The sequence below is a fragment of the Pan troglodytes genome, chromosome 8, assembly GCF_028858775.2.
Source record: "Pan troglodytes isolate AG18354 chromosome 8, NHGRI_mPanTro3-v2.0_pri, whole genome shotgun sequence".
Lineage (NCBI taxonomy): Eukaryota > Metazoa > Chordata > Mammalia > Primates > Hominidae > Pan > Pan troglodytes.
Genome location: NC_072406.2, coordinates 16721379 through 16793467, shown reverse-complemented (window position 1 = coordinate 16793467; position 72089 = coordinate 16721379). Strand labels below are relative to the sequence as shown.

The 72089-nt window shown below is 43.5% G+C and overlaps 1 long non-coding RNA gene across 1 annotated transcript; it reads right to left on the bottom strand.

Annotated features, from left to right (window-relative positions):
• Positions 1-16103: 16103 nt before the first annotated feature.
• Positions 16104-46918, bottom strand: LOC107976895 (uncharacterized). The gene is made up of 2 exons (XR_001721188.3): positions 45282-46918; positions 16104-16398 (listed from the first exon to the last, which is right to left on the bottom strand). It is a non-coding gene; the product is annotated as an uncharacterized LOC107976895 (long non-coding RNA).
• Between the last annotated feature and the right edge of the window lie 25171 nt (positions 46919-72089).

Genomic DNA, 72089 nt, shown 5'->3' with positions numbered 1-72089 from the left:
TTTGAATAAATCCACCTCTTTAAAATAATATTTAAAGTTCAAACACTCCTACCCTATTCTATCCAAATCAGGTGCAGAGAGTGAGCTGAGGAAATGTTTAAATTAAAGACTAATTTACAGCCAGGCGTGGTGGCTCACACCTGTAATCCCAGCACTTTGGGAGGCCGAGGTGGGCAGATCACCTAAGGTCAGGAGTTCGAGACCAGCCTGGTCAACATGGCAAAACCCTGTCTCTACTAAAAATACAAAAATCAGCTGGGTGTGGTGAAGCATGCCTGTAATCCCAGTTCCCCGGAAGTTCGAGGTAGGAGAATTGCTTGAACTCGGGAGGTGGAGGTCGCAGTGAACTGAGATGGGGCCACTGCACTCCAACTTGGGCAAAAAGAGCGAAACTCCATCTCATAATAATAATAATAGTAATAATAATAATAAATAAAAGACGGATTTACAAAGCCACTGGTCCTACCAGTGCTCGAGTGACAGGCCCAGCTTAGAGGGCAACGAAACATCATTCATTTGGACTCCACGCACTGTAAGTTGTTGGTGCAGGTTGAGGTTACACTGTGCCATTTTACTATTCAAGGAAAGACTGAAAACCCTCTTGAGATGTTGATGGGAATTTCTATAAAAGTCCTGAATGGCTATTGGTAAAATTAAAACACAGCAGAGGGAGGTAAGTAGCTTCCTGATGTCCCACGGGATACTGCCATCATCATTCAGAGACATTTTTTAAGTAGCTGATGAGTAAATTGCCATGACTAGCACATTACTTCAGCAGAGAAGCACAGTATAAGAACAAAATAATTTTAGGTCGGGCACAGTGGTTCACACCTGTAATCCCAGTGCTTTGGGAGGCCAAGGCAGGAGGATCGCTTGAGGCCAGGAGTTCAAGACCAGCCTGGGCTCGTGAGACTCCGTCTCTACAACAAAATAAATAAATAAACATTAGCCCGGTGTGATGGCACTGGCCTGTAGTCCCAGCTACTCGGGAGACTGAGGCAGGAGGATCGCTTGAGCCCAGGAGTTCGACTGTGAGCATGACTGCATTCCAGACTGGAAGACAGACTGAGATCCTGTCTCAAAAAATACATGAATAAATACATAAATAGTAATCATTTCAGAATGGGCTGGATTACACAGTCCTCTTCCCCAGTGAAGGTGAGGTGGAAACCTTAGGCCCTGCCCTAAGGCAGACTCCACCACAAAGAATGCAGCTGCCAGGGCAGGACTCCGAGCCCAGGCCACACAGCATGAAGTCACCAGCAGAGTTCCCCGTTTGTCCCCCCCCACTACTCCCAGCCTTTCCCTGAAAAATCACTCAAAAGATGGTGGAGCACAAAGACTTCAGGAGTTCCCTCCCTAATACCGGGTCCCTTTCTTTACCCACATGGCGTTGGGCCTGGTGCAGACAGCACAGCTCCTATTTGCCTAAACACACACTCCACAGCAGGCTTACAACGTCAGCGTTTCACTAAATGAAGCAGAGCTGAACAAAGCCCCCAGGTAGGAGGATAGTTTAACCAGGAGGTAGGAGACCAGGGCCCGGGGCCATCTGCTAACTGGCCACCTGCGGACAAGCACATCTTGATCTCTGACTTCCGAACATCAAAGTCGGGGAACAAACAAGAGAATGTCCAACACTTCCTGCACTTCTAAATTTTATGAAATGTAACAAGACAAGGTTTTCACAAAAATAAAATGGAGCTGATAAATACGCACTCACGTGTTTCATTACTTTTGTGGAAGGAAAAGTTTATGGTTCTCTCTGCCTGCTTGGAGCGTGAAACTAAAAGGGAAGAGGCTGTCTCCTGGGAGGACTGAATGTTGTTTTTCTACAGAGGACCTCTGTCCAGCTCCTGAAAGACAAAGCCTGGAACGCTGGAGATTGTGCCGAGGCCTGGAGAGCACCGGAGAGCTGGAGAGCGCAATCAACTGTCTCCTGCTGGGTTCTTGCCACAGCCCGGATCAGGATCACCCCGGCTGACCCATCGTTCACCTTGCTCTTAATTTCTCTAAAGGAACCCAGTAGTGTACTCGCATTTCCTAAAAAGTGACTTGCGGCCTTCTTTGTGTCCCTGAATATATAATGAAGAGATCGCTTACTTCAGCTCCAAAGGCAGCAAAGCCTGTTGCACTGCAGGGTTAGTTTGGAAAAAAGAAAAAAGAAAAAACAATAAATATGGATGAGTGGATGTTCACTTGCCATTTCAATTATTTACATGGGTCACGGAGGCCCAAAACATTATCCAGCTCTGGGATAGAATGCCAGAGTGAGTGAGAAGTACATTTTTATCAAGTTTTTATAATATATAACTGCATTGTTTTGGCTAGACACTGTCTTAGAAAACTAGACATTTTCTGATTATGAAATAATTTATACATACCAATTTAGAAGTTATACTCGGTTCTTCAGAGCAGATAAAGCTGTAGAATGTATTTCAAAAAAAAAAAAAAAAAAAAAACAGAAATCATTAGACCTTACCTATAGACCTACTAATACTTTTGAAGGTAAGATGAAGCTATCTTCTTTTGGATAACAAAAATCAAGAAAATAGTTTTAACTGTCTGGATTAGCTCCAGCTTGGAGAAAAATCTGGTACTGAATCACTGAGAAAATTAATTTCACATATTATAGGATTATAATACAGTCTATCCCGAGTCAGGCAGCAATAGCTATTGCTTTCTAAAAGCACCGAGTGAATTAGGTGGCTGTGCCGGGCAATTAGGAGAGGGGCTTCCTGAAGAGCCAAGGGCACTCACCCCGCACGGCACTGCTGCCAAGGCTCTAGGTGTCCCTGAGCTGTTGACTGAAGCCTTCTTTGCCTCTGTTTCTGCATTTATAAAGTCAGGAATGAAACAGGCTTTTGAAATTACTTAAGGACCTCTGATAGAAAGGAGAAGAATTGCACTGGCATCTTTATGGAGCTGTACATCAAAGAAATAAAGACCCTGCAGAAAAAGGGCATTGCTTGAGAATGAATGGTTTCAAATGCAATAGCAAATTAAATGTAAATTAAAGCTAACGGCAATCTCCTTATGTCAGATTCTCTTTTTTTTTTTATTTTACTTTAAGTTCTGGGATACATGTGCAGAATGTGCAGGTTTGTTACACAGGTAAACATGTGTTACGGTGGTTTGCTGCACCTATCAACACATCATCTAGGTTTTAAGCCCTATATGCATTCGGTATTTGTCCTAATGCTCTCCCTCCCCCTGCCCCTACCCACCAACAGGCCCCAGTGTGTGATGTTCCCCTGTCTGTGTCCATGTGTTCTCGTTGTTCAACTCCCACTTATGAGTGAGAACATGCAGTGTTTGGTTTTCTGTTCCTGTGTTAGTTTGCTGAGGATGATGCCTTCCAGCTTCATCCATGTCCTTGCAAAAGACATGATCTTTTTTATGGCTGCATAGTATTCCATGATGTATATGTATCACATTTTCTTTATCCAGTCTATCATTGATGGGCATTTGGGTTGGTTTCATATCTTTGTTATTGTAAATAGTGCTGCAATAAACATACGTGTGCGTGTGTCTTTATAGTAGAAAGATTTATATTCTTTTGGGTATATACCCAGTAATGGGATTGCTGGGTGAAATGGTATTTCTGGTTCTAGATGCTTGAGGAATCACCACACTGTCTTCCACAATGGTTGAACTAATTTACATTCCCACCAACAATGTAAAAGTGTTCTTATTTATCTGCAGCCTCAACAGCGTCTATTGTTTCTCGATTTTTTAATGATCACCATTCTGACTGGTGTGAGATGGTATCTCATTGTGGTTTTGATTTGCATTTCTCTAATGATTGAGATTTTTTTCATATGTTTGTTGGCCACATACATGTCTTCTTTTGAGAAGTATCTGTTTATATGCTTTGCTCACTTCTTTATGGATTTTTTTGTTTTTTACTTGTAAATTTGTGTACGTTCCTTGTAGATTCTGGATATTAGACCTGTGTCAGATGGGTAGATTGCAAAAATTTTCTCCCATTCTGTAGGTTGCCTCTTCACTCTGATGATAGTTTCCTTTGCTGTGCAGAAGCTCTTTTGTTTAATTAGATCCCATTTGTCAATTTTAGTTTTTACTGCAATTCCATTTAGCATTTTTGTCATGAAATCTTTGCCCATGCCTATGTCCTGAATGGCATTGCCTAGGTTTTCTTCTAGGGTTTTTATGGTTTTGGGTTTTACATTTAATTTTTTAATTCATCTTGAGTTAATTTTTGTATGAGGTGTAAGGAAGGGGGTCCAGTTTTAGCTTTCTGCATATGGCTGGCCAGTTTTCCTAGCGCCATTTATTAAATAGGGAATCCTTTTCCCACTGCTTGATTTTGTCAGGTTTGTCAAAGATCTGATGGTTGTAGATGTGTGGTGTGATTTCTGAGGGTCAGGCCCTCTTAAAGGCCATGGCTTTGGGTGTCTGAGCCTGCACGACACTTTTATTTTGAGTCTATAATAAAAAGCTAAAGTTATTTCTACATTATTGGTTATGTACCTTAAAATACTGTACCTGAAACTCAGTGGGTTAAGTTACAGGATGTGAAACTATTGGAAGAATATGGGTAAATCATGTTCAAGTCAACTGGGGTCATATAGGAGCTACTCTACTTTTATTTTTAAGTTTAGAAAACAAATGTAAGGAGTTGGCTCCTAACTTGGGTGAAATATTTTACATGTTTATATATCTATATATATATGTCTATAGTGGAGATCACTGTTACAAAATATGGAGATTCACATATGAGTCGGTTGATTTAATTTTCAAGTTTTTAATGTTTTAACAATACTTCAGTGTTCAGTAATTTTCCTATTTTTGGCCCTATTATGCTCTCAAATTTAATAAACATGACTTCTAACATTTTTTAAAGGTGGCCTTGGATTTAAAACATAGCCCCCAAACTTCTTAGCATTTCTCCTATCAAGAGTTGGGGTCTATGCTCCCTCCCCTTGACTCCATCTCAAAAGTACATATTTAACACCTGTCTATAATATGGCAACTATTCTTTATAACCTACAGCAGGATAGGATTATACAACAATAGTATCATTGTTTCAGCCAATTAGAATTGACTGGCATTAAGCCTGGAATTATCAATGTGGATTCCAAGGTCAATATTTTGATCCAATTTTTGTATATTCTTTGTGTGTTTGAGTCTGCCTTCTGAGAAATTTGGCTTTGTCAGTGCTAGAAGTTGACTTTCCTTGGTAAATGTGTTTTGAATCTTAAAAAAGAATGGTTTTGGAACTCTTCTGACCAAGACTTTGATTTTTGCCAATCATTATAGCTTGGCTCTTACCAGGCAGTGAGCAGGAAGCCAGGCCTGGCAGCCTTGCCAACGGTGCCAAATGATAATACAAGTTTGTCTAGCCATGGTCGCGTCAGAGCCTCGTGTGTGTCCAACTCGACTTGAGCATTATTTTTACACCAGAGAACAATGAGAGGGAAATTCATTAGTGTTGACGAGGATAGCAAGAACAAACATCACCGTGGTAGAGTTACAGAGTTAAAGTTTATAGGCTGGGAGCAGTGGCTTATGCCTGTAATCCCAGTACTTCGGGAGGCCGAGGCAGGCAGATTACTTGAGGTCAGGAGTTCAAGACCAGCCTGCCAACGTGGTGAAACCCCGTTTCTACTAAAAATACAAAAATTAACTGGGTGTGTTGGTGCACCTCTGTAGTCCCAGCTACTTGGGAGACTGAGGCAGGATAATCACCCGAACCCAGGAGGTGGAGGCTGCAGTGAGCTGAGATCACGCCACCACACTCCAGCCTGGGTGACTGAGTGAGACTCCATCTCAAACAAAAAAAAAAAACAAAAAAAAAATTAAAGTTTATAAAGTTCTTGTTATGGCCAGGCACTAATTTAATCACTTTTTATGTATTAAGCAATTTTATTCTCAGAACAACCTATGAGTTAAGTATTATTTTTAATTTTTCATTTTGCAGAAAAGTAAACTGAGGCACAGTGTTCAAGTAACTTGGCTAAGTTTATAAAAACTAGTAGGTGGTTGACCCAGGATTTTAAACCACATACTTTAAAAGTTAAGAATATTCCATTTAAGAACACAAGATACTGGAGGAGACATTGAATGTGTTCACCGGGTACTATTAGTTGAAGTTAATAATACAATTAGTCCTAGTGCTTGGAACTCCTCTCACATAAAAAAACAATAGATGTTTAAGTCCTGCTTGGTGGCTGTATTGTTTCATGAATGTATTAGCATCTATCACAATTCATTATAAATCTCTGCTTACTTATGTTTCTACTTTACTGAAATGTGAGCTGCGTCAGGAATGAGACTTATTCAAAGTTAGTATATTGAGTGTGTAGCATTGTACCTGAACTACGTATAATACTTAATACATTTAAAATTTTTTTAAAAATGAGATAGGATAATAATTCATAGCGTGACTAGGGCATCAGAGGTGGCCATCTCCAAACTAATCCTTTGAACTCTGTGATGGAGGAGGGTTTTCGTGGCACCTTCACTGCTGCACCCCCTCGCCTCCCATTTGGGGGCCAGGCAAACACCACTTCCTTTCTTGAGGCTTGGCACGCACCTACCCCAGAGACATTTTTTTAAAGGGTTGATGTTGGGGTTGCATTTGCAATAAAAGTCAAGGCTGGTGAAGAGAAAGAAATCCTTTCAGCAAAAGCAAACTTCCCTGGGATATGGTAAGAGCACCCACCTCACCCGAAGGACATCGGCTGCCCTCCTCCTACCCCAGCCACCCCAGCAGGCCTCTCCAAGGTGCAGCCAGCAAACTGGAACACAGTTGGCAGCAAGGGCCTGGTGAGCTGCTGCAGGGATGGTGTGGAGGGCCCAGGACCCCCCTCCAACCCCCCAGCATGTACATGCTGCTTGGATGGGACGACACAACACAGGCTGAAGTGAAGGGCATGCGACACGTGCTGTAGATGTCCTCACATGGTCTGCTGGGTGTTTTCTTTTTTCTTTCTTTCCAACTTTTATTTTAGGTTCAAGGGGTACCTGTGCAAGTTTGTTATATGGGCTCATTGTGTATCGAGGGGGTTTAGTGTACACATAACTGTGTTGCCCACACAATTAGCATAGTACCCGAGAGGTAGGTTTTCAATCTTCACCCTCCTCATGCCTCCACCCTCCAATAGGCCCCAGTGGGCATCATCCCCTTCTTTGTGTTCACATGTCCTCAATGGGAATTTTCCAATAAACAGCCTCACTCCCCTCCTGTACAGGGCCTATCACCCTGGGGTTTCAGAGAGAGTCAGATATTGGGGTGCTCCCCATCTAGATTGAATAGCTCACCTGCAATACCTGGGATTTCATTCCTTTCATTGATAAAAGTTTATACTCTCTATTGTGTTCTTATATTCTCAAAATATAAGCACAGAAAGCTACTTTCAAAGTCAATGAAAGGAAAAGTGTCCACCTTTTGCCTCTCCCTGGCTGCCTCTCTGATCTTTTCTTGCTACCTGAATTTCTTGATCTTGTTTCAGACCCAATCAGCAGCCCCGCTGGGATTTGTGAAAGCTTCAGGGGACCCTTCCCCTAAGAGCTAAAAAGCAAAGGCGGAAAAGGACCCTGCAGGACCAGACTGAAAGGTAAATGTAGAAGACAGCACGGTCTCCTGATCGGATCCCACCAACACCACCACCAGGCTTCAGCACCACCCACGCTGAGCCCCGGGTCACTGAAGATCTGGTTTCAGGAGGGCTGCAGAGTGAACGCCAAATGCTTCACGCTGCGAACACTGGAGGGATAAAAGCATCTTTTTCTCCCTGGCCTGGATTTCAGATTTCTCTGTAAAAGGCAGAACTGTGCACTAGCAGGCAGCTAACCCTTTTTCCTTTTTTAAGAAATAAAAAGGATACAGCAAAAGGGGAAAATCCAAAAATAAAATTCAGTCATCTAATCAGAAAGAATCCCACCAGCCTGGCAGAGTTCATCCGTGTGCAGTGCTTATAACGTTTAAAAAAAAAAAATCTTTTATTTTGCGTTTGGTTCATGCTTTCTGAAGACCTCCTCCTAAAGCATTACAAAACGTAGCATTTTGTGTGTCTCAGGTCTTTTAAAAATCACCCCATATTATCTGAGAGTAAAAAAAAAAAAAAAAAAACCAGCTGGAGGCTTTTTCTGCAAAAAGGTGTTTAATTCTATACTCCAGGCAGCAGTGACAGAAGCTACAAAAGTCACCCCCACTAGATGAAGACAAAATTATAAGCCAAGTTGTTTTACAGTGATTCAAATACAGGTTAAATTTATTGGACTGATCCTTACTTACTTACAAAAGTACTTTTCAGTATTTAAGGTAATTTTTAATGTATTTTTCTTAAAGTGATAGTTTCATGCAATCTTTATGGCAAGTTTTGCTGCATGTTTATTTTCTGAATTGTATTCATGTTTGATAATCGTTTGGAACTGTATTCTAGTGTGCGCGCTTAGTCAACACAGGATGTGGAAGACGGTACCAGTCAATCTCCATGGTAACCACACTCGCCACCCTCCAAGCATTTTACACAGATTGCCTCATGTGTCCTTTGCCACAAACCAACCAGAGGAGGTAGCACTGTTAGCATCCCCATTTCACAGATGAGGAAGCCGAGGCCCAGAGCGTTTCAGTTGCTCCCTCCAGCTCACAGGGCTGACCCAGGGCAGGGTGAGGACACACTCTGGCTTCAGGCTGCAGGGAGCCCTGAGCACCACACATACATTACGGAGACCCTACTTCCTCCTCCAGGTTAAGGAAGATCTTCCCTCCCGCTACGGCCAAAGCTTTTGCCTTTCTGTAACCTCTATTCCATAATAAAGCCAAAAGAACTTTCAGAAAGAAAACCTGAACAGCAGGGTGGTGGAGCCACCCACTTTCCACGCGCGTATCCGGCTTTTCTCGTGCAGCGTGCTGTGTTTGAAGTCAGTCATGTGGATGCAGCCATCAGTAGTTTGTGTCTTCAGGCAACGCTGGAAAAGGACTAGAGGCCCTGGGGTGTTGGGAAGACACCACTCTGGTTTGGGTGGTGAGTGATAAAGGTTGCATACGTAAAATTTCACCGATTTGTGCACTTCACTGCAAATTATACCTCTGTAAATAAAACACAGTGGGGCAAACTGTTTTAAAAAAGTCTATGTTATTAGAGCATTTACCTTCTTAAAAATCTCTGATAATCGCCCATCGCTGTTAGCCCCAATTTAGTGCCACCTCCTCCAGCCTCCCTTCCACCCACTCCACATCCCACCGGACCGGCCCCCTGGTCATCCTCCAACGTGCCAAGCCCTATCCTCTCCTACCGCTGGGCTCTGGGCATGCCCTTGCTTGTGTCCAGAACATTGAGCCATTTGCCTGGCCAATACTAACTCTTCATTTAGATCTGAGCTTCCACAGAAAAAATTAGGTCAGGTCACCAAAATACACCCCTTTCTGGCTCCTCTCTATGTTTCTTTCATGATTATAATTTTACATTTTTTTTTTTTTTGCTGTTGCTATTTTTTGTTTGTTTTCATTTTAATAGATTTTATTCTTTTTATTTATTTTATTTTATTTTATTTTATTAAGACAGTGTCTGGCTCTGTCCCCAGGCTGGAGTACAGTGGTCTGATCATAGCTCATTGCAACTTCCACCTCCACCTCTCAAGCGATCATCCTGCCTCACACTCCCAAGTAACTGGGGCTACAGGCACATGCCACCACACCTGGCTAATTTTTGTATTTTTTGTAGAGACAGGATTTCACCATGTTGCTTAGGCTGGTCTTGAACTCCTGGGCTCAAGTGATCTGCCCGCCTTGGCCTCCCAAAGTGCTGGTATTATAGGCATTAGCCACCATGCCTGGCTGATTTTATGCTTTAGAGAAGTTTTAGGTTTACGCAACCATGAGCGGAAAAGTCAGAGAGTTTTCCCCCGACATTCCCTGCCCCATTTATGTGCAGCCTCCCCCATCAGTACCAGCACATTTGTCTTTCCAGTTCTTCACTTCGTGTGCTTTTCCTTCTTGACTGTAAACTCCATAAGGACAAGAACTGTCTGCTTTTGTTTTAACGTATCTCTATCCTTTTCTCTGATACACCACTGCTTCTTTTCTCTGAATTTCAAATTCAGTTCTTATTCTAGTTTGCTTTGCAGGTCAGTGAATTTGATTCAAACACTTCTTATTAGACTTGTGAAAATAAATTTTTATTTTATTTTTGGGAGAGGGGATATAGCTGTAAAATGACTTTTAAAACCAAGGCTTAGTGGTCTGCAAAGGTAGTAGAGTCTAACACGGAGAAACCAGAAACTCTGAGGTTTATAATTGAATTCTTTGTAACTAAATGAAAGAAAGTTTACTGGAAGCTGTATCCCTACTTCCTAAAGATTACAGAGCTTTTTTAGAATTGGGTGTTAAAAATCACAGCACAAAAGGAAAAAGAAGATTAAAAAGATTTTTTTTCTGTGACTCATTAAAAGAGAAAGAGAGAGGCGGAGGAAGAGAGAGAGAGAAAGAAAGAAAAAGAAAGAGAAAAGAGGGAGGGAGCTAGGGAAGGAAGAAAGGAAGGAAGGAGAGAGGGAGGGAGGGAAAGAAAGAAGAAAAGAAAGAAAGAAAAGAAATAAGGAAGGAAGGAAGGAAAGAAAGAAAGAAAAGAAAAGAGAAAAGGGAAGGAAGGAAAGAAAAAAAGAAGCAAGGAGGGAGCGAAAGGGAGAGAGGAGGGATGGATAAAAAGAACAGAAAAAAGAATGAAAGCTTAAAAATGAAAGAAATGAAGGAAGAAAAGATAAAAGAAGAAAGGAAGAGAGGGGGGAAAATCTCCCAGTTTCTATATAAAACAGGAATAAGAAATTTGTATAGACAGCGACTGCTCCCTTTAAACCCCACCCTGGTCCTCACCTGGCTAGAATTTTGATTTCCCACCTAATTTCATCAAACTCCTCTTACTCATGTTGCAAGACACAGTCTCCGATATTTTCTATTTTATCCCTACTATTCAATTATAATATATTCCACAATGTCTTAATCTATTAAATTCTACTGTATTCTGTTTTACAACTCTACTTTGCAACGAAATTATTTTACCACTATGACATGCCTTTGAAAAAGGAACCTGCCAGATGCAAAGGTTGGTGTTCATGAGGTAGAGCCTACTGAGAAAGGGCCAAACAGAAATCTGCTCAAACTGGTTTGCAGCCACTGTGGAAGCTGAGAAGCCTGATTGTCACTGGCCATGTCTCCCTTTACAGTGGCTTGTTCTGTTAGCATTCCTTTACCTCTCTGGAGATATGAACTACGATGGTTGTAGAGGCTTCACATAATTCTCATCCATAAATACAGAAGGAACCTTTCCCGGAGTTTCTCTGAAGTTTGGTGTGAATCGGAGAAGCACAGGGTCATATACATCTGCTCAGTGAAGGGAGGCCCTTTTTCAGTCCAGAGCTGCTCAGAAACTTTAACCTAAATTATGCACCCGTTGAAAAGCCCTGTAGTGAGTGAACCACCACAAAAATAAATTGTCAGATGAAAACCACATATCCATCCGTTCCGTCCTGTGACTCAGAGTCAGGTATTCACACAAATTGCCAGTCAAGGCTGTGACAGTAGCACACAAGGGCTTCTGAGAAACTCAATCAGTTAGCAAAAGTGACCGTCCATACAGCAGCATCTAGATGCGTTTATTACGGTGTGCCTTTGATATCTAGAGAAATGGGTGGAATGTTTAACTTTAAAATCAGTTGTGATGGCAACTGTTGTTAACAATAGCTTTGACTACTGGCTGGGGGAAAAGGCTGATAGCGTCTGTTTAACCGGCAATGTCTGTTAACCAGAGGTGAAGGCTCTCTCATTAATGGATTTTTAAGGCTTAGCAGAATATTTAGAACTCAATAAATGTCTGCTGAGTGAATGAATGCACAATTAAAATGTCTTCAGTGGGCCGGGCGCGGTGGCTCATGCCTGTAATCCCAGCACTTTGGGAGACCGAGGCGGGCGGATCGCCTGAGGTCGGGAGTTCGAGACCAGCCTGATCAACATGGAGAAACCCTGTCTGTACTAAAAATACAAAATTAGCTGGGTGTGGTGGTGCATGCCTGTAATCCCAGCTACTCAGGGGGCTGAGGCAGGAGAATCGCTTGAACCGGGGAGGTGGAGGTTGTGGTGAGCCGAGATTGTGCCATTGCACTCCAGCCTGGGCAACAAGAGCAAGACTCCATCTCAAAAAAAAAAAAGTCTTCAACATTTTTAGCTGGATGACGACAGAGGGGAATCCAAAATTCCTTCCATTCTAAACACCAGAGGCCGCTTTGAGAAAATGTTCCTCCCACACTCACTTCTTTCCAGGCTCTCCATGAGTCCAGCCAGGGCCCATGGGCCTCTTTACCTCTAATAACTTCCCTTCTGTGACTCCAAACGCTGCTACCAGAATGTCAGCTTTGCAGGCCCCAGGCCCGTCCACCACAATCTCTTCTTCCTGGAATCTTGTACTTCGGCTGGAGCAAATCTTTGAACTCACCGATGCCTCAATCCATCAGCCTCACTCTTTCTCCTCACCCACTGTTATCTTCCCAAAGAAGATGAGTGGTTTCCCCTCCCTGCCCTTCCTACTGATGTTCCATAGAAATAGAGCCCCCAGGTTTATCTTGACAAATGACTGGGCAGAATAGATTCTCTATATTGAAGCTAACCATGAAGGAAAGTGTCATTTGATGGTTTCCAGGAATATCCCTTAAAACGTGTCTTTTCCACTTCGTTTTTGTGTCCCTTCTTATCCTGCTGCTTGGAACGTGGATGTGATGACTGGTGCTCTGGGTGCCTCTTTGGGCCATGAGGGTAAAAGTTAGGGATGGCAGAGTCTGGATGTCTCAGGAACACATGTACCTGGGCTGCCCTACTATGTGTTGGTCACCCACCTCCTGATTTTAATGTGAAAGAAACAACAACAGGCTGGGTGCTGTGGCTCACACCTGTAATCCCAACACTTTTGGAGGCTGGGGAGGTTGGATCACCTGAGGTCAGGAGTTTGAGATCAGCCTTGCCAACATGGCAAAACCCTGTCTCTACTAAAAATACAAAAAAAAAAAAAAAAAAAAAAAAAGCTGGGTGTGATGGTGCACACCTATAATCCCAGCTACTCAGGAGGCTGAGGCAGGAGAACTGCTTGAACCCAGGGGGCAGAGGTTGCAGTGAGCCAAGATCGCACCATTGCAGTCCAGCCTGGGTGACAGAGTGAGACTCTGTCTCAAAAAACAAAAAAGAATAATAATAACAAAAACCCTTCAATTGTATTCAAGACCCTTTAGTTTTGGTCTTTGTTACTCGGAGAAGAACCTGATCCGAGCTGAACCTCATCTCACCTTGCCCAACCCTCTCTGGCTGAACTCCCCTGGCAAATCCCAGCCCTGGTCAAAATGTCATCCACACCCACCGAGGGTTAGCGTTAGGGTTAGGGTTAGAGGTTAGGGTTAGGGGTTAGGGTTAGGGGTTAGGATTAAGGCTTAGGGGTTGCAGTTGGGGTTAGGGTTAAGCATTAGGGTTAGGGTTAAGGTCATAGTAAGGCTTCGGGGTTATGGTCAGGGTCGGGGTTTAGGGTTAGGGTTAGGGTTAGGTTAGTCTTATGGTTACTGTCATGGTTGTTAGAGTTAGGGTAGGGGCTTGGATTAGTGTTAATGGTCAGCGTTAGGGTTAGGGTTAGGGTTAGGTTTAGGGTTATGGTTAAGGGGTAGCGTTAAGGTTAGGGTTAGGATTAGGCTCCCAACCATGCCTGCAACTCAGCAGTGGAATCAGGAAGGGAAGGTAGCCTGCCCCTTCCTGCCACTGTGATGACAGCTTCACTTTGTTCAGTCCCTGATCTTAGGTGCACCCACACTCCCACCTGCAGCTCCCTGCACCTTCACTGTCTCTTCCTCACTCCACAGGCCTCCCCAACAGAGGTACACACTCTCTGCTAACAATCCTTCCTCACACTCCATTAAGAAAATGAAAAGATTTGTTTGGGAACATACTGGTTTTTCCAACACTGTCACTACCTGCACACTGCATTGCTACCCTCACTCGTGCCTTCCTCGTATCACCGTAAGTTGTCCTGCCCTCGGCAAAGGTCCAATCCTCCCCTTGTGTTTTCAGCCCAGCCAAGCCCTCCTTGTCTTCTCAAGAACGTGACTGACAATTTTCCTTCCCCTTCTGCAGGATGAGTGTCCCTCTTCTCTAGCATCACCATCTGCAAACCCACATGGTTTAGTAACCTCTGTCATTTAAATAAAACAGAGGAAGACCCAGTCTCACTGCACACACACCTCTCTCCACAGTCACACGATTCAGCTAATCTTCACGTGCTCACCCCTTAGGGGATCACCTTTCCTTGTCCTCTCCGACTCCCCACCCACTCCAAAAGTCTGCTCTGGCCATGTCCCAGGGAAACTGCTCTCGCCAGCCAAGCCCCAGGGACACCACGATTCCAGAGCCAGCAGCGGCATCTCAGTTCTGAATCTGCTTGACCTAGCAGCGTTAAGCCCCTTGGTTGCTCAGTACCTTTCTCCTGAAACACTTTCGTCTCCTTCAGATTTTTCTCGCATGTGGCTGGCTACTCTGCAGTTTCCTGGTTCTCTTCCTGGATTTGTCTTCTACAGAGGCAGGGACCTAGATCACCATTCCCTTCTCTGTGCTGGGTCGCAGGGCCTTCAATACAGCTCTCTCTAGAGGCTGTCTAGAGTCCTGTTCCCCCAAATTCTGCGTGCTCGGATCTTACCACGTACTTGTCATCTCCCTGGCTTGGTGTCTCCCTGAATGTCTTCTTCTCTGAGTTTTCTCAGTAAACCATCTGATAATTTAATTTATCCTGGTCCCTCCCTCTTTCTTTTAGTCTGAATACTTAATCTTTGAGCAATCCTATCAACTTTGAGATCACACTGAGTCAGAGCCCTTCACTGTAATGCTGATATCATGCCTTACTCGGAGTCACCGACATCTCTCTCGCCCGGGCTACAGAGCACTTTTCACAACCTTGTTCTCTGCTTGGCTTTTCCTCTGTTTTCCTGTCTGCCCATCCCTGTCCCCCTTTCCTATATTATAAGCACTATGGGCACCTTCTTGCCCTTCCCCTCACCCCCCTCCATGGCTCTGGCATCTTGAGCAGCTCTGGGGAACCTAGTAGGCCTCAGTTTTTGTTCATGGAGTGAACAACAAATTAGTACATTGTGAAGTGCATCAACTGTGTCTTGGTCTCGAAGCCGGCCCAGCTAAAATGCAGCATTTCCTGTGTTTTGGGGGCTATACAAGGAAGCTTGCAGTGGTTCAAAGAGTGATGCCATGAAATAGCATCGTCTGTGGGATTCTCTGGCCTCAGGCAAAGTGTGGAGAGGCAGCAGCAGGCTGGCAGCAGCTCTAGAAACAAAGGCAGAGGAGGCCTGTCACGTATCTTCCCTCCTTCCTTCCTTCCTTCCTTCCTTGTTTCTTCCCTTTCCTTTCCTTCCTTGTTTCTCTTTCTTCCTCCCTCCCTTCCTTCCTGCCTGCCTCTCTCTCTTTTTCTTTCTTTCTTCCTTTCTTTCCTTCCTTCTTTCTTTCTTTCTTTCTTTCTTTTTTTTCCACAGAGTCTCACTCTGTCACCCAGGCTGGAGTGCATTGGCAAGATCTGAGCTCACTGCAACCCACACCTTTCAGGTTGAAGCAATTCTCATGCCTCAACCTCCTGAATAGCTGGGGTTACAGGTGCACGCCACCATACCAGCCTCATTTTTGTATTTTTAGTAGACATGGGGTTTCACCATGTTGACCAGGCTGGTTCGAACTCCTGAGCTCAAGTGATCTGCCCACCTCAGGCTCTCACAGTGCTGGGATTACAGGTGTGAGCCACTGCACGGGGCTGTGTCACGCGTGTTCAACACGGGCCAACTGCATGTGTGTTCAATGAGTTACGTTTTACACGATGCCGGCATTTGGGCCTTGAATTGATCATTTTCTCCTTTGTGTGCTTTTCTGCTCATTTGGGTTTGAAATTTATGGGCAGTCCTTCATCCAATTTTACAAACATGTTGATTACGGCAGCCCCTTGCAAATGCGTTGTGAATTCTCCCTCCAGCAGCTAAAGCTTTCAAGTCAGGGTGCGGCCTTTTTATTGCTCGGAATTCCTTTTCAAAGTCAATTTGTCAAAAGAAATCAGCCTCAATTAATCGAATTGTCCTTTTTATTCAATATTTGATGTGTGGAATCTTTCCAGAAGCATGGTAACATTTTGTTTTATTAAAGAGTAGCTTTCACTACTGGTTTAAGAGAACTTTCCGGCTCCTTCCTCAGGAACTTGCTTTTAGATCAGCCGTGGAGACTTCAAACTCCAGGACTCTTAGCAAAGGGCATGTGAAGCAGCATCTGTTTTGCTGCCGCTGTGGACTCTCAGCTCCCTTTGATGTCTCCTTGTTCTTGGAAGTGTATATCAGCTCCCCTGACGTCTTAGTGGCCTAGGACTGAGGGAGAAGAATCGCTCTATGAGAAACAGGGAACTTACCCCGGTTGAACAAATGAACGACAAAAATCTCCTTAGCCGAGGGACAGCAGCATGTTTTAGCTGTGCTTTCTCGGAGCCGTGCTGTCGTGGGACATCACAGCACTCTTCCTCTTCCCCTGGGATTCCAAGAAGTTTTTTTTTATTATTATTTCATTTTTTAATGTATTTCAGCTTAACTGAGGATTAATTGACAAATAAAAATAGTATATATTCAAGGTGTAGAAGGTGATGTTTTGATATACATATACATTGTAAAATGATTACCCCAATCAAGCTAATTAACACATCCACCACCTTCCCTTTGTGTATGTGTGTGTCGTGACAACACTTAAAATCTACTTTCTCAGCAAATCCCAAGTGTACAGTACATTGTTGTAAACTATAGTCACCACGCTGAATCTTGGTTCTCTAGAATCCATTCCTCTTATAATAGAAAGTTTATGCCCTTTGATCAACAGCTCCCCATCCGCCCATCCCCTGGACCCTGGCAACCTCTGTTCTATTCTCTGCTTTTGTAAATCAACACGTCTAGACTCCACATGTAAATGAGATCATGCGGTGTTTGTGTCTCTGCACCTGCTTATTTCACCTAACATGCTGTCCTCCAGGTTCATCCACGCTGTCACAAATGGGCAAGATCCTCTTCCTTTTTAAAGCTGAGTAATATTTCATGGTACACATATTTGTGCATACACATATCACAACAAGAAAAAAAATTTTTTTTGAGATGCAGTCTCCCTCTGTCACTCAGGCTGGAGTGCAATGGCACGACCTCAGCTCACTGTAGCCTCCGCCTCCCGGGTTCAAGTGATTCTCCTGCCTCAGCCTCCTGAGTAGCTGGAACTGCAGGCATGGCCACCACATCTGGTTAATTTTTGTATTTTTAGTAGAAACGGGGTTTCACCATGTTGGTCAGGCTGGTCTTGAACTCCCAAACTCAGGTGATCCTCCTGCCTCGGACTCCCAAAGTGCTGGGATTACAGACGCGAGCCACCACACCAGCCAACAAGAACAATATTTGTGTCAGCAGAAAAACAGGACAGAGTGTTCTCTAATATTTTCCACAGTTATATTTAAGAAACACGTTTTGTGTTTTGTTGAAAGGTTAGAGAACAGTGATGAAACTACTAAATTTTCTGAGTGGAGGTTTGACAGAATATTTTGCTATGTGCATGGACACTTGCTGTCAATGGACAAGATATTAGGGTTCCTATGAAATTCTCTGTACAGTTGAGATACGTCCCTAACCAAATTCAGAGATGCCAAGAGAGAGAGGGATCAAAAGAACTCACACCTGTCATCACAACACTTTGAAAGGCCAGGGTGAGAGGATCGCTTGAACCCAGGAGACAGCCTGGGCAACATAGTGAGACCCCATCTTCACAAATAAAAACAAAAACTAAAAAACAAAGCTGCCTTACAGACTCCCTGGTTGGACAGATGGGAAAAGGGGCTCCTGTTGGGAGTGCAGAGCCCTGTGCACCTGCGGCCCTGCAGGGGGGAAGCTCCTGATTTAGGGGACTTCACACATCATTTCTCCTGGTTCACCAGTTCTGCCCAGTCCCCAGTTCCCCTTGTTTCTTCCCTAAATCATTCCAAGGCATGTGTCTTCCAGAGGCTGTCACTATGGCATACAGACTCCAAACTTGCAAACACATAACATGGTGCAGATACCTGCCCATGATGAAAGGGGCTTGCTTCTACCTACCACGTGAGCCTCTATAGGCCATAGCCTGTGCTGTGATGCTGTGATGTCAGGGCCTGGTAGGCTGGTGTCTTAGTCATGTGGGCTGCTGGAACAAAATACCATAGACTGCATCTCAGCTTAAACAACACACATTTATTTCTTGCCATTCTGGGGCCTGTAAGTTAGAGATCAAGGCTCCAGCAGATCAGGTGTCTGGTGAGGGCCTGCTTTCTGCATCATAGACAGCCCTGCCTTCCCTTGGTGTCCTCACAGGGAGGAAGGGGTGAGGGAGCTCTCATGGGCCTCTCTTATAAGGGCACCAGTTCCATTCGTGAGGGCCCCACCCTCATAACCTCATCGCCTCCTGAGGCCTGACCTCCTGATACCATCACCTTGGAGGTGAGGATTTTGACCTATGCATTTTGGGGGAACACAAACATTTAGATCATGACAGGTGGTGTGGAACTGGGGTTCCTGGATTCAGGACAGTAAGGAGGCTCAGCAAGGCCTGAAGTGAAATTGGCTTTGTTTTTTTTTTTTTTTTTGAGACGGAGTCTCGCTCTGTCGCCCAGGCTGGAGTGCAGTGGCTTCATCTCGGCTCACTGCAAGCTCTGCCTCCTGGGTTCATGCCATTCTCCTGCCTCAGCCTCCCAAGTAGCTGGGACTACAGGTACCCACCACCACACCCAGCTAATTTTTTGTATCTTTAGTAGAGATGGGGTTTCACCGTGTTAGCCAGGATGGTCTCGATCTCCTGACTTCGTGATCTGCCCACCTCGGCCCCCGCAAAGTGCTGGGATTATAGGCATGAGCCACCACGCCCAGCCTAATTTTTGTATTTTTAATAGACAGGGTTTTGCCATGTTGGCCAGGCTGGTCTCGATCTCCTGACCTCGTTATCTACCCTCCTCGGCCTCCCAAAGTGCTAGGATTACAGGCAGGAGCCACCATGCCTGGCCTGAAATTGGTTTTCTTTTGATACCTGGATACCTCTAAATCCTTTGGCTCTGACTTAGTCAGGACTATCCAAGGAAATCTACCACATGAGAAGCGCTGGACTTCACCCTACTCATGAGAAGTAAGTACTTTTTAAAGTTTTCCTTCTGACGATGAAGGTCTCTCAAAGCCCATGACATTCTCCCAGCTCCCTACCAGCTTGGACTGTCTCACTTTTTATGCAAAAGGAATCTTTTGGCTCCCTTCTCAAAAGTAAGCTCTACCTGGACACAACAGGACACTGAGTCACGGCCTCACTCTCAGCACAGCTACACCATGAACTCTGCCCGGGACCGCAGGTCCCATGTGTACATAACCATGACCAAGTTGGCCACAAGCACCGTGAGTATGGTGTGGGTCACCCTCTTCCCTGTCTCCCTGCTGGACACCCACCCACCCCTTAGCGCCTGCAGAGAAGTCCCCCCAGGAGTCCAGGCCTGGGTCCCCGTGGCCCTGGGGGGTTTGTGGCGACCCCAACACGAGCTCTCTGCGACTGCACACACAGGTATGCAGCCCAGGCAGCCCTTCCGTGAGCTCTTGGACTGGGGCTCATCTATCGCTGCACCTGTAACACTGGGCATTTTTCCCTGTAAACAGGAGACATCAGTTTAATAAGCATTGATTTCATTTAACAAGTTTGTACTGAGTAATCTCTGTGCACCTCAGTCCTAGGAATATGGCTGAAAAATGGTAAAAAAGCATCCAGACAGTTGTAAATTGACAGTCGAATCTAATTTGCATTCTGATAAGTAAGTAAATTAATATGCAAGTGAGCAATTTCAAATACATTATGAAGAAAAACCAACAACGTGATAGATGGGGATGGAGGGTGGGGGTGTGAGCTGTTTTTGATGGAATATTTGGGGGGATGCTTCTCAGAGTCTGAGTGAGATGTGGGCAGAGAGAAGGAGCCAGCCAAGTGGGACATAAGAAAGGGTTTTCCTGCAGAGGGGGCCTCTAGAAGCCCTAAGCCAGGATCAGCTTGGAATGCTCCAGAAACAGAAAGGATGTCAATGTCCCTTGAGAGCTCAATTGGGGAGTGGAGAGAGATAGATGAGTTTACAGACAAAAGGCTTCACACCTGCCTTCTCGGGGGTCCAGGGGGGATCTTGAGGGTCCAGGAAGAAGTGTGGGGCTTACCTGAAGAAAATGGGAAGCTGTGGAGGGTTATAAATGAGAGGGATATAATTTTTTTAGGTTTTGCAAAGGACACACTGGATGCAACATATCAGGAGAGAAGAAGTTGACATGGATGGACATTTTTGAACTGATGTTAAAATAAAACATTTGATTCCTTTTTCTGTACCTTAATGAATGCAGATGAACATACTCATTGTATGAGTCCATTCTCATATTGCTATAAAAAAATACCTGGGACTGGGTAATTTATAAAGAAAAAGGTTTGATTGGCTCACGGTTCCACAGGCTGTACAGGAAGCACAGCGGCTTCTGCTTCTGGGGAGGCCTCAGGAAACTTACAATCATGGCAGAAGGCAAAGGAGAGGCTGGCACATCTTACATGGTTGGAGCAGGAGGAAGAGAGAGCAACGCGGGAGGTGCCACACATTTTTAAACAACCAGATCTCACAAGAACTCACATAGGGACGACAGCACCCAGGAGGATGGTGTCAGACCATGAGAAGCCAACCCCACAAGAACTCACGATAGGGACGACAACACCCAGGAGGATGGTGTGACACCATAAGAAGCCGCCTCCATGGCCCTGTCACCTCCCACCAGGCCCACCTCCAGCATTGGGGATTACCTTTCAACATGAGATTTGGGTGGGGACACAGAGCCCAACCATATCACCCCCTCCTGTCTTGAAATGCCAGGGCTCCCTCCCCAGCCCCACCTGAAGGCAAAGTTCTAGAACCACCCTGAGACAATGAGCCAGTTGCTTCAAATTGAGCATGAAACGACTCAGCGTCCAGAGCAAAGGAAATACATAAAGTGCCTAAATGGGCCTAATGGGATCTTAGTAATCAAATATATCATCATCTGTACATTTTCCATATTACGGTGGGAACACTTTGTAGCCAGCCTAGCTCCCCTCCTGTTCCTGTTAGAATTTTGTTCTTAGAATAAATTTACATCCGTCCCCTGGTGCCAGGGTTCAGGCTGTGTTGCACTTTTCATTATAAGCCATGTTTACCTAAGGTTTACAACTTGGCTGTAAAAACCGGTTGGCACCGAAACTGGAAACTTGGCATGAACAAATTGGCATAAACATTGGCCGGAAGCAGTTTTTCTATCTAAATCTGAGAAAAACAGACTAGGTCATTTTCAAGTTATTTGTGTTATTCATGCATAAATAAAATGAAGCTTGACAGCTTCAAACAGTTGTTTGCTTTTGCGCTCTTCAAAAATAGATTGGATCCAAGAAAAGTAACATTTGGTAAACAAATACTCCATGACGGACTGTAGAAAAAACGAAAGGAAAAAAGAGTGGAGTGCAGTACATTAAATAGAAAGGGAAGATGGAAGCGTTTCAAAAGTCACTTTGTGTCAGAAAGTGGAGTCAGGAAAGGTATTATTAGGTGATTATGTGGTTTCTAGAGGCAAATTTAGAGATTCCTCTGGACTCTAAATTAATAGTGTAAACAAGCAGAGAACAAGCTTTCAAATAACATAATTTATTTTTTTGAGATCTGAAGCACATCTAAACACACAAGCTAACTAAATTTATGATGTTCAGGCAAGGAAGAACTAAGTGATTTCTAAATATGTTTTCTAACAGCAGTAGGCTTGGCCTGTAAAACAAACAAAAGGTTTAAAAACTGGGGGAAGAAAAAAATAAAATATAAATGATATAGTAAAACATCTTGGTTGAAAACAGTAGCATCGATGTCTGATCTTTCCACTCATCTATGTATCGAATTAAGTTTAGAAATGCAATTTGTGGGTTTTGAATTCCAGCAGCCAGTAGCAGCTCTCTAAAGAGGGAAAGTGATGGTGCCGACCGCTCCCCAAAGAATGCCTTTTTGGCAAATTTAAAAGTCAGCCTTGACGTCAAGTGACTCCTGAGAAGGCTCCGCATTGAGTTCTGTGAAGCGTGGGCAGATCGGACTTTCACTCTCGAAACTCTGTCGGGGGATGACTACAGACACAGTTTAGGGCAAAATAAAACCAAGCCAATTCAAACAGAAAGTAAAAATAAATCAGAGAGGAAAGAATTTGGAGGATGGACCAGGCCTGCTGGGGCCTGCGCTCTGTAACAAGCGCCCGTTGGGGAAGGAGTCGTCTCACAGGCTTGCTTTTTATTGATGTTCCTTCCTAACGGTTGTTAGCAGCAGTTAAATCCATATGGTTGTTCTTGGCAAAATGGATCTTGTCCTCTATTTGTAAAGTGTTGTTTCACCAAACTATAGGCAGAGTAATAGAATTCTATCATTGGAAGTGGAAGAATTTTCCACCTGGGGATTTCACCTGAATGGCACCTTTGGCCATTACCTGGCTGTTAGGATCAGCATGGTTCCATCCACGTGGTAATTCAAGCTAACAATTATCTTGGGACACATCTCAAAACTATTAACTCCCCAGAATGATCCACAGTGTTGATTCTCAGGTGGATGCTCCCAGTGTTTCCTCCTTCAGAGAAAGCTATGAAATCACTTGTCCACCCTAATATCAAGATTGTTCCAGCTGGGTGCGGTGGCTCACACCTGTAATCCCAGCACTTTGGGAGGCTGAGGTGGGCGGATCGCATGAGGCCAGGAGTTCGAGAGTAGCCTGGGCAACATGGCGAAACCTGGTCTCTACTAAAAATACAAAAATTAGCTCGGCATGGTGGTGCCTGCCTGTAATCCCAGCTGCTCAGGAGGCTGTGACAGGAGAATCGCTTGAACCCAGGAGGCAGAGGTCGAAGTGAGCCGAGATCACGCCAGCCTGGATGACAGAGCAAGACCCCGTTTCAAAAAAAGAAAAGATTGTTCCGATAGCAACTATAGCAATGCCATGTCATTGAGGATTCCAAATTGTCATGTGCTTCCTGGATAGGTTTTTACACCCCAGAGAGTTCACTTCCACATTGAGAAGTATGAATAAACACATGCAATGACTCCATTGACACTATTCTTTAGAGATGAAGAAATTAAAGACCTAGGGCACACTATCGGGGTTCCACAGACCAGAGACAAAACAACTCAGCAATTAACAGGCCTCACAGAAACGAGATTGGGAACCCCTCAGCATTTCTGCAGAATTTGCAGTTATTTCTAAGTGTATTCCCTCCAGGTGCACGGTTAGCTAATCTTACCAGTCCCATAGATTCCTTGAGGGACTGGTTTACGTCTTATTTTTGTATTCAGTTCCTAACATGGTGCCTGACACTCCAGGGCTTCAGCAAAATACTGATGCTATGATATGGGTAAGCGTTTCTATCTATAAATAGAGAGAGAGAGAGGTGTTTTGGTTTTGTTTTCTTTTAACAGACTGGGGAAGAAAAATGTTTGGAGGCTAAAATAAAATTTGCACCGATCAGCGTAAATGAGTGAGTTGTCTGGAAATGCCACATTGTAGATCTGAAATGCCATTATCTACAGGGAGCAGGTGCCCTCAATTGGGGACTTGATACAGTTTGGCCGTGTCCTCACCCAAATATCATCTTGAATTGTAGCTCCCATAATTCCCATGTGTTTTGAGAAGGACCTGTTGGGAGATAATTAAGTGATGGGGCCAGTTTCCCCCATAATGTTTTTGTTTGGACACTATGATCAGAGACAACTGATGACTTCTAAAACAGTCTGCTCTTAAGCTCAATATTCTACCACCAACAGACCTTGGATTTTGGGGAGTTAATGGGGCACTCAGATAATTACTGATGGAAACTCCAGGGGAAGTAGGGGTGGGGAAGAAGCGTAGCTTGTAAAAACTTTCCCATTTTTTAGTCCTCAACTTTCAACTGGGGGAAAAATATTACATTTTAAATCCAACCCACAGAAAGGAAAATTCATCAAAATCTCCAAGCCGAATGGGATCTGCGACCCTTTCCATGAAGACAGATCAGATAGGCCTGGCACAGCTTTCTGCTCTGCTCCCAAGAGCTGTGCAATGTGTGGTCCTTGGGCCATTCCTGCTGCATAAATGTGCATTCTTTGTATTGGAACCCAGAGTGTAGGAGCTAGTCGCTTTGACAGAGAATGAGGCTGGCCCTGTATCCATGTTAGACATTGCTTTCCTTTTCTTAAGATTTCTTCATTGTTACATAGTACATGTTGGGAAATGAAACAGAAAGCTAACTGCAGTGTTAATTCTTGGAACTGGCATGAAAACGAAGAGGAGAAGTGACACAGCGAAAGAGCTTACGTTTGGGAATCAAAGACCTGGATTCATTTTCTACCTCTGTACTTGCAGGATTTGTGCAAGATTTTGACCAATTACTTAACCCATCTGAGCCCCAAGGATCCTGACCATAAAATGAGGCTACTTCTTCCTACCTCTGGACAATGTACGGATTGGCGGGGGGGCAGAAAAAATTGCCCTGGATGTCCTCTTTCCTTTCTGGTGCCTATCTTCCCCACCAACAAACTCGGTGGCCTGGACCTCCAAATGTATCCTGACTCCGAGCTGCGTGATTTCTTTTTCTTCCAAGCCACAACCATCTCCATTCTGGACGGCATCCATGTGCTCCGAAAGCTCTCCTGCTTCCTCTCAGACTTCCCAACCATCTCTTCCCCAGGGCACCCGTGGGATCCAACGGCATGAACCTCATCACCTTATGCCTACTGAAGGCCCTGCTTGTCTTCCTAATGCTCTGCAGACAAAAGAACCCATGAACACCCAAGCAGAGGCTGGGCCCTGCCTGGTTCTGGCCTACCTCACCCCTCCCCTCTGCCCATGCCCCCCTTCACCCCTCCCCTCTGCCCATGCCCCGCCCATCCTGACCTTACGCCTTCAACTGCCCTGAAACACACCAGGTGCCCTCTGGCCCCCTCTGGCGCCAGCTTCCCCTGCTCCCCAGCCCTTGCCACAGGCCTCCCATGCCTGGCACTCCCAATGTTTACTTCTCATGTAGAATTTCTCCTCCTTGGAGACGTGAGATTGAGTCTTAATCTTTCAAGCCAAAGGAGCCTCCACACCTCTCTCCCCACCAAACGCTTTATCCATTTCCTTTGTATCACTCACCTGAATTCTGTTTGTATTTGTCAGTGCCCACAGAGTGAAAGTGCAGGGCCCTACATGAGCCCAGAAGGTGTTCTTTCCCGAAAATCTGGGAGAGAAGAGGCTCCTGGAGGTTTGTGAAGCCCACCCGCATGGCAGGTGTGACAGCCGGCAGGGCCCCCCCTGCACCCCGTCCCTGTGCCACGCCCAGTGCCATGAAACCACTGGACCACTATGAGACAATTGAGCTCGTTATTATAAAATCATCACATTTTTCTACTGTAAACTTATAGTAATATTCCAGTTTAGACACGATGAAGAGCATCCAGAGGAACTGAACAATGAGCTCCTGAGATGGACCGTGATGCCCGCGTGTGGCTTGGGTGTCGCATGGCAAGATGTGCACACGAGCAAGCGATGGTGAATTGTGAATGCTTCTGGCAAGGGCTCTGGCTGGACTGTATTTTCAGAGCTTTGTAAATCACCTAATTCCTTTCACATAAGAACATTAACGATGCGAGGAGGCCAGTTACATTTTCAGTTATACTTTATTGCATTTTAGAGGAAAATTATCTATTATGGTTGAATTTGCAAAGCTGGGTATTGCCAAAGGTCATGGGATTTGTGCCCCACAGCAGGAAAGACACACAGTAGAGACAGCTCTTTACTGCCTGTCTGAAGGGTGACTTGGTCTGTTACCTAGTTTTTGTGGCATCCCCAGGTTCACAGCCAGTCTGCCTCACTTCCCCTTACTGGGTGAGTGGCCTGTGGACAGAGGGTGAAGACACAGATGTGGAAGTGATGGAATCTCAGCCTCGAGACACCCTGCACCAACACCGGACAGGATGAGAGAGTTGTAGGTAGGAACGAGTCCAGCCAGGGCTGCAGGAATGACTCTCAGGACGTGACACAGCTTTCCATATCACAAACTACAGGAGAAAGCTGTGCTTTGGGTGGTACAATTTACGAGGGGTCCAATCTGTTAAATGTAGAATGCTTCAGTCTTATTTCTTGGCTGCTTGCTCACAAGAAGAGCTCAAGGATCGCCACCTGGCAAAGCTAAGACAGACGTTCATCTTCCCTCTCATCTGAGCCGGCCAGCCCAGCAGGAGCGAGTGAAGTGGCATGACTCCGAGTGCTTGGAGGAAAGGGCCAGGCATGCTGCTGGGGGCTCCACAATTGAACCCAAAACCTACTCTCCTCATCTGTTTTGTGTTGCTTAGAATACCTGGACCTGGGTAATTGAGAAGAAATAAAATGTATTTCTTACGGTTATGGAGGCTGAGAAGTCCAAGGTTGAAGGGCCACATCTGTTGAGGGCCTTTTCCTTGGTGGGGCCCCTCTCTGCAGAGTCCCAAGATGGCACGCTGCATCACATGGCGAGGGGCTTGAGAGTGTTAATGTGTTAGCTCTGGTCTCTCTTCCTCTTCTCGCACAGCCACCAGTTCCCCACTCATGATAGCCCATTAATCCATTAGCCCATGAAAGTATTAATCCACCGGCCCGGTGCAGTGGCTCATGCCTGTAATCCCAGCACTTTGGGAGGCCGAGCTGGGCAGATTGCCTGAGGTCAGGAGTTCGAGACCAGCCGGGCCAACATGGTAAAACCTCTTCTCTACTAAAAGCACAAAAATTAGCCAGGCGTGGTGGTGCACGCCTGTAGTCCCGGCTACTCCGGAGGCTGAGGCAGGATAATTGCTTGAAACTGGGAGGTGGAGATTGCAGTGAGCCGAGATCACGTCACTGCACTCCAACCTGGGCGATAGAGCAAGACCCCATCAAAAAAAAAGAAGAAAGAAAGAAAGAGAGAGAGAAAGAAAGAAAGAAGGGAGGGAGGGAGGGAAGGAAGGAAGGAAGGAAGGAAGAAAGAAGGAGAGAAAGAAAGAAAGAAAGGGAAAGAAACGGAGGAAAAAAAGAAAAGTATTAATCCACTCGTGAGAACAGAGCCCTCTTGACCTAATCACCTCTCAAAGGCCCCACTTCTAAATATTGTGGCCCTGGGGATTGAATGTCAACATGAGTTTTGGAGGGGACAAATATTCAAGCCACAGCGCCTTCCTGCTTCTTCTCCCACCCGCCATTCCTTGGCAGGTGTATCAGGCTCATAACTCATGGCTCAGTTTCTTCAGGCTGTTTCTTCGAGCTCTGATGCTACCCCCTTCCTGCTCAGCCTCCAGGGCTCTTGCCAAATGTCATAGGTGCAAGGACATCTTTCCTGAGCTTCCCCTGGAGTCGAGGCATTAGCCTCCTTTTAGCCTCCAAGCATGTTGCTGCCTTTGGATTCCGGCCCTCATGTGATTCTCACCGTTCCTCGGCCACCCTGGTTGTGCAGGCCTTCCTAGCATATAGTGTCAGGAAAAGCGAGGCTTGATGCCAAGCCTAGCACTCATAGATGCCATCCCCCGGCTCCCAAAGGCTCTCCCCATCCCGAGTACTCCAAGACTTCATTTCAGTCATGGAATTTCCTTCTACAACAGCTTCCTCCTGCACTGTGGATATAGGTCATGTTTACACATTTCCTTCTGCAGGCTTGTAAATCTCCTGTGCACAAAAACAGGCCTCATTTGGTTCCTTACAGCACCTAGGATGATATTTAGTGCATAATTGTGTTCAATAAAAGTTGAGAAAATATGAAATGAAGTAGGGGAAGAGCTCATTCTCTTTAGGACTAAGCAGATATGTCTTTCCTACCCCAAGAAAGAAATATGTTTGCCAAACTATTTCAACATGAATTAATCAATCATGATTCATAGTTTATGCAGTTCTTCCTAGATAGATCCAATCAAATCAAAGTCTCATTTCTTTTAATGTAGCAGGACACAGTTGACACCAGTATGCTGCACCTAAGGAAAGGCAAATGGTCTGGAGGGAATACATGCACAGACATAATTTTTTTTTTTTTAAACGGAGTCTTGCTCTATTGCCCAGGCTGGAGTGCAGTGGCAGGATCTCGGCTCCCTGCAAACTCCGCCTCCTGGGTTCACGCCATTCTCCTGCCTCAGCCTCCCGAGTAGCTGGGACTACAGGAGCCACCTGCTACCACGCCCGGCTAATTTTTTGTATTTTTAGTAGAGATGGGGTTTCACCATGTTAGCCAGGATGGTCTCAATCTCCTGACCTCATGATCCGCCTGCCTCGGCCTCCCAAAGTGCTGGGATTACAGGCGTGAGCCACTGCGCCTGGCCCAGACATAATTTTTAAAATGAGCCTTCTACTCTTTCTCACCCCTCCCTTTCTCCTTCTCCTGGTCCCAGCTCATTCCACCCAACAAGTTGACTTTCTATCAAACAGTCTGTCACTTGAAAGGAGGCAGGATTTCTATATTTACTTGGGAATCTACAGACTATAAAAAGCCCTTTATTTTGACGGGTAGCAAGGCATTTGCTATATTTATAATGCATGATTGCCATTTTTCTGCAGGTATTCTTTTCTCCATTTAGAGTAAAATCCTTCAGAACTCCAATGTCTTATCTTTGTGTCATCCAGAGCGCCACGTAGAGTGACTGTGAAGTCAACAGTTGGGTAAATTGCATTCATCAATTTTAAATGTCATTGTGATATATCTTTTCAATATGTGTAATAACATATAAAATACACATGGAATCTAGTTACAGTCAAGTTGACAGTCTCTCATGGGGACAATTTAAGTATTAAAAGCTATAAATATATATTTACTAGTCCTTTATTTTGCTGTTGTGTATTTTGGTAGTTTCTCTTACAATTCTCTTAATAACTGCTTTAGTCTCTGAGCATAATAAGTGTCATATATTTATTTATATATTTGTATTTTTTTCACTGTAAACTCAGTTAAAACATAAAGGAATCAGGGCAAAAGCAAGACAAAACTTTTTCTGTTGAAATGCAGATAAGCAGATAACGTAAACCCAGACCAAAATGCACCTTATATGCTATTATGTGCACAGTTAATGATGCTTGCGCGGGATGTAGGACAGCCAGGCACTGGGCCAGCTCTATGAAGATGTGTGGTTATCACCAGATATTGCTGGACTTAAAATAATATAGTGTGTCTGTGTGTGTGTGTGTGTGTGTGTGTTTAAATGTGCACATACAGGCTGAGGTATGTGTTTATTTTTCTGGAAAAATAATCAAGGAAAAGCAACAATTTTGGGGGAAGAATGTGATGAAGGGAAAAGTTTATTTTATAGCTGTCTAGTCTGCTTAAATGTTCTATGTGAAGGTCACTTATTGTTAACCATGAAAAAAAGTCAGTACAAGTTATCTTGGTGCAATCAAAATCACACTTCTTTATACGCCTCTGTATTTTAAAATCAACTAAAATCGATGGTGTTTTGGGGGGTTTTGTTTTGAGACAGAGTCTTGCTCTGTCTCCCAGGCTGGAGTGCAGTGGCACGATCTCGGCTCATTGAAGCTTCTACCTCCTGGGTTCAAATGATTCTTCTGCCTCCGCCTCCTGAGTAGCTGGGACTACAAGTGAGTGCCACTACGCCTGGCTAATTTTTGTATTTTTAGTAGAGATGGGTTTTTCCATGTTGGCCAGGCTGGTCTCGAACTCCTAACCTCAAGTGATCCTCTTGCCTTGGCCTCCTGAAGTGCTGGGACTTCAGGAGTGAGTCACCACACCCGGCCCTAAAAACAAGTTATCTTAAAATAACTAAGTTATGACCTATCTGGGGCTTTGATTAATAGATAAATATATGAATGTAGAGAATTTACTTAAATCTTACACATTCTTTTAACACCTTTCCTGTACTTTATAGGTTGGCATCGCTATTTCCACTGACTTGCTGAATATTCTGTAGCATGAAGTAGAGAGTTTCTTTGCAGATCTTCTATGCTGGTGCGGGATGCTCTAGATTCTTCACCAGGTGCGGGCAGTGGGCAGGCCACCATGTGCTCTAAGCGCCCAGCATAACTGAGCCAGCCCTGCTGCTGAAGGGAATCCCAGGAGACAAAAATCACCTGCTTTGGTTGCTGGCACCTTCATCACCCAGGAATTTTACAGTTAGTGTGCTAACTGCTCCGAAGCTTATCATCATCTTTACAGTCACCTACCACTTTACAGATGCGGGAAGGAAAATAAGAGCTCAGACACACCGCCAGGTCAGGGAGGCGTCTTTGCTGACTGCCATCAGAGGGCCCAGCTGCAGCTTTGCCAGGTGAATTTTCTTCTCACCCACAAGAATTTTAAAAAGCAGAGACGGAGATGCCTACATCTAGAAGAAGAGCTTGTTGACATGCACTCAGGGTTTTCGTGAGGAATGAATCGTGTTGGGAAACCCCTGCCTACTGGCCACCTTATCTATGCTCCCAGCACTGAAAACCCTGAGAATTTTCTTCCGCTGCCAATTCCAAGAATGTAGCACATTGCATCACGGCCATTCTCAAAATGAAGGCCCACCCGTGGGAATAATTTAGAATATGCTGCAATGGGAGGGGGGCGAGGTTGGGAGGGTAAAGCTTTTGGAAAACTGTTATTTCTTTGAAAAAGATGATGTGATGTTTCAGGCAATTTTGGCAATGTATTACTATTTCAAATCTCTTTCCACCTAAATGTGCCAATGATGCCTCAGACATATTAATTCTGGAGATCTCCTTCTTTGTTAAAAGGAAGGTAAGCCATCCTATCTTGTTACCAAAACCACAAAGTTTTGGGATAAAAGGAGTGATGTAAAACAGCCCCAATGCCTCCTCTCCTAACAGCAGGGGTCATATCCACCTCCTCGTGATGATCGCATTAAAATTAAAGAATTCATGCAAAGTGCACAGAACAGCAGGTGGCCAATACCTCTTTGTCTACCACAAAGAACACCACCAACAGTAACAGCCTCTTAGTGGTATGATCTGAGATTTGAAAGAGCTTGGGAAAAAAGACAGTTGTGGAGGGAATTGTGGATGATTCAAAGTGTCTTGCTCTACCACATTCCTCTCCATGTATCCATATTTATAATTATTCCGTGACACATTTCAGATGGTTTTCATTCATGAAGCTCCCTGGAATGTACACTACATATGTAAGAATTATAAAGGAAGGAGAAGAACTCAGCCTGGAGAGTATATATACATATATAATAAGATATATATGGCCAAGGCGGGCAGGTCACAAGGTCAGGAGATCGAGACCATCCTGGCTAATATGGTGAAACCCTGTCTCTACTAAAAATACAAAAAAAAAAAAAAATTAGCCAGGCATGGTGGCATTGCACCTGTAGTCCCAGCTACTCGGGAGGCTCAGGCAGGAGAATCACTTGAACCCGGGAGGTGGAGGTTTCAGTGAGTGGAGACCACGTCAGTGCACTCCAGCCTGGGCAACAGAGCGAGACTCTGTCTCAAAAAAAAAAAAAGATATATAAAAATCATATATTTGTAATATATAATAATATAAAATAAGGAGATAAGTAATTCAAGTTGATAAAATGCATTTATTCCATTAAAAATATTATTATAATTAGGATTCAGTTTTTACTGATATCTCCATTGCTGGCACTAAAACAAACCTCTGGACCAGTATAAACTAATTCAGAATTATTTTTTGCTTGCTTCCTCAAAAGATCTCTTTTCCTCTTTCTGCATTGCAGCTGCCTGTCTCTGGGATCCTGGCTCCTGTGTGGTGACGACCCCTTCCATCCCATGCCTCCTGGTGAATCCCAGCCTCTCCAGTTCTTAGTCGGCCTGGCCCTTGAACTCTGACTGCAAGCCTGTGGCTCTCCTGGATTCCACATTCTAGGACCTGGAGTTTCTTCACATTTCACTGGCTGAACCCCACAGCACTCCGTCCCCTTTTCATTGCTATTGCTCTACTGTTTCCTGTGGTCCCTGATTATGTTGGGCCTCTCAGAGGCTTCGGGTAGACTTTTCTACTATACTGTGAGGCTGTGGCCATCTGCATGTACAACACAGGAAGGCTCTTGTGGTGATTACAGTCATGAAAACCTTTGTCCCAGCACATAGGCTGAAGGATAATTTGACATGAAGGTGAGATTTGACTCCATTTAATTGGACATTAAATGAAACACATAGCATGCCTTTATTTGGTATTTAAATTATATCTTAGAGAAAATACTTTACATGCTGGGTGCAGTGGCTCACGTCTGTAATCCCAGCACCTTGGGAGGCCAAGGCGGGTGGATCACTTGAGGTCAGGAGTTTGAGACCAGCCTGGTCAACATGGTGAAACCCCGTCTCCAATAAAAATACAAAACTTTCCAGGTGTGGTGGCACACACTTGTAATCCCAGCTACTCAGGAGGCTGAGGCAGGAGGATCACTTAAACCCGAGAGGTGGAGGTTGCAGTGAACTGAGATCATGCCACTGCACTCCAACCTGGATGACAGAGCAAGACTCCGTATCCCAAAAAAAAAAAAAAAAGAAGAAGAAAATACTGTATATTCATAATATTTTTGTCTGACATTTGACATTTTGAGTATCTGGTATTATAATTCTATCATAAACAGTGGCCCAAGAACATACATGGAACTTAGGAAGCTTTTTCCCCATAGAAATATAAAGTTATTTACAAATTAACCTTTAACATCCATCAGTTCGTACACTGGGAACTGATTTTACACAATTTTTACTCTGACCCACAGGTCAAAAGCGACACCATCACCTCCTGAAGGCAAGTCCACACTGGGCCCCAGGAGCTGAGCTGCTGCTTTTCCGGATGACACATTTCCTCACATGCTTCCATCAATTCTTTCTGTGGTCACCACACTCCATGTTAATTACCACATCCTTTGCCTTGCCTGTGTTGGATTCTATTAGTGGCTCAGCCTAAACTCTAGACAAAATTTAGTCATCCCGCTCTACTCTGACATGGGATAGTCAAGAACAACTATGTGGAGACCGTATTTGGCGATTCCATGATATTAGAGACAGAAGCTTGGGCTGGGGGGAAGAACAAGCCATTTGAGCAGTGCCCTTCCCTTTCCTTCCTTGAGGAATTCTTATCAATGTGAGGTCATTAATACCTGAAAGACCAAGAATAAAATAGGGGTTTTGGAACGAGGTGCCGGGCAGGTAGGAAGAAAGGGTTGGAAATGTTGACACGAGCCCCACCCAGCTCATCAAGGGAGCACATTTGGGTTTGAGCCCAAAGCTCTCAACAGATGAAACCCCATCTCTACTAAAAGTACAAAAATTAGCCAGGCGTGGTGGTGGGCGCCTGTAATCCCAGCTACTCAGGAGGCTGACACAGGAGAATAGCTTGAACCCGGGAGGCAGAGGTTGCAGTGAGCCAAGATGGCACTGGTGCAATCCAGCTTGGGTGACAAGAGCAAGACTCCGTCTCAAAATAAAGAAAAAAAGAAAGAAAGAAACCAGCTGGGCACGGTGGCTCAAACCTATAATTCCAACACTTTGAGAGGCTGAGGTGGGCAGGTTGTCTGAGGTCAGGGGTTTGAGACCAGCCTGGCCAACATGGTGAAATCCTATCTCTACTAAAAGAACAAAAAAATTAACTGAGCATGGTGGCATGCACCTGTAATCCCAACTACTCAGGAGGCTGAGGCAGGAGGATCACTTAAACCCAGAGGCAGAGATTGCAGAAATAAATAAAGAAATAAATAAAAAGAAACCATTTCTGGAGTGGCCTCTCTCCATGCATCCCTCCAGAACCCACAGAAAATGATCAAGCTGGGGGTTCTGCATGCAAGCCCACCCTCTCAACTTCTTGCTTTCTGCCTTAGATAAGACTAAAGGATCACAACGTGGCAGTACTCCTTGGAAAATTCTTAATAAATACATAGAAGTGTGCAGGGCAGGGCAGCCAAGGTCTGGACATCCCAAGTCTATGCCGTGAAATAGTTCAGAATAATCATTCCAAGACTCCCACAAACACACAGCAGTACTGAGATGAACACTGAGTTTCCACGATTGTTACAAACAACAACCACCTGTGGGACGTGGCTGGTTCCCTCTTCCTTACGGTGCAAGGGGCACCATTCCTCAGCCTTAGATATCAGCCTGTTATTCTGGCAGCCAAGCACTAGTGCTTCACCTCGGCAGGTGCACTTCCATACCCACAGGTCAGCCAGTGACCCAGACTGGACAGATAAATGCCCTAAAATGGGTGAGGATTGGTAAGAAAGCAGGAAATCATCTCTTCTTGAGATCCAGGAACTTTGCAGGCGCTGCCTTTTCTACCACGCAGAGAAAGCATGTCTGAAGATGAAGCCAGCATTATGTGAAGCAGAATTGCAAGACACACACTGAAAAACAGAATTCCAGTAATATTGTCGAGCTCCTGGGTTTGGCAGTACCTAAGGACAGCCCAGTCCTGGAGCTGCTACCTTACCTGAACCCCTTTGGTTTATTCTAACATGATGACCGAGTGTGGTGGCTCATGCCTGTAATCCCAGCACTTTGGGAGGCCAAGGTGGGAGGAACACTTGAGGTCAGGAGTTTGAGACCAGTCTGGCCGATGTGACAAAACCCCATCTCTCTTAAAAGAAAAATACCCCCCAAAAAATATTAGCCAGGCATGGTTGTGAGTACCTGTAGTCTCAGCTACTCAGAAGGCTGAGGCAGGAGAATCACTTGAACCCGGGAGGTGGAGGTTGCAGTGAGCCGAGATCGTGCCACTGCACTCCAGCCTGGGCAATGGACTCCATCTCAAAAAAAAAAAAAAAAAAGCTGTATTTCTGCTACTTATCATTCTAAGATTCCTGACTACTGCTCCACAATTTTTTGAAATAGCACGTTGTAGAAATCACATAAAAACAAAAACTGCAGGCTATATTCACAAAGGGTCAATATCAATCATGCAAACTGCCTCTTATCCATTTATCTATCACTTCTTAATTTCATAACAGAAAATTAATACCTTATTTTTGAAATAACTTTTAGTTCTTGTAAGAGTCTTCTAATTAAATCCTTATGCAATGTAATTGAAATAACACCAGAAACACGTGGATTTGTCAAGTAGTCAATGTGTATTTTTATAGCACATTAATTTTTTTTGTACTCAGGCTGATAACGCTGGGTAGTTTTCTCTTTAAGCAAAAATAGCAGGTGAGAGCTGTGTACTAACAAGATGAAATCGCCATATCGGCCATCAGTTCTAGGTGGCATGAATCCACATAGACCCTATGACTTAGAGAATATGAGGTGCCTAGTTCAAGATGGGGGTTCATCTACATACAGAGAGGGAGGAGGCTGTTCAGAAAAAGGAACATTTTCTTTTCTTCTCTTTTCTTTTCTTTCCTTTTCTTTTTTGAGACGGAGTTTCACTCTGGTCGCCCAGGTTGGAGTGCAATGGCGCAATCTTGGCTCACTGCAATCTCCACCGCCCAGGTTCAAGTGCCTCAGCCTGTCTCAGCCTCAGCCTCCCGAGTAGCTGGGACAACAAGCACACACCACCACGTCCAGCTAATTTTTGTATTTTCAGTAGAGACAGGGTCTCGCCATGTAGGCAAGGCTGGTCTCAAACTCCTGACCTCAGGTGATCCGCCCACCTCAGCCTCCCAAAGTGCTGGGATTACAGGCATTAGCCACTGTGCCCAGCCAGAAAGGAATGTTTCTAACCTATCCCAAGTGTATCCTTGTCTAGAGCAACACCAGAATATCATATCAAAGTGGAGGCTGCTGGGAAACATCCTTTCGGTAGGGAGGGGTTAATGGACGAGGATGGAACACGTCTTCTAAGGCAGTCAAAGAAATGGGGATGTGCAGGCACCAAAGCACAGGGCGTGTGTTACATGATGGAGAAAAAGAAGATCTTACTAGGTGAGAGGAAAAGAAAGAGGGAGTAAATATTTGTCACTGCTATTTAAAAATAAAATTAAAAAGAGGCCAGAAGCAATGGCTCACCCCTGTAATCCCAGCACTTTGGGAGGCCAAGGCGGGTGGATCACCTGAGGTCAGGAGTTCGAGACCAGACTGACCAACATAGCGAAACCCTGTCTCGACTAAAAATACAAAAATTAGCCAGATGTGGTGGTGGGTGCCTATAGTCCCAGCTAGTCGGGAGGCTGAGGCAGGAGAATCATTTGAACCCGGGAGGCAGAGGTTGCAGTGAGTTGAGATTGTACCACTGCACTCCAGCCTAGGTGACAGAGAAAGACTCTTTCTCTAAATAAATAAATACTGAAAGTAGATTTCCTCTATGAATTAACTTGAATTATTTTGTCCATCAAGGCACAATCCAATGATCCCAACAAATAATTCAGCACACATTACGATAGCTATGATCCAAATGTCAAAGGGGAAAGGTGGATTGAGGGAGAAAAATGTGTGTGTGTAAAATAGTTGACGTGTACAGTGGACTCAGCACTGAGAAACAAGAGGAAGAGAACTTAAGTGACCACATTTTCTTCTAGCCATCATCTCAAATAACATTTGGAAAACAATTTTAGTAATTTTACTTTTAAGATAAAGTAAAATACTGCTAAATGCAATTCTGTTTCAGTGGGTGTAAGCTTTACTTTATAAACAGAGTATATTGTTCTATATTCTGCACTCTGAAATTCTTAAATAGTTGATGTGTACAGTGGACTGCAGCACTGAGAAACAAGAGGAGAGAACTTACGATGACCATGTTTTCTTTTATCCATAATCTCAAATAACATTTGGAAAACAATTTTAGTAATTTTACTTTTAAGATAAAGTAAAATACTGCTAAATGCAATTCTGTTTCTGGTGGGGGTAAGCTTTACTTTATAAACAGAGTGTATTGTTCTATATTCTGCACTCTGAAATTCCTGCACTTGGTAATGAGAAGCCATCAGTGAAATTTGCTTGCAGCTAAATTAAACCCCTCAATCAGCTTCTGACTATGCCAGTTAGTCTATTATAAGAAAGTATTTCTTTTTAACATAATATTATATATATATGCTCTTGCAGATGTAGGTCTTAAAAGTTTGAGAAGTGCATGATTTATGCATAGTCTTTCAAAAGAGAAACTTTAATAGCACTTTTGATTCATAAATGTTTTGTTTTTTTCCTAATACTTTAACAGTAGAACAGAGATATGGATCATCCCCAGTCATTTTTTTTTCATTTATGTATACAGATGTAGGTAACCCCATTTATTTGGAAAGTGACTGTGTTGTATTTAGACAGAGCAAATTGGGAAACAGAAGTACTATAAATGTGAACTGCATGTGCTGTGTGTAGCTCCACTTTGGCATCCTAATAATAGCAGAGTTTCTGAAGCTTAGGTATATTCTTGGAGTGACCCAATTCACTCAATCACTTCCCAGATACAATGAGAGACTACTGAAGGGTCCAGGACCCTGGCAGATTGGAAGCCTTTGTCCATATTTCAGAATATCTTTGTTCCAATAACAATAGGTGACATCCTGCATAATACAGGGCCATTTGTAAAACTGCCTACCAAAACTTCCTGTTTAGAACGATGCAGAGGGATTTCTGAAAAGCCTGGATAGGTTAGTGAGAAAGGAAGCCAGACAACGCTGGGATTTCCAGGATTTTCTGTCCTTGAAGATGAAGCCAAATGTGCAGAGGTCAGGAGAAATGGTGCTATTTCAAAGGGGCAACCAACACCCATTGTTAGGACTGAGTTTACACCTCTGTGAGCTAACCAAAGCTATTTAGAAGACAGACATGCTTGTAACTCAGCTGGATCCAAGCCCTTTTTTATAGCTCACCAAGCATCCTGCTTATCTTCTTCAAATTTGAAGCTAGGCATTGAGTTGGTCCTTTTCCAAAGACCATCATGTATGAAAATAAAACAAATTTTCCTCAAATTCTCGAAAATGTATTATTGCAGTTTAATTTTGGTGTTTAAAACTTGGCAAATAAAGAAAACAAAGCAATATATCTTCTTAACAAAGTATCACTAAACAACAAAGTTGGAGTCATCACAATTCCTGATTTAAAATTTTGTTACAAGGCTGGGTGTTGTGGCTAATGCCTTTAAGCCCAGCACTTTAGGAGGCCAAGGCAGACAGATTTCTTGAGTCCAGGGGTTTGAGACCAGCCTGGGCAACATGGTGAAATGCCATCTCTACCAAAAAAACCACAAAAATTAGCTGGGTGTGGTATGTGCCTGTGGTCCCAGCTACTCTTGGGAGGCTGAGGTGGAAGACTGCTTAAGTGCTTGAGCCCGGGAAGTGGAGGTTGCAGTGCACCACTGCACTCCAGCCCGGGTGACAGAGCAAGATCCTGTCTCAAAAAAATAAAAGAAATTACGTTACAAAGCAATAGTAATCAAAACAGTATGACACTGTCATAAAAGCAGACACATAGCCGAGTGAAACAAAGGAGAGAGCCCAGAACTAAACCTAAATATATGTGGTCAACTAATTTTTGGCAAGGGAGCCAAAAAAACACAATGGGGAAAATATGGTGTCTTCAATAAAAGGTCCTGGAAAAACTGAATCTCTAAATGCAAAAGAATGAAATTGGACCCTTATCTTACACCATACTGAAAATAAATTCAAAACGATAAAATAGCTAAATATATGACTGGAAATCATAAAACTTTCAGAAAATAACATAAGGAAAACTTCTTGACATTGGCCCTGGAAATGATTTTTAAATATCACATAATAGCTCAGGCTACAAAAGCAAAAATAAATAAATGGGACCACATTAAACTGAAAAGCTTCTGCACAGCAAAGAAAGCATTCATCAAAAAGAAAGGACAACCTACACACTGAAAAAAAAATTGCAAATTATATATTTGACAAAGAATCAATATCCAAAATTTATAAAGAATTCTTATAATTCAATAGCAGAAAAACAAATAACCCAATTTAGAAACAGGCAAGGGAGCTGAATCAACGTTTCTTCAGAAAAGACTTAAGAATGGCCAACAGGTATGTGAGAGGGTGCAAAACATCACTAATCATCAAGGAAATGCAAATTAAAACCACTATGAGATGGCTATTATGAAAAAGACAAGCGATAACAAATGTTGTCAAGGGTGTGGAGAAAAGAGAACCCTATTATGCTTTTGGTGTGTATGCAGATTGGTACAACCACTATTGAAAACAGTGTGGAGGTGCCTAAAAAACTTAAGAATAAAACTAACATATGAACAGCAGTTCCTCTTCTGGGAATATACGCAAAGCAGATGAACTCATCACTTCGTAAAGACATCTACACTCCCTTGTTCATTACAGCATTATTCACAATGGCCAAGATATGAAATCCACCAAAGTGTCCATCAAGGCACAAATGGATAAAGAAAATGTGGTATAAATATATATGTAATGGAATATTATTCACTCTTAAAAAATAAGGATATGCTGTCATTTGCCAAAACATGAATGGACCTAAAGGACATTGTGCTAAGTGAAGTAAGCCAAACACGGAAAGAAAAATGTTACATAATCTCACTTATATATGGAATATAAGGGAAAAAATCACAGAGAGATAGAGAGTAAAATTGAGATGACCAGTGGCTGGGTGGGGTTGGGAGAGGAAGTGGTGAAATATAGGCCAAAGAATACAAAATAGCAGGTATGTAGGATGAACAAGGAGTCTAGATATCTAATGTACAACATGAAGACCAAAGCTAAAAAGATTAGATTGTGTTAGTTTTTGTTAAGTAGATTTTAGCTGCTCTTATCACACAGAAAAAGTAACTATGTGAGATGATAGATGTGTTAATCTGCTTCGCTATTGTAACCATTTTACTACCTATATGTATCCCACAATGTTGTGTTGTAAACTCAGATATACACAATAAAGTTTTAGTTGTTGTTGTTGTTGTTGTTGTTTTCACACGAAGTCTCACTCTTGTTCCCCAGGCTGGAGTGCAATGGTGCGATCTTGGCTCACTGCAACCTCTGCCTCCCGAGTTCAAGCGATTCTCCTGCCTCAGCCTCCTGAGTATCTGGGATTACAGGTGCCTGTCACCACGCCCGGCTAATTTTTATATTTTTAGTAGAGATGGGGTTTCACCATGTTGACCAGGCTGGTCTCGAACTCCTGACCTCAGGTTATCCACCCACTTCGGCCTCCCAAAGTGCTGGGATTACAAGTGTGACTCACCGTGCCTGGCCTAAAGTTTATTATTATTATTATTATTTTTAAAGTCCTTTACCCACTAAAAACAACAAAAAAATATCACTAGAGAGTAATGCATATTTCTGGGATTGGTTCATGGGACCAAAAGAGAGATCTGGCAAACATACAAATCACTCAGCCTTTTAAGCACCTAGCAAGCATTTACCTAACAGAGAGGCTCTGCACTGTGGGCCTTGGGTTTAAGCATGGGTTGCACGTGGTCTCATGTCACAGCTCTTCCCTTACTGTGCAGCCATGAGACTTTGAGCAAGTTACTGTCTCTTCACCAAGCCTCTGCTTCCTCACTGGCAGGACAGAGACAACAAGAGCACCTTGTGTTTTGAAATGTAGGAAAAAACAGATATGCAGACCATGCAATGGCCCTACCCCCTGCAAATCCATAGAAGGGACACTCTTTGCAAGATTCTCTTGAGAATCGGGGGTTAAAGTGACAGCCCCACAACATCTTCGTATTTCCAACAGAGCTTTCCAAAGAGTTTCCAAATGGTCTAAATCCTTTTGGATACTGACATATATACCACAGTGGTGCTTGTCTCTGAGATCAGTCTTGGTTTATATGGAAAGAAAAGAGGTTTCACTTGAGGTTCACTGACGCAATACAAAAAAATGAAAAAAAAATTATTTGGCAACTTTTTTATTTTGAAGAAAGCATACAGTTAGGATGAAAGCCCAAGAACACAATAAAGCTATAAAGCGTATTCTCTAATAAAATAGTAGCTTAGATGTATTAAGCAGTTAGTCTAGGAAAGGCACTGCTATTCACTTTATATGCAATCACGTCTGTCATTCTCACACCAATCCTAAGAGGGAGAAGCCAATGTTATCTTAATATAACTAATGAGAAAACTGAGGCTGCCAAGCCATTGAGAATCTCACCTAACACCACTCAGCTTGTAAGTGGGAAATCAGCCTCGAAACCTAGAAAGTATAACCCCAGCACTTGCAAACCTGCCCACCATCCCACCACACTCCATGGCCTAACAGGATGAACTGTGCCTCTCAGCAGAAATTTCATGGATCCTGGAACTGGAGCATGGAAGCAAATCACATAGCTTTACCTGGGAGTTGGAGGAAGGCCTCCCGTAGCATCTAGGTCTCATAAAAATTTTATAAATATGGGCAGACCAGGGAGTATTTCATCAACTGGACCAGTATCAAGGCTTCCAAAGAGATCCCAGTATCATTCCTAACCAACCATGTGAACACGTGCATGTTACTAGCCTCTCTGAGTCTCAGTAACTCACCTATAAAATGAGAATGAGAATATCTCACTCCTAGAGTCCTGGGAGATTGGAAGACATCATCTACATGAAATGCTGACAGAAAGCATGACAGGAAATGCTTTACATTGGTTTTTCTTGACAATTCTTGATCTTTAAGTTTGTTTTATTTTATTTTATTTATTTTATTTATTTTTTGGAATGGAGTCTTGCTCTGTCACCCAGGCTGGAGTGCAGTGGCACCATCTCAGCTCACTGCAACCTCTACCTCCCAGGCTCAAGCGATTCTCGTGCCTCAGCGTCCCAAGTAGCTGGGATGACAAGCATGTGCCACCATATCTGGCTATTGATCTTTCACTTCTAAATCCCCACCAGCCTGGATAAACTCGCATCACCATTTTGCCTAAATCTGCTAGTTTAATAGGCCCCAACTGTTAATACAAACAGAAAATAACTGCATGCTGTAGTGTTGTCTGATTTCTGTGGTGTAAATTTGAAGCTACTAATGACTGTGATAAGAATATTTACACCATGGAAATTGGCCAACACTACAAATCAGAGTTGTTTGTGTTATTTTGTTTCATTTTGTTTTGTTTTTTTTACCAAAATACCACTTTTCTTTTTTGTTTTTTTAACTAGAACCTTCATCACCAGTTCATCTGTCAATTCATTAAATATTTATTGAGAAAATACTATTCCTGGACTGGAGCATAGACCAGTAAATAGGAGAGGTAGGGCTCTGCCTTCATGGAGCCTACATTTTAGTGAAAGGTGACAAATCATAAACAAGTAAATCAGTGAACTTGACAATTTCAAATTTCAATACAAGGTAAGAAGAAAATAAAGCAAGTGTAGAGTGTGACTTGGGGAGGAGAGGCCATCACTCGGGGGCTATAAGGAAAGGCACGTCTAAGAAGGTGACACTTGAATAGAGCGGAGGATGGCAGGGAGGAGGATGGCAGGGAGCCAGCCACAGGAAGAACCGGGGCAAGAAAATTCCCGGCAGGAGCACATGCATGCAGAGGCTCTGAGGCAGGAGGAGACATAGCTGAGCCTGGAAATGCAGCCAGCATGCCACTGCCAGATGAACACAGGGCATAGCTGTGTGACGATGGTGGCAAGACAGGAAGGAGAGCCCACCCTGACAGGGCCTTGCAGGCCACACCGGGTGGTGCTTGAGTGGCACCAGCAGGTGCATCTGCAGCTCCAGCTAAGGCTGGATGAGGCAAGTGCTGGAAGAGATGGGGGGCTTCCTAACATGCTCCCATCTGAACCCTTGCTCTCACCTAATAGAACCCTACTCTGTTCTCATTATCAGCTTTAGTGGTATCAAGTCCAGGACCAAGGCAGGCACTTCCCCAGATATAACACCAATAGAGGTTGTCCATGGAACCAAATGATCTCCAAACTGAATCAAATGAGCTAGGAGACAATTGATCTTGAACAAGAGACAAGAGAAGTTTGGATATCTGCTACCAGCAGGCACTCTGATACAATATTTTGATTATGAGGTCATGTTGTACAACAACCAATTTCTCTAACTTGACAGGTACCAGATGCACACACTTGAGTTGTGTTGATAGAAGCTCAGCTGTATCCAGTGACTTGTGACAGGTATCTGTTTCCTTCTTTATTTCAATTGCATCCTTGCCCTGTTTCAGAACGCTGTCTAATACCTACAATCATACTCAAGAAATACAACGTCGGGCAAGTGATTCAACACTGCTATTCCTCAGGTTCCTCATCTATAAAATGGGCTAATAATATAATAGTACATGCTGGAGTGGGCAGTATGAGGCCTGGATAAATTGAGTTGATGCTTTTACAAGCCCTTAGAGTCATACCTGACACAGAGTTAAGGGTCCAATAAATATCAACTAATTAATTGATTGCTAATCAACACTTCTCCATCTGCTCTTTATGGAACTTTGCTCTAGAAAAAAAAAAAAAGCAATCACAGAATTCAGGAGCCTGAATAACCTGTACAGGCTGAGCACCTCAAGTCTGAAAATCTGACATCCAAAATGCTCCAAAATTTGAAATTTTTTGAACGCCGACATGATGCTGAAAGGAAATTCTTATTTGGAGCATTTCAGATTTTGGATTTTTGAATTTGTGATGCTCAACTGATAAGTATAATGCAAATATTCCAAAATCCAAGATGATGCATTGGAATGAGGAAGAAAACAGATATCTATCACAAATCACGGGACACAGCGGGGCTTTCATCAACCTGTCCCCCTACCTGCGGCTGTGAAAATCTGAAATGCTCCAAAAAAATTCATGATCCAAAACTCTTCTGGTCCTAAGCCCTAAGAATAAGGGATACTCAACCGTCCTATTGTTTAGCCACCTTCTGCCCTTGACTGGCGAAAGTGTCCAGGGCAGGGGACTAAGATTTTCTTCCGGAAGCTCCCTAGGAAGCTCTTCATGTAATTCTTATTTCCTCCTGCTCAGTCCTCTACAGAGAAGGGCAGAACATCAAAGCCAGTTTGGTTTGCTCAAGGACAGGTGGTTCTTACTCTCTAGCAACACAGTCCCAGGGCCCTAAGCCTTCTGGTCAACCACTCTTCATTATTTTTGCCACTTTCTCCGGAAAAGTTGGGTTTCTTTGCATCCTTTTTGAAATATGTTACAGAGACATGAGCGCAACCCATGCCCTTGGACAGAGGTGTCCTGTCAAGAAGGCCCCATCTCTGGGTCTAGGTCCTATGTGCCACTGAGGTCCCTGTAAAGCCCTTCTTTCCCAGCCCATCTGTCTGGGGTCACTTCTGGCCCCAAGCTCTTTTCTTCCAATATTTGTACCTCACAAGCCTTTTTTTTTCTTGCATTTGTACTGTTTGAATTTCATCAAGCATATAATTGTGTTTGTTCCAACGGTAAAAATAATATTTTACTATTTACCTACTTTTTTCAAAGGGCATAGGTCCTCTCAATACTAAGTGGTAGGCAGTGTGCTGAGGGCTGGGGCTACCAAGGTGAGTCAGACAAACCCCTGAGTGTGCTGTGCTACCTGCCCGGTGCAGGAGACAGACATCCGAACAGACCATGGGAAAGAAGTGGGTTCTGTGAAGGTGAACCAATGTCCAGGAGGGACATGGGAGGCTGCCTCCAGGGCTGATCTAAACAGACCCCCACGCCCACCCCGGGTTTTCTGGGGATTTTACTGCTGCTGCCGCTGATGTGAAAGGCGGTCCATGATATTGGTGCTCTCCCTTCCTCTCTCTTCCATCCTTCTCAGAACTCTGTGCCTTGGGCCAGGCAAGCTCAACCTTAAAGAGCGGAGGAAGAGGTGAGAAAGAATGAATGAATATTGGCTGGGTGCGGTGGCTCACGCCTGTAATCCCAGCACTTTGGGAGACCGAGGCTGGTGGGCCACCTGAGGTCAGGAGTTGGAGACCAGCCTGGCCAACATGGTGAAGCCCGTCTCTACTAAAAATACAAAAATTAGCCAGACGTGATGGCACAGCCTGTAATCCCAGCTACTCAGGATTCTGAAGCAGGAGAATCACTTGAACCCGGGAGGGAGGTGGAGGTTGCAGTGAGCCAAGATCGTGCCACTGCACTTCAGCCTGGGCAACAGAGCGAGACTGTCTGAAAAAAAAAAAAAAAGAAAGAAAAAGAAAAAAAAGAATGAATGAATCTACTTCTTCTTCTGTTAAGACAAAAAGGCCCCTAATATTTTCCAGAGGAAGAGATAGAAGAGGTAATAGCAGCTGAGAGCACCTAGAAAAAAACAGCACTTCCCAGCTGTAGCTCTCTCCAGTGAAGACGCTGAACTCAGAACAAGCATTGTGAAGTCGCAGGCGAGAGAGGCCAGCTCAGGAGGGCCCCCTGACCGCCCCAACAGACCCCACTCACAATCTCTGCCGCACATCTGCCCATGGAACAATGGCACTCCGAGCTCCTGCTCCAGATCCTCATCTTCAGCTAACAAATCAGAAAGATGAACGTCCACAGGCAACGCAGAAAACATCATAGAGATCCCTACCCAGGTTTGTCCTCTTGCTCAAAGAAAGAAGGTCGTGCATTCAGGACAAGTAACGACTTGCTGTAGCTTATCTCCTTCAATCCCAAATAGTTCTCATAGTTGGCTGAGAGAGGAGAGACCAGCCGCCTGTAATACCATCTATGATGCCTGCTCCCTTCTCTCTCTTCCAACATTTCTCCTTGACAACCCCACACCAAGAATAAACAGACGGGAAGGCAATGATGAGCTACAAAGTTTTGAGCAACAAAGCAGGTCAAGTGGGGAATGAATACTCCCCAGCAAAACACAGAGGATCCGATTCAAGAGTTCATTGTGAATATAAGCACATAGGTTAAGCTGCATACACCGAAAATAAAAATAACCATGCCTGATTTCAAGACTGAGACAGAAGAAAAAAATTACTCAGATAGATACGGTGGTCATCTTCACAGCCTTTTGAGCTAGCCAATATTCACTTCAATTGCCTGAGGTTTGCAGTAACTCACTTTGGGTTCTAAAAGACACAGTGGGCTCACTGTCCCCCTTTGGGTGTCCCTCCCTGCACAGATAAACCAGCGGCATGCGGAGGGCATGAGATAGAAGCCTGTCCACAAGGGAGGAATTATCTTTTGCAGGCAATCTGGGAGCACCACTGAAAAATGCTCTTCTGTGATGAAATTATGAATGCTTTCACATCAAACAAAAATGTATTGTCTAAACCCTGGGTGAATATTAGATGTCATTTTTTTTTCTGCTCAGCATTTTGATATAACTATGCAATAATCTCCAAGTAATTTCATGTTTACATACACCAGGTGACACACGCCATATGTGAAATTATGGCACTTAGGAATATTAAAGGCATCTAATGCATAATGAAAACCGTATATTGAAGAATAATTTTTCTTCTACAGTTTTATAAGCAGTTGACAAAAAGCTGACAGGAGAAATTCTTCCAATAATGGAAGTACTCTCAGGTTTAATTCTCTTATAACAATTCTATTACGCATAAAGTAAGACGGAAGAAGTCATTGGCTTATTATCTAAAGGAAAGCATAATCGCAAAACTATTGCAATCAATGCTGTTGAAAATAATTCTGTGGATAAAAAATTAATAATTTTATATGAAGATATACTGAATTACAATTTTAGGTCAAGTTGATCTTTCAAAGACAGACTGACTACCTTTTTGAACAAAAAGACTATGCCACGTGGTATAGTTTATATCTACCCTTTGTCTAAGGAAGCAAAATACATTTGAACAATTATTTAATTGAATCTACTTAACATCATTGATTATTTACACCTAAAATAACTGCTAGCTAAATATCAGGATTTCTGTCTTAAAATTGTCCAGATCATTTCCTCAGATCTCCAAAATGCTTTGCTAATAATACATGCCTAAATAAATATACCTAATTAAGCAAAACAATGCAGATTTGGTTCATTAATCCTCTTCATCAACAAGGTCATTTATTAAACACCTATTTTGTGCTAGCCATTAAAGGAAGCTCGTGCTAATGAGCCTTTCTCCTGATAAAAAGTGAAGAGTTTGGAAGAGGCAGACCATGTTTTCCGCAGCCTAGGCCACACCACGTCACTTTTTTTTTTTTTTTTTTTTGAGATGGAGTCTTGCTCTGTCCCCCAGGCTGGAGTGCAGGGGCATGATCTCGGCTCACTGCAAGCTCCGCCTCCCAGGTTCACGCCTTTCTCCTGCCTCAGCCTCCTGAGTAGCTGGGACTACGGCACCCGCCACTATGCCTGGCTAATTTTTTGTATTTTCAGTAGAGACGGTGTTTCACCATGTTAGCCAGGATGGTCTCGATCTCCTGACCTCGTGATCCACCTGCCTTGGCCTCACAAAGTGCTGGGATTACAGGCGTTAGCCACTGCACCCGGCCTTCTTTTTTCTTGAGATGGAGTCTCACTCTGCTGGAGTGCAATGGCACGATCTCTGCTCACTGCAGCCTCTGCCTCCCTCCTCAGTAGCTGTGACTACAAGCAATTCAGCTGCATCAGCCTTCCAAGTAGCTGGGACTGCAGGCGCGTGCCACCATGCCTGGCTGGTTTTTGTATTTTTTGTAGAGACGGGGTTTCATCATGTTGTCCAGGCTGGTCTCGAACTCCTGACTTCAAATGATCAGCCCGCCTTGGCCTCCCAAAGTGCTGGGATTACAGGCGTGAGCCAGCGTGACTGAGCCCACATCACTCTTTAAGCCTTGCTTCCTCTGCCCAGTTAGACAGCCCACCTCTGCCCACACAGCCCACCTTGTCTCAACTTCTATCCTTATTTGGTCCATTACATTTTCGGGTGCAATTTCTGCTTCACAGGCAGCAACATGTGCTAAAATCCTTCCAGGCACAGAGGGAACATCAGCTCCTTCATGAGCTCTTCCCTGATGTGGGTCATCCATGGTTCATTGTTTAGAGCAGCTTAAAAGAATGACATGTGTCCACGTGTGCTAAAAATGGAAACGCCTGAGCTACATGACATTTAAAGGAAACGGGCAGAAGCACGTGCAGGTTATTCTCCACCGTCACCGCCCAGCCCCGTTCTCTGCCTGCTTGGCCCTGGAAGGTGGCAGCTGACTGAGTTTGGCTTAGTGAAGACAGTAGAGATGTCTGGGAGGGAGGAGCGACTTCAGGTTTTCTTCCCCTGTGCCCTCCCTGCTTGGGCACCGCCTCATGGTGATAACAGGGTTCCTCCTGGGTTCCTCGAACCCGGTGGCCTTTCTCAGGGTGCTGTTTCTGGCTGGGCTCCTTCACTAACGCATGTCTTTACGTTGCCCTGGGTCCTGGGGTGCTGTGGCTCCCCATTTGCTGGTCTCTGGGGTCTCACTGTGTCTTTATCACGTCCACCAGCAGGAGACACTGGAGCCAGGTCTAGTGTATTGAGATATTTTTAAAGTAGTTTGAATGACATCTCATGATTTTTATTTGTTCTTAGAGGTCTTCCAAAAGGCAAAGAAAAAGAATACATTTTTTTTTTTTTTTTTTTGGCCAGGTGTGGTGGGCTCATGACTATAATCCTAGCACTTTGGGAGGCCAAGGCAGGCACATCGTTTGAGCCCAGGAGTTCAAGACCCACCTGAGCAACAGAGTGAAACCCTGTCTCTATAAATACTTTAAAAATGAGCCAGGCGTGGTGGCACTCACCAGTGGTCCCAGCTACTCAAGAAGTGGAGGTGAAAGGATCACTTAAGCCTAGTGGTCGAGACTGCAAAGAGCCATGATCATGCCATTGCACTCCAGCCTGGGCAACAGAGTGAGACCCTGTTTCAAAAAAAAAAAAAAATACCATTTTTGTAACACAATAAAACATTTAATCTTTTCATTGTCATGTAAGTCCATTGGATTCTGTTTTAAAAATTACCATTTTTATAACAGAACAAAATGTATTTAATCTTCTAATTGTCATATAAGTTCATTGAGTTCTGTTATAAAATCAAGATACATTACGGAATCTTTGAGGTCTTATTTTTCCCCTGTCTTAAAATGTTTCATTATTTTTTAATCTGAGGGATTATATTGTTATCACTCATCCTTACTCAGCGATTATTCCCAATAATGCTAAAAAATACTAAAATAATGGGAGATGGAGGCGATATGGAAGGCCTACGAGGTGATGCAAATGCCAAACAAGTAATAGTTTCCAGTTTTCTTCTTCCAGTTTCCAAACAATTGCACAATCTTCCGAGAAGATTCGGAAAAAGACTGGCAGCAGCATCTTTGTGAAATGTCGTAGTTCTCTTTGATCAGCGTTGAGAAATCAGAACTTTTTATTTTCTATTTTTTATTAATGACAAATCAGAAAACTGACAGAGGAAAACCATCCACACATATTAATCAGAAGATGGAGGCAAAGAGACGGAGATGAGTTCTCTAGACGCCAGTGAAGTCAGAATGGATGTGTAAGTGAAATCGCAGATGGTACACTTTCAGACGATGATACTCTAGATTAACTTTCTTCAGCCCAAGAATCCTTGAGTGATAGTTACCAGGGGCTGAAGAAAGAAGTAGGAGGAAATTTTGGGGGGTGATGGAAGTGTTTTATGAGTTGATTCTTAACATTTATTATTCTACCTATAACTTTGAAAAAAATTATATACGTGAAATGGTTGAACTTTGTTGTGTGTGAAGCATGCCTCAATAAGACTGAAATTATTATTATCCATCACTGTATAACAAACTATCCCAGGACATAGTGGCTTAGAACAACATACCTTTATGATCTCAGCTTCTTTGGGTCCGAGATCTGGCACAGCTCGGCCGGAACCTTCCACAGGCTGCAGCCAGCAGCAGCTGGGCTGTGGTCACCACATAGCTCAGCCAGGAGGGGGTCACTTCCAAGCCACAGGGCTGTTGGCCAGACGTGGCTGCTCACAGGCTGTTGGTTGGAGGCCGCCCTCAGGTCCCTGCCTCTCCATGGAAGCTTTCTACACCACGGCAGCTTGCTTCATGAAGCACCAACTCAGGAGGGCAGTGGAGCCTGCTACCTGGGCAGTCACGTTTTGTAACCTAATAATTGAAACGAGACCCCTCACTTTTGCTGAGTTCTGCTGGGGAGAACAAAGTCACTAAGTCCAGCCCCCTCTCCAGAGGCTGGGGTACCCAAGGCTGGTGTGAATATCAGGGGACGGGTGTTATCGGCAGCTGTTTAGAAGTCTGCCCACCACAAATATATCTCTAAGGACCACCAGGAACCTTTTCTCTAATGAAAAGTTTACTTTTCATTATGTCTTTATTCTCAAACCTGTAAATTACCTGTAGAAAAACTTTAAAATGTTTAAAATGTACAAATACAAAGGGTCTTTTGGACCCAGACAGCACATGACAACTATGTTTTCAGGCGTGCTGACACCTCACTCTGCTGAGAGTTAAGTCTGTGAGTTGTCTCCACCAAGAGCTCCTCGTTTGAATCACCCTGCGAGAACTTTGCTTCCTTCAAGAACCCTCATTCATAAAAACAATGCATAGAATTTGAACACGTTGGTATTTTTTTTTTTTTTTAAAAAGGAACTCAGTTTAGAAAACACCAAAAAGAACAAAGATGTGCAGTGAGGCTGGTGCCGCGTCACGGTGGCTCCAAAAGAATTCCTGGAGAGGTTGAGTGTGCAGAGGTCATGGTGTTCCTGCCCCGCTGCTGTATTTGGTTATAAACAAGCCAAAGGAATTGCTCAGGACACTGGCAAGTGTTTCCCCCGATGTTGCTTCTGTTGTTGTTCATTCATTTCTTTCCAAACAAAATCGAGAAAGCTGAATGCACATTTTGGTAATCAAAAGTTGTGGAGAAATAGGGAGTCTAAACCCTCCCTCTGGAAGTGAAGAGCTTCAACGATAACATTTGGCTGGTTTGTTTTCTCGTGTTTACTCCGTCCCTTACCATAGGAATGTTTTCGTATACAAACACTAAGCCTTGGCAGGCGAGGCCCCTTCGGGTACCTAAGACCCCATCCGCTGCACGCAGGGCCTGATTCTTCCATGCTTTCTCTGTGATTCAGTTTTAACAACATCACAGCTCACGACTCATAAATGCCTTAGAAGATTGTTTGTTCGTAACAACACAGATTTTAAGGGATAGCGAGACAGTCAGCCTGAACCCAGAAGAATAATTTACCTTCAGCTCGCATGTTCAGAAGTCACTGTGGAACTCCCAATAGGTGAAATCTTGTTAGATCTCTGAATTTTAAGGTAAATCATATCAATCTTCAGATTTGAGAGAGATATGTAAACTAATACCGATTTTTGTAAAAGGATCTGAGGGATGCCTCATGTTGATGATAGACTGGCTTAGATCTAGAAAACCTATGTAGCGATGGTGGTTTTAACTGTGATTTGAATTGGTTTCGTACTCCCCCTTCCTCCTCCCCTTCCCCCCACCCCGCCCAGCCCCCGCGTCACTAACTAGCTGTGTGACTTGCAGGCATATCTGACACTCTGTGAGCATCTGTCCCTTCTCTACATTACGGTGGTGTTTTCTCCATGGGCTTTTTGTAAATACTAAACCAGAGAAGAAATCACTGCAGCCTGTTGCCTGTTCTCACTTTTCTCCCCCTTCTTTTTTTCCCCTAATCTTGCCTAAGAGAATTAGGTTCATTAAAGAATAGTAATAAGGAAATTACCCTATTGTGGCCATTTTGGCCAAAGCTGTAAGGCCCTGAGGTTATAATGTTCTCAAAACAATTTCTGTTTTCAAGGTATGTGGTCACCTAATCACTTCAATCCTCACCGGGGCCATAACAGAAGACTGCCACTTTGCTAATTTTACAGATAAAGAATCTGAAGAGAAACGAAGACTGGCAATTTAGAAACACAGCTGTCACTACAAAATTGAATCTACTTGTGTATAAAAGTAACAGTGTATTCAATGCTTGGGCTCAAATAATAAAAGAAAGAAAAAGAAAAGAGAACAGAAAACTACAAAGTTGTTGCATAGATAAGTGAGTGTTATGGCTAATACATTTTTGTCAATAAGCTTAAAAAATTGAGAAAATTATGCTTAGAAAATTATGTTTCTTTTTTTTTTTGAGACGTAGTCTCGCTGTGTCGCCAAGCTGGAGTGCAGTGGTGTGGTCTCAGCTCACTGCGACCTCTGCCTCCCGGGTTCAAGGAATTCTCCTACCTCAGCCTCCTGAGTAGCTGGGATTACAGGCACCCGCCACCACACCCAGCTAATTTTTGTATTTTTGGTAGAGACAGGGTTTCGATGGCCAGGATGGTCTCGATCTCTTGACCTCGTGATCCACCCACCTCAGCCTCCCAAAGTGCTGGGATTACAGGTGTGAGCCACCGTGCCCGGACATTCCTTTTTTTTAATTTTTTTTAATGAAATGGTTCATTTCAGAGAACCTCTGAACCTCTGACCTAAATTGTTGTGATATTATCATACTTTATCTAATGGTATGAACCCAACATAGGAGAGATGGATGATTATGACTTTGACTTGTGTTCTCCTGGACTCTTGAAAATGTCCCCCCTCCAGACCACCTAACTCAGATAACTGCAGTGTCCTCTTTGGTGACACTCCCTATCTCCCTAACCCCAACATGGCAGAGTCGGCCACTTCTTCCCTTCAATCCCCTCAACCTCCTAGGCTTTGCTGTATGATAACTCAGTCAGAAACTCCTCTACTATTTTCTTTTTTTCCTCTTTCTGGGCCTTCAAGAACCACATACGAATTTAGAATTAGTTTCTGAACCACACTGTTTGCTGGTAACTATCCAGGTGGAAAGATGAGGCCAGTATTTCTAGCGTCTCCCTCATGGTGGTCCATCTTTTCTCTTCAATTTCCTAAAACAACAACCTGAGCATGGAAATCCCCCAGTGATAAGGCTTCGGTGGTTCCTCATTATTTCAGAATTAAAGCCAAAGTCCTTATCAGACCTCTAGTCTGCCTCTCCTGCCCTCTCTGCCACTGCAAACCTTCTGCACCCGACATCCTTGCCCGATCAGCCTGCCTGTCCTTCCACAAGCACCTCCTCAAGTGCACTGTTGCTAAAGTGATTTGTTTGTTTAAAAAGCCTTATCCTTTAGTCTACGCAATCCTTTAGGTTTATCCCTAATCCTACCTCAAGGGGTATTTTCAAATCAAAAGACCACACTCTTTCTGTCCCCTCATACCAATAGAGCTTGCTTTATTGTTATAAACATATCTTAGCGTATCTGGTATCAGAATTGTTTCCATCTGTGTCTTCCTCCAGGCTGATTTCTAGGACTGCCTAATTTACTCCCATGGGGCTTATGGCAGTGTTTTGGACATGGCAGGAAATTAATAATTCTTGTCTGACTGTACTAATCTGATGACTGAATGTATTACTCTTAACCCCAATTTTTTTGGCCTGAGTTTGGGTCCATTGTCACAGGTATGCCTTGTTTTAGCCAACACTCAATGTGCCTTACCTCCTTATATCCAAATGCCCTGCAGTCACCTTTGCTTGGATATTTAATAGAGTTAAAGCGTCATCTGGTCCTCATCTAACTTTTGACATCCTCCCTAAATGCTGCCATATCTTCAGTCTTTCCCATCTCAGGAAATAGCCCAGGCTTTTACCTCATTACTCAGGTCACAAAATAAAGTCATCTATTTTTCTTCTCCCACACTTACCTTCATTAGCGTGTCCTATCGACAGTCATCTCAGGCGGGGCGTGGTGGTTCACGCCTGTAATCCCAACACTTTGGGAGGCCAAGGCAGGCAGATCACCTGAGGCCAAGAGTTCGAAACCAGCCTGGCCAACACAGTAAAACCCCATCTCTACTAAAAGTACAAAAATTAGCCAGGCATGGTGGCAGGCACCTGTAACCCCAGCTACTCTGGAGGCTGAAGTGGGAGCCCGGGAGGCAGAGGTTGCAGTGAGCCAAGATTGTGCCACTGCACTCCAGCCTAAGCCACAGAGAGATACCCTGCCTCAAATGAACAAACAAACAACAACACAAAAACAGTCATCAGAATATATCTATATCTATATATATATATATATCAGTATATCAATATGTCAATATATGTCAATAGAATGAGATATTATATTCTATATTAGATATTATAGCTATATTCTATTGATATATATCAATAGAATGAGATATATATTGTTCTGTATATATATCAATAGAATAAGATATATATTGATATTGATGTGTGTATATATATATATATCAATAGAATGAGATATAGAATATATCAATATATCTTGAATCTAACAGCTTCTCATGGCCTCGTCTGCGCCACCTGAGGGCAAGCCTCCATCACCTCTTATGTAGCGCACTGCAGTAGGGACCCCCAGCTGGTGCTCCTGCTTCCCTTCAAGTCCCCGTACTCCATCTGCTGCCTGGCAGCTACTGTACCCCTAAAGCGCCCCTGTCCTGAGTATCTCAGTGTGCTCACCCTCTCTGGCATGCGCTTGTTCTGCCATCCTTCACTGTCTCCCCTTCTCTCTAGATCCTCGCTTTCTCTCCCATCCTCACATACATGACTCCAACTCCACTTCCATTCTGGATCACACTGTGTCCCAGTGATCTCTGAACATCAACTACTTTGTATTAAAATCCCTTCATTTCTGCTTAGGAATCATATGCTATTTGGTTTCCTTGTTCTTTAGAAGTTATTTTCCACCAAGCTTGAACTGTCAGTAAAAGCTGACTCAGAGGCTAGACACTCATCCAGTGCTAGGAAATACAGGAGAAAAATATTTACAGTGAAGTGTTATTAATTATTTTACTCTACCAGAAACTGGTGTTCTGCCTTTTAAATATTAGGTTGGTGCAAAAGTAATTGTGGTTTTTGCCATTACTTTAAATGGCAAAAACCACAATTACTTTCAATGACTTTTGCACCAACGTAAATACTTAGAAGTTAACTAGTGGCCAGGGAGCTGTCAGCACAAAAGGTCTGTGAAGCGACGTGGCACTGCCATCACGAGAGCACCTCTTTCTACTTCTGTTTTGCTGTGAAACAAAAGAGGCCAAAGAGGAATCAAGAGGTGTAAACAGAAAAGGGACTTTCCGTGAGAGAATTTTTAGAAAAGGTTCTGTGAGGCCACCCTTGTTCTTGATGAAGGACCCCTAATGGCCCAGCCCTGAGCCAGCATCCCCTGGTAAGTGTGTGGAGAACCTCACAGACAGTACTGATGCTTTCTTGAATGTACTTGTGCTTATAATGATTGACGATATAGGTTGCCAAACAAACAAAAAAAAGTCCAGTTTGTTTCAACATATTCCTTAGATAGTATAATACATTCTCAAATGAAGAACAGTACAACAAATCAACCACACAAACCTTTATGCATTGCTGTCAATTAATTCCAAAACAGTAGATGTAGCAAGACCATTTCTTTCAGGAGTATGATGCCCAGAGAGTGGCCAGGCTTCTGAGCGATATCCTAATAAGATGATGCCCTAACTCTTCACTGGGTCATGGGAGCAAACATTTCATTGGGTTGGTGTAAAAGTAATTGAGGTTAAAACAACCACCATTTTTGGTACTTTTGCACCAAACCTGATACATAACTTTTAAAGTTATCCAAACTGTACACTATTCTTCATAACTATTTTTTTTGTGTGAAAATAAGCTAATTAAGAGGAAATCTGATAGAGTCGACACAGACTGCACTTTTACCCCATCCTGTTAAAGGGAGTTGACAGCTAAGTCAGGACATGTAAATCAAGATCCTGCTTGGTAGTAGTGCACCTGAATCCTGTGTCCCAGCAGTACGTTGAACTGAAAGTGTGGTGCTGGACTCACAAATGTAAGAGCACACACAAGAGCTAATTGTAACAGACATGTATTGAATGTTGACAGCATTAGTAAATCAAGGGGAAAATGTATACTTTCTCATATAATGTTTCATTACTTAAATTATTTTGAATGTATAAGTACATGTGTAGTCATTTGTTAATTTTCTTATGGAAAGGATCTGGTAGTGTAGTTTTTGTTTTGTTTTGTTTTGAGGCAGGATCTTGCTGTCACTCAGGCTGGAGCGCAGTGACATAATCGTGGCCCCCTGCAGCCTCAACCTCCCAGATTCAAGAGATCTTCCCACCTCAGCTTCCTATGTAGCTGGGACCACAGGCATGTGCCTCCATGCCTGGCTAAGTTTTTGTACTTTTTATAGAAATTGGGTCTCACTATGTTGCCCAGGCTGGTCCCAAACTCCTGGGCTCAAATGATCCACCCATGTTGGCCTCCCAAAATGCTGGGGTTACACCTGTGAGCCACTACACCCAGACTGGGAGTGTATATTTCTTTGATTCCCAACACAGAAACTGGCATATTGTTAAGAATATAATGAGAACTCAATATGTATTGGTTGATCTGACTAATAAGTCTCTATATAATTTGGTCATTACATGACTATTATAAATTTTATACATTTCACATAGATGGATTTGAAATACATTCATTTAAATGTTTAGATTGTTTGGAGGTTCAGTGTTTCTAGTTGAAACACACTATTTTTCAAAGTTATGGCAGTGATGCCTTACACTCATATAGGGATATAATTTAAAATGTTTTTTTCCACACTATGTTCTCATATAATCACTTTTATAAAGTAGATTTTTTTTTGTTTTTTCTTCAACTTTTATTTTAGATACAGGGGAACATGTGCAGATTTGTTACATGGGTATATTACATGATGCTGAGGTCTGGGACACAAAAAATCCCGTCACCCACGGAATGAGCATAGAACACAGTATTTTTTGTGGTTTTATTTTAGAGTCAGGGTCTCAATCTGTGCCCCAGGCTGGAATGCAGTGGTGCTATCATACCTCACTACAGCCTCCAAATCCTGGGCCCAAGCAATCCTCCTGCCTCAGCCTCTGGAATAGCTGACTACAGACATGTGCCTCCATACTCAGCTAATTTTTTTATTTTTAGTAGAGATGAAGTCTTGCAATGTTGCCCAGGCTGATTTCAAACACTTAGCTTCAATCAATCATCCCACCTGTACCTCCCAAAGTGCTGAGATTACAGGCATGAGCCACCATGGCCTGCCAATGAAGTAGATATTTTTAACCCCATTTTATAGATAAGAAACCGAAGGCTCAGCAAGTGTGAATACAATTTCCAAAGTTGTATATTTTATGTAAGAACAGTTAGCCCTTAAACCACATATCCTGACTTTTAGTTCAGTGGGTTTTTTAGTTAGTTTGTTTGTTTGAGACGGAGTCTCACTCTGTCACCCAGGCTGGAGTTCCGTGGCGTGATCTCAGTTCACTGCAGCCTCCCCTTCCCGGGTTCAAGGGATTCTCCTGCCTCAGCCTCCTGAGTAACTGGGACTACAGGCACCCACCACCACACCCAGCTAATTTTTGTATTTTTAGTAGGGACAGAGTTTCACCATGTTGGACAGGCTGGTCTTGAACTCCTGACCTCAAATGATGTACCCGCCTCAGCCTTCCAAAGTGCTGGGATAACAGGTGTGAGCCACCACGCCCGGCCTAGTTCAGTCGTCTTTACGCTGTGTCTTGGTTAAGTGCTTTTGATTCTTCATAAGCTAACTCTCATTCAGTTTTACAATTATTTTATTTAATTTTGCTTTTTCTTCCTAGTTTCCTAGATAATTATCTTCAATTAAAAAAGTGCATAATAAAAAAAAGTTTGTCAAAGTGCTACCATCTCATTGATCTTCTCTTTTCTCTTTCTTTTCTTTTTCTTTCTTTTCTTTCTTTCTTTCTTCTTTCTTTCTTTCTTTCTTTCTTTCTTTCTTTCTTTCTTTCTTTCTTTCCTTTCTTTTCTTTTCTTTCTTTTCTTTCTTTTCCAAGGTCTCTCACTGTTGCCCAGGCTGGAGTGCAGGGTGTGGTCATGGCTCACTGCAGTCTCAACTCCCAGGCTCAAGCAATCCTCCTGCCTCAGCCTCCAGAGTAGCTGGGACCACAGGCATGTGCACCACTATGGCTGGCTACTTTTTGTATTTTTTTGTAAACACAGGGTTTTGCCATGTTGCCCAGGCTGGTCTCAAACTCCTGGGCTCAAGAAACCCTCATGCTTCAGCCTCCCAAAGTGCTTAGATTGCAGGCATGAGCTGCCAGGCCCGGCCATCACTGACCCTTTCTAAAGGGCAGTATAAAGAGGTGGAATGAGCACAGTTTCAATCAAAGATCCAAGCATCAGCTTGGCTTTGCTGGGTCTTGGCTGTGAAGCTCTCTGGGCCTCGGCTTCCTCAAATGTAAAGAAGGAATAATAATAATAATAATAATAATAATATAATAACCCTTACTTCCCAGGGTTGGAAAGATGATGAAATGAAACAGCTCTGGATAAAAGCATCCTAAAATTTATAGGTTTACACGTTTAGCAAATTGAACCTAATCCAAGAGCTCTACAAGGGGCCAAAACAGAATATGCCTAATCATGAAAAAAATGCAAGAAGAGCAAATATGTATCTAGTGCCTCTTTCATGCCAGGTCCTGAGCAAGCAGAAAACAATGCAGACAGATGTCCTTACCTGCAGGGAGGTCACATGGTACTCAACAAGCTGGGCATGAGGCAGCCGTGTCATGTCTCAGGCTGCCTCCTATGCCATGGCTGTAGATAAAGCACAGAGCTGCATAGCAGAGCCAGACAAGGGAAGGGGATGTCTGCAAAGACCTGGAGGTGTCTTCAAGGGGAGAACATTCCAGCCAGAGGCAAAGACTCTGAGGAAGAAATATTTAAAGAGGGCCGGGCGGGTGGCTCAAGCCTGTTATCCCAGCACTTTGGGAGGCCAAGGTGGGTGGATTACTTGAGGTCAGGAGTTTGAGACCAGCCCAACCAACATGCTGAAACTCTGTCTCTACTAAAAATGCAAAAATTAGCCATGCGTGGTAGCGAGCACCCATAATCCCAGCTACTCAGGAGGCTGAGGCAGAAGAGTCACTTGAACCCGGGAGGTGGAGGTTGCAGTGAGCCGAGAAGATCACACCACTACACTCCAGCCTGGGCAACAGAGAGAGACCCTGTCCCAAAAAAAAAAAAAAAGCATATATATATATATATATATATATATATATATATATATATATATATATAATATTTAAAGAGGGGTGTGTAATAGGAGATCAAATCTGAGAAGTAACGATGGTGCATAGGGTGGGGACAGGTTGTGTAGGGCTTCTAGGCAATACAAGCTCTGAGCAAAATGGGACATCCTTGAAGGATTTGGAGCTAGAAGCAACCTTTCCACTTTACTGTGATGTAACGGCTGAACTGTGGAGAACACACCTTAGCCTCCAAGATGACCCCCAGAGCCCCCATGTCTTGGTGCTCATGCCCAGGCATAATACCCTTTCTAATCTAGGACTCCTTTCTGCAAAGTAGGCAGATAGTTGGAATGATAGCCTATTCTGTGACTTGAATTCTTTGATAGTGTTATTTGCTACCCAGATGAGTCAATATTCAAGTTCCCATAATTTATATGCATTATTTTAAATATGTGCCAACCCAATTTTCATATGTTACATTAGCTTTTCTCTTCCTTGATCACTGCAGTCTTCCAAAAGAAGTTTAGTCAACATTAATACAAATGGAAATCTTCTTTAAAAAAGAAATGGAACTTTTTCACACAGGCTTAAAAACATAATTAACAGTTGACTAGAGACTGTGGAAGAGTGATGTAAAGTTTCTCAAGTTCACGGATATTAGTGCAATGAGAGTACAGCCATCAGAAATCCGAAATGGCGGCTGGGTGCGGTGGCTCCTGCCTGTAATCCCAGCACTTTGGGAGGCCAAGGCGGGCGGATCATGAGGTCAGGAGTTCGAGACCAGCTTGGCCAACATGGCAAAACCCCATCTCTACTAAAAATACAAAAAATTAGCTGGGCACAGTGGCCTGCTCCTGTAGTCCCAGCTACTCAGGATGCTGAGGCAGAAGAATCACTTGAACCCTGGGGGCAGAGGTGGCAATGAGCCGAAATGGTGTCACTGCACTCCAGCCTAAGTGACTGAGCAAGACTCCATCAAAAAAAAAAAAAAAAAAAAATCTGAAATAGAGAGCATGTAAAATAATAGGAGATCCAGGATTTGTGGCACCTAATGCTTATATACCTTAAGGGTCTCATTTTATCAACAAGAATCCAAAATACAAATGTGAAAGTCATCATTTTTGGGGAAAGAGAAATCAAAATAAATTACGAATGTTATAAAGATGACAAATACCGTAAGCATCACAAATTCCAGAAGAATTACATAATACTTGATTCAGTCACTGCCCGGCGTATTTCGAACACAACTTTCCTATAGTTTTTAGTGACCCATTCTTTGAGTGCTTCTTTGTGTCAATGATTTTGTAACATCCTTTTCTAGAGATAGCAGAGAGATTATTCCGTTTTTCCCACAGTAGCTGTCATCCGAAACTAGTTTTTCGTAGCTTACAGAAGTAACTTTCAGCTTTACAGCTTCTTGTTGATAGTATCAGATAAATTTTTGAGGTTCCTGGTCGAATTTGGGAAAACCACCATCAACTTCTTTCACACATTAACTTTAAAAATGTCAGGGCATCTCATTATTTGTGTGTAATAACTAGTTGTAAATTACTGTTTAATCTTCCTATTTGAAACTTATCTTTTCTTTTCAGTAAATTGCTACTTTCAGTATGATCCTAAACCTTCTTGTACAATTTACTTCTCCACGTGAGAATAACTTCTACAGATGTCGTTATTCCTATTGCTTCTGTTTCATGTTTTATTGATTTGTGTCTGATCTTGCTCTCAGTTCTTTTGTAAATAACTTTTACTTTATTTTACTTTTGAGACTGAGTCTTACTCTGTGGCCCAGGCTGGCGTGCGGTGGCATGATCACTGCAGCCTCAACCTCCTGCGCTCAGGTGATCCTCCTGTCTCAGCCTCCCTAGTAGCTGGGACCACAGGCATATGCCACCACAGCCAGCTAATTTTTGAATTAATTTGTAGAGACGGAGTCTCCCTACATTGCCCAGGGTGGTCTCGAACTCCTTGGCTAAAGCAATCCTCCCACCTTGGCCTCCCACCGAAGTTCTGATATTACAGGCATAAGCCACCACACCTGGCCTGCATATAACTTTAAGGATGCCTAAAAACGGTATTATTTAAAGTCACAAATTTAGAAGTTTGGAATTTCTCACTTTATTGAAACATTCCACAATGGCTTTCTCAATTGCTACTAAAATGGCATAATCCCAGCTTAACTTCCTGTTAGGCCCCAAAAGTTCCCTGTAGCTTCCACCACCGGCTGCAGTGCGGGTAAGTCAAAGTGAAAAGAAACGGTGACCTTAGCCAGTGTGGTTACGTGACTTTTGAGAAATACATACAACGTATGACCATGTGAGCTCCTGAGGGAGGCCCCACAGCTGCTTTAGTTTCGTGGAAAATCCACCTCTGATTAAATGCATAGGTTGCCTTCCACAAAACACAGGAATATATAAACTGCAATTATCAGATTCTGCTATCTCGAGATGAAGAAGGTTAGAAAAACACCACCAATCTTCCCATTGGGACTCTAGACCTCCACAACTTCTTTTTAAAAATCTATGGCCCGTCAGCCAGGCATGGTGGCTCACTCCTGGAATCGCAGCACTTTGAGAGGCTGAGGCAGGTGGATCACCTGAGGTCAGTAGTTCGACACCAGCCAGGCCAACATGGCAAAACTCCATCTCTACTAAAAATACAAAAAATTAGCTGGGCACGGTGTTGGGTGCCTGTAGTCCCAGCTAGTCAGGAGGCTGAGGCAGGAGAATCGCTCGAAACCAGGAGATGGAGGTTGCAGTGAGCTGAGTTCATGCCATTGCACTGCAACCTGGGCGACAAAGTGAGACTCAATCTCAATAAAGAAAAATAAGAAAAAATAGTAAAATAAAATAAAATAATATCTATGGCCAGTCAAGTAAACTGCCACATTAGTCATCGGAAAAAGATAATTTATGAGGCACATAAGCAGCTTCAGAAACATTTTGCCTCAAACACTTTCCAAATATGCATTATTTGTGGCTTAAAGCAAATGTATAATTTACTCATTCACTGATTCATCCATTTCTTTCCTTCTTTGTAATACTCTACATTAGGCCCTAGATACTGGCAATGGAGACAAACATGGGAGATGCTCTATTCCCTGAGCAGTCATGCTCCAGCCAGGGTGACAGGAAACTCAGAAGAGGACAGCAGCTCGTGGACGTCAGTGCCCTTAAGGAAATAAATAAAGCTCTGGCCATGCAGTCAGCTGGGCGGGGTGGGCCACCCTGAGGACAATTAGTCAAAGGATAAGATGTCTTAGCCACTGGCGAGAAGACAAATAAGACTAATGTAGCACAAGAATGATAAGCAGGGGCAGGAAAGGGAGAATAATAGCAGAGAACTTAGAGGAGGAACCAGTGTTAATAATCAGCATTTATGAAATAACAGATTTACCAGGTGATTCATCCAACATCACATGCTAGGAAAGGATGCAGCCAGGATAGGAGCAAGACAGGCTGGCTGGAGAGCCATCTCACTACCTCCCAAAAATAACAGTAACAATAATAACAGAAAAGCCATAGTAGAGCTGAGATAAGCAAGGAGCGATGCAAACAGGACATGGAATAGCACTTTCCTCCCTAGACCACACACTCCAACTTTTTTTTTTCTTTTTTCTTTTTTCTTTTTTTGTTTGTTTTTTGAGACGGAGTTTCACTCTTGTTGCCCAGGCTGGAGTGCAATGCTGCGATCTTGGCTCACTGTGACCTCCACCTCCCGGGTTCAAGCGATTCTCCTGCCTCAGCCTCCCACGTAGCTGGGACTACAGGTAAACGCCACCATGCCCGGCTAATTTTTGTATTTTTTCAGTAGAGACGGGGTTTCACCATGTTGGTCAGGGTGGCCTCAAACTCCTGGCCTCAAGTGATCTGCCCACCTCGGCCTCCCAAAGTGCTGGGATTACAGGCATGAGCCACCACACCCAGCCCAAAGTAGCTTTTTCTGCAGGGGAACTCAGAGGTTTATATATGAATCTGTCAATAATATCTGTACATATCACAATGGCAGAGGCTGGACCAGTCAACATTTTTTTTCTTTCTTTTTTTTTTTTAACTTGCTCTACCTGGCATATGGCTGAACCTTTTAGTGTATATATTACTGAAGGAGTAAATCTCCTCTAAGCACCTCTGTTTTGGATTCACAGTGAGACATACGTGCTTCGCTAGGAATGGCCTCTACGGGAGCCGAGGGAAGTGGCTGATGCAACCTTCCCTCCACCAGAAACAGATTCCAGCCCTCTCCGATCCCATCGCTGATCCCGTCTCCTCAATCCCACATCAATACTGAGGGCTTTGAGGAGAAGGGCTAAGTGAGAGAAAAGGCAGGGAGGGGCTGTTAGGAAAGTAAGAAATCAGATAAATGCCCAAGAGAAAAAGCAGAAAGAGAGAAAGGGTAAACAGTCCACATACAGTGATAAACACTGAGAAGGTTAAACAACAGCTGAAAACCACACCACCCAGCTGTCTACAGGCAAGTTGACTTCATTTTCCTCTGTCTTTAGAATGTCAGGTTGCAACCACAAATTAGCCAATTTATATTTCCCCCTTTAGGATTTTCACTTCTGGTCCATCATGTTAAATGTAGTTCCACTGATGAACAAAGTCAACAGTCCATTTTTTAAACTGAAATCTATTTTTGTCTAATTCACTGCAATTATAAAAAGTCCCAGTCAGGGAATTTCTTAACATTTAACCTCGATGTAAATACTTGTGGACGTGGCTTTCAATTAACTCTTCCCTTCATTTTCAAATCTTCTTACTGCGGTTCCTCACACAATTTGTTTTTTTAGGGGCTGTGATGTTCCCGTAGAAAACAGGGGGGTAAGGGCTGGAATATGGGTCATAAGAACACTTTTCCCTGTGGACAGAGATCCATGACCAGATCGAATAAACCCAAGGGTCTTCAAGCCAAGAAAGGATTCCTGCAAAAAGTATTTTTTTTTAATATTAAGCTAGAAATTGAAAAGAAAGTTCAAATGGATGACTTGATCTCTTCTGCAAGAGAATGGGTTGGTATAAATTCAGTTTCCGGGAGGACATATAAAAGCATTGATTAAGCTATTCCTTCCTCATGTTTCTATTCAAAACCATTGTCCAGAAATGAATTAGATCACGCATTTGGTGGCTTGGGGACATCACACGAATTGCTTTTTTCTCCTTTATGGTAAATGATTTTACAAAATATGTTTTTTTTAAATATTTGAAACTCATCAATATATGTATATATTCTACTCTACAGAACCACCTTGAGAGTGTCACCATTGCTGTTTTACAGTATCACACACAGCAGTCTCACACGACCAGAGAAAGCTTTCCAGTGTGTAAGTGATTGTCCTGGGAGAAAGCAGAAGTTGAAAGAAACACACCTTTTATAAATTGCTTCAGCCAAAATAACAGCGTCAGTTAACATATCAAATGGCATTTCTGAAACGTCAAAAAGAAGGGAAAATGTCTCGGGCACATGTAATTGAGAAGTAACGCCACGCAGCAGAGGCCCTCAGAGGAAACCGTTGACACAGAAACAACTGAAGCCATCCCCGAGACGGCAGGGGTGGATGCCCCGGAGGGAACCTGGCACATCAGATCTGCTCCCATGCAGGGAGTGGTGGAGGGCAGGCTGCTGGAGGGCTGGAAATCAGAGCCCTCCACTCTGGGAAAGCAGCTCTCCTTCTCCTTAGGACCCTGACAGGCCACTGAGGCACAGAAGGTGACAGGCAATTGAGAGCAAATTAACTGCAGCCACCTTTTGCTTGGAAACCTCACACCTTCACACAGATATAAAGATGTGGGCAACCAAAACAGGTCTCAGCTGAATACACATGCAGAGTAAGCCCTCCCAAGTCTAGCTTGTTATCATTACTTTAAACTGGCTAAAGAAAGGTAGTAACACTATAATCAGTTTGTTTTCACCACCAGTTAGCAACCAAATATAGAGCTATCCAGAAAAATATATGGAAAGGAAAATTTCTATTGTAATACCAACATGAACATCAAAAAGTAAGCACACTCCTTATCTCCCACCATCAAATCATGACTTGCCATGTGATGATTTATCAAGGAAGTGACTGCATTCATACCACTCTGTTACCATGAAAATATGCATGAAGTCAGAAGCATATATGGTAACAGTGGTATGAATGCTGTCCGTTCTCTGATAAATTATTGCAAAGATTCCCTAAACCCAGAAGCCACTCTCTATAGTAATTTTTCTTTTTGCCTTGTTATTAAATACTTATAATCTTTGTCTTTAAAAACATCTAGCTGGACACTTCCAGAAGGCTGGTTAGGTACCTAATCTTTTCTTTTTCTTTCTTTCTCTCTTTCTTTCTTTCTTTGTTTCTTTTTTTTTGACAAGGTCTCGCTCTGTTGCCCAAGCTGAAGAGCAGTGGTGCAATCTCGGCTCACTGCAGCCTAACTCTGCCTCACGGGTTCAAGCGATTCTCATGCCTCAGCCTCCCAAGTAGCTGGGATTACAGACACGCACCACCACATCTGGCTACATTTTGTATTTTTAATACAGACAGGGTTTCACCATGTTGGCCAGGCTGCTCTTGATCTGCCCGGCCTCATGTGATCTGCCTAGCTTGGCTTCCCATGTGCTGGATTACAGGCATGAGCCACAAAACCCAGCCAGTGCCTATTTTTCTTGACAATAATACATATAGAACTGTTTGGACCAGAATTTATCACGGAGTCAACATCTTAATGAAGAAAGAGGGTGAGGTTTGAAGCCAGAAGACCTGGGATCAAGTTGTGGGCTGTCAGTCCCAGGTCTTTGGGGTTCAAATCTCATCCTTTCAAATCACTGATTAACTTCAGGCAACTTACTCTCGTTAAACTTGAGTTTCCCATCTATAAACTAGAGATGATGAAACTTCCCTTTCTGAATTGTCTAAATAAGTTCTGAGATCTAAATAAGTTCGTGCATTTGAAGAACGCTTTATAAAATGTAGATGGAATGATGTTTATGGGTAAGGTCCCCTGTTAGGTGTTAAAGGTGACGCCAATGATACCAGGTGGCTACTGGTAAAAGACAGGGCAAAGAATCTTTTCTTACTGTGACACAGGTTAAGAAAATGTCATGCAATTTAATTGGATTATCTCTACAGAAACCCTCAAAGCTGTTCCATGAAAGGGGTCCCGATTCAGACCCCAAGAGAGGGTTCTTGGATCTTGCACAAGAAAGAATTCAGGACAAGTCTACAGAGTAAAGTGAGAGCAAGTTTATTAAGAAAATCAAGGAATAAAAGAATGGCTACTCCGTAGGCGGAGCAGCGGCGTGGGTGGCTTATCTAAGGATACTCGCTATCTTTTCATCATATGCTAAACAAGAGCTGGATTATTCACGCGTTTTCCAGGGAAGGGGTGGGCAATTCCTGGAACTGAGGGCTCCTCCCCTTTTTAGGCCCATATCCAGTGACTTCCGGATACTGCCATGGCATTTGTAAACTGCCATGGTGCTGGTGGGAGTGTCTCTTAGCATGCTAATGAGTTATAATTAGCATATAATGAGCTGTGAAGATGACCAGAGGTCACTCTCACCGCCATTATGGCTTCGGTGGGTTTTGGCCAGCTTCAGGTTTATTGTGACCTGTATCTTGTGCCGACCTCCTATCTCATCCTGTGACTTAGAATGCCTAACCTCCTGGAATGCAGCCCAGTAGGTCTCAGCCTTATTTTATCCACCCTCTATTTAAGACGGAGTCGCCCTAGTTCAAACACCTCTGACAAAGCTACCATTTTATGAAGAAAATATGATGTTGAGTCGAGGTTGCAAACTCAAATGCTAACATGGGCCAAGAAGATTATGTACTGAGAAGTGAAGCTTGGGAGTGATAAACGCAGATGCAGAAGCATCCCAGTGACTGGCAAGTGGTAATCAGCCTCAGCGCAGGGCTGTAGGGAGTGCTGGAGACTGTGGCAAAGTGTAGTGAGAACTCAACTCTGGCCAGTTGTTCCAATCAAGGAAATTTGGATCTAGTCTTCCCAGATTTCCAGGGTTTTCAAGAAAAGATAGAAATCTAGATGTGTATGTAAAATCCTCAAGTTTTGAACCTTGCCTTATATTATGAACCCGCCCCCCTCCCCCCCAAAAAAAGCACCATGTGGATTGATACTGTGTCCAGAAAACACAGGTGCAATCAGCTCCATTTGTCAGTAGCCTCCTCCTGAGGCAAGAGGACAACAGGCTGAGAGAGGAGGGTTTAGAAGTTGAGTAATTGTCTTATTGATGTCAAAATTCACTGAAATGGCTTATTAGCTCGTGAGGACATTCGGAGGCTATCAAAGAAGGCCAGCATAAGGAAAGAGAAAGCTAAAGTCAAGGTCTGGTCATTTGTGGGAAATGACCTCTGAGATCACCTGGCCTTGAATGAAACTTTTTTTCCCCCTCCTCTTGCTAAACATTCCTGAGGACAGTGTGCATCAAGATGAAAGCAAAACATTCCTCTCTAGCCAGAGTCTGTGACAAAAAAAGGATTGAGGGATGGATGGGTGCAGGGAGAGTGGGTGGGGGCAATTCTTTCTAATCGTATCAGCTGAGCATGGGACAGTGCACGGCACATTCAGAAAAAAAACTTCCTGGAGAAATGTGAAGCCAGCAGAGTTCAACTCATTTCTGCTGTTTTTGCAGCAATATTTTAATGATGTTAGACAATAAACAAAAGAGACAATGTGTACAAAAATCAACACCACTTTTTTTTATAAAAAGCGATCGTCAAAACAAAGGTTGGCTTTGATCTTGCAAAGAAATACTCATTTGTTTATGTATTTGATGAGAATCTTAATTCCTTAAGCCAGGAGCTCTGAAATAACCAGAGCATTTAGAGCTGAATAAAATGACAGAAAAGTGAATTTATCAACCCCTTTAATTTAACTTGTACGTAAGACAGGGGTGTAGGGGATGGGAGTGAAGGGTGTTACTAACAATTCATTAAGAGCTACTACTCCCAACATATATTAAGAGACAGAATTATTAGTATTTTTCTAAATTACAAATAAAATATATACATATCAATTGGTTCAAAATAACTACTTCAATTGAGACCACTAATACTGTAGTGATGTTTTTAATCTTCCACAGCTTAAGTAAGGTCATCTCTGGGTACAGAAGTAAAAAGAAATTGTTTTTCCGATTTCAGTTAGTTCGAAATAACTGCTTCAATTGAGGCCACTAATACTGTAGTGATTTTTTTTTTATCTTCTACAGCTTAAGTAAGGTCAGCTCTGGGTACAGAAGTAAAAAGGAAATTTTTTTCTGGGCACAGTGGCTCACACCTATAATCCCAGGACTTTGGGCAGCTTTGGGAGGCCAAAGTGGGAGAATTACTTGAGCCCAGGAGTTCCAGCCTGGGCAACACAGCGAAACACTATCTCTGCAAAAAACATAAAATAAAGTAAAGCTAGCTGGCCGGGTGTGGTGGCTCACACCTGTAATCCCAGCACTTTGGGAGGCTGTGGTGGGTGGATCACGCAGTCAGAAGTTCGAGACCAGCCTGGCCAACATAGTGAATCCCTGTCTCTACTAAAAATACAAAAAATTAGCCAGGCATGGTGGTGTGCACCTATAGTCCCAGCTACTCAGGAGGCTGAGGCAGGAGAATCGCTTGAACCCAGGAGGGTAGAGGTTGCAGTGAACCGAGATCTCACCACTGCACTCCAGCCTGGGCAACAGAGCAAGACTCCCTCTCAAAAATAAATAAATAAAATAAATAAAGTTAGTCGCACATGGTGGTGTGTGTCTGTGGTCCCAGCTACTTGGTAGGCTGAGATAGGAGGATCGCCTGAGCCTGGGGAGTTCAAGGCTACAGTGAGCCATAATCGCACCACTGCACCTCAGACTGGATGACAGAGTGAGACCCTGTCTCAGAAAAAAAAAAAAAAAAAGAAAGAAAGAAAGAAAAGAAAATTTGGATATTTACTCCTGATGTGAAAAAGAAACTCAGCATTTCAGATTGCAAATATACATTTATAATTGCAAAAATAATACAAAGGAATAATTTTAGGGAAAAATACAATACATATATGTATATATGAGACCAAAGGGAACGCCTCTGGTCTTATGTCTGGGTAACTATGCCGTGAAGATAAGTGGCCTCCAAAACAGCTCTCTGCCCTGTGCTCTGACTCAATCATTCATTTAAGTTACACGAGTTTATGGAGAGATCAATGTGCCAGGCCCAATGATAAGCACAGCACAGAAGCTACAAACCAGGCCTTCAGGACCTTGTCCTCTGGGTGCTGTCCTCAGCTCCCTGTCTGACCCCTGCAGGTAAGGATCTCCTGATTTGGTTAATTCCTTGAGGAATGTCCCCTGATGTTAAGAACAATGTGTATCCTCAGTGAGTAGCAGAGTGCCTTTGTGCACAATGCACATGTGATGAATTAGGTGAGTTAATAACATGAGGGGCTGGAACGAAGGAGGAACGGAATGCCTTGAGAAGTTTTAGAAAACTAGTTTGTGTCTGGGGCACCCTAAGCCTTGGAGGAAGCTGTGACTCAGTCCCAGAGCAGCGGTGATAGTAACTAACCCCAGACACTGACGTGCCAGGCTCCGTTTTGCCAGGAAATTCCCCTTAGTGAGAAGGACGGGTTTGTTCTCATTTATGGCTTTCTCCACCTCTCTTGAATGAACAGGAGTCTCAGGAAATGTCTGGGAACCGGAGACTATGGAAAATAAAATTTTTAAAATGTGAAACACAGCAAAGTTTTTTTTTTCTTTGTTTTGAGACAGAGTCTCGCTCTGTCTCCCAGACTGGGGTGCAGTGGCCTCATCTCACCTCACTGCAGCCTCCATCTCCCAGGTTCAAGCGATTCTCGTGCTTCAGCCTCCCAAGTAACTGGGACTACAAGGCATGAACCACGATGCCCGGCTAATTTTCTGTATTTTTATTAGAGATGCGGTTTCCACATGTTGGCTGGGCTGAGTCTTGAACTCCTGGCCTCAAGCCCACTTTGGCTTCCCAAAGTGCTGGGATTACAAGTGTGAGCCACCGCACCTGCCCAGCTCACAGCAAAGCTTTTTGAGAATGTGATAATAATCTGGTAATAATGACTCTTCACCAAGTAACTAAGGTATTTCACAGCTTTCCTGGCTTAACCAGTTAGGTTAAGGAAAAGAGAAGCCCCCAAGGTGAGGTGAGGCCTCCTGGAATTAGGGCTGGGATCCACTGATAAGTAAGGGTCTGAGTCTGCCTACCCAATTTTACATTCGCTGGTAAAGACTGGAGTGCTTTTATTCCCTAATTATGTGGCTCATGGATCATCTATTTAGATCTACATAGATCCTTCAGGATCTATTTTTATCTATCATCTGTTGCTGGAATTTGTTGTTAAATGAACTGACCGTACTTTATGTTTCATCACCCCTTGCACACACTCACAGGCGTCCATCTCTGCGCGGTTAATCTGAGCCAGGAGTTCCCTGTGACGTCAGTAATAACTGACCTATTTATCTGTGTCCCGGGCTGCTGATCTCAAAGTAGAGGTTTAAAGGAAAGAACACCAGAAATCATTACCTTCTTGCCTGTATAATTAGTAATAGGAAAAACCCAGAAAGAGACAGAGAGAAAGAGGGAAACAAATCCTCTGAGAGCCCTGGTATATGTGGCCGGCTAATTAAAAAAAGTCCCAGGGTAAGTTGTAAAATGCGTTCTTTAAGACCAGATCAAGGTCTCTGCTCGTCATCAGGAAATATGATTTGTGCTAACACAGGCCTTCCGTTAAAAACCTCCCGGGCAAGTTAGCTAAGGACAGCAGGTCTGACCTGTGAGTTAACCAAAACATTACCTCATCTGCAAAGAACTCCAAGAACCATTCAGATCCTGAGGTCCAAAATCCTTTTTCTAGGTTTCTGTAAGTTTCTCACTTTCAAAGCATGTACAAGTGTGGCTCCTCTGTCTCCCAAAGGCAGGCAGCGTGGGGCCGCACTGCTGTCATCAGTACAAAAAGGCAATGTCAGAAGTTCTTTGAAATTTCCGAACGATGACAGGCGTTAACATTTTTCCAAAATACTGCTACCAAATTCTAAGGTGATAAATATGAAAGAAAAAAATTCGTAAGCATTTCAGAAAATAAAGAGTGGATATGCAGAAGATAATGAAAACATTAGGCCTCCATCTCTACCCGAAGCTGCCTAAACAGCTCCCGAGGGGAGGAGGGCTCTTCAGATCCGCGGGTCGGGGCTCCCAGGCAGCCTACAGCACCAGGACAGCATCCATCTCCCCCTCCGCGGCTGCAGAAGGTCAAGTCAGCATTGCTTCCTTCTTCCCGCGCAGCTGAAGTGGAGCTCCCACAGCCCCCTTTACCAAATAATAATAATAATAATAATAATAATAATAATAATAAACAAGTGATGGAAAAGATCGGGCTCTGTTCTTGTTGCAGCGGGGGTGAAGCTCCCAGGAGCCCCCAGACCTTGGGTGTATGGCTACCTGATATATTTGCTATATTAGTGCTCCCTGATGTTAAACAAATAGAATACTCTTTTTAGGTTAGTTGGAGTTTAACTCTGTTTTCACTAAGGGGTGCAGCTTTGGCCTACGGGCTAGAAAGTTTGGTTAGGAGGTTAGCACTGATGATGCGAAAAATGGTCAAGATGGTAACGTGGCCTTCTGCAGGAGAGGGGGCGATGGACGCTGTCATTGCGCTGTAGGTTGCCTGGGAGCCCGCCCAAGGGGTCTGAAGCCAGCTCCAGCTGCAGCACAGAGAACAGCTCTTGAGTGTCTAGGGAATGGGGCTTGCTGCCGCTTTGGCTGTGCATCTGAGGGAGAGTGCTTTGCTAGGTGGATGTGTGTTGAGGAGAAGTAAGGAGGTATAACTCTAGCAACTACGCAGTCTCCTTGCCAGTGAGTCCCGTTTCTCATCCATGTAATGCTGGTCACAGACAAGCAAAGAAGGAAGAATTTTGGAGTCAGGATTACTTCAAGCTGCATTCGAATCCCATAAAAGTGACTTATTTCTGACCATAGATCGTCAGCCTGGCAGGTCCAGCTCAAGGACCTTCCAGGGAATGGAGCAGCCGTGCTGGTGAGGCAGTTGGAACCTGCCTGCAGTCCTGGGAGCCTCCTTTAATAGAACTACAAAAGTCAACGTCACTCGAATGCCACTCTGTGTCTGCATGGGGAGGGGGGGGGGAAGCCCTAAAAAGCTAAATGGCAAATAATTAAGAAAGATTGTAAACAAATGTTAGTTTGATAAAGATAATAAAATTAGGCCACACTAACTTTGAGAGCAACTAGATGGTAAGA